Raw genomic sequence first — 72,089 nt, forward strand, 5'->3', positions numbered from 1 at the left:
TCTTATGGCTAATGAGCTTATCTGTCGGTTATACAGCCAAACTTCACATGTCCGATAGCGAACCCTGGATAGTCCCAACATGCACGCATCTGCCAAGAGAAATTTTACATCTTCAAGGAGGAACGTCTGGAAAGGTATAAGTGACTGGTCTTGCAATGAAGGGTCAACAAAGTTTTCACCACATCCCGGAACAAGCGGAATCACTCCATTGCATCTACCCAGGCAAGTGTATTTGAAACTCAGATCAAATATCATTATCAAGTTACTACATCCCAAAATAAGTGGAATCACTCCACTACATCTATCCAGGCATGTATATCTCAATCAGAATCAATTTCATTATAATTTCACCTTCAATCTCATTTCAATTCATCCTCAATAATAATTAAAATCAATCATCATCATCTTTTATTATCATAATCATCCTCAATCATAATCTCTCGCATATATCTTAACTTAATCAGGTTCTCATCATAAGCTTCATATTAATCTCATTTCTCATCATCATCCATATAATCTCAACTCAAAATCCTTATCCTCAACAAACTCATCAATAACTCCACTAAAACTCTACTCTGCACCCATTATCATTTCCCGGGTAAATCTTGGGCCGTTAAATATGGCTTGCGAGTATGAGGTCTCTAATACGACACCCTAAACTCGATGTCAATGTTGTATACTAACTCAAATAGAACATAATCATTCATAGCCAACAACAATCTATCTCAAACATGGCATACCCCCCATTCCCAATAACACTTCTCAAATCCTTTTTCTTTTGAGATCAATACCCCTCAAACCTCTTCCATGTTCAAAGCCTAAACCATATCCATTCTTCCTAACACCCAAAACAACTCATTAAACCCCCATTATTTGTCTTAACTGTCACATGACTTTTCTCCAAATTACCCATTATACAATTTATCATCATATTCCTTAGAATAACTTTCTTTCTCTCAACTCATATGTTTAATTCCATTAAAACCTCAAATTTACTCTCGTATTCCCAAACTCTTGAATTTATAATTTAATTTATCCTTTTTAAAAATTTTAGCTAGTAAATCAAATCTCTTTTCGTTGATATTAAGAATCAAATGGGTAAAATCACAATTTACAAAATCATAAAAATCCGATTTTCTTTAAAATCTTTAAAAGTATTCAAGACATATATTTTTTATAACTTAATCAAACCAAACCCATTTTTAAAACCATAACCAAAACTTTCAAAACTCTTTAAATTCTTAAAAAAATTTTGGCAGAACCTTCCTTAAAAACCAGAGTTTACCACCCTTCATGGGTCCCCTCAATTCAATCTCAACCCAACAAAATCAGCATTTCAAATCAACATTTTCAAGTTCGTCATTCAGAACCAATCATTATCAATTTTAATAAAAAAATCAAAATCAACATATTCAATCATTTTCACCAGAAATTCAAGAATCAACCCCGAAAAGTCATTTACATCACAGGCATTCATTCATTTGCATTAATTCACTAAACTCATCAGGTATTCAAATGCTAAATATTTTAATTTTAAAATAGTTTCCTAGCTCGAGGAATCAATATATCCCACAACGATTTTAACACAGTAAACCCTCTATTATTGTTAATTCTCAACAGCGGCAACAACCTCGATGATCTCCAAGCAATTGCAATGATTACAACAACAACGTATCTATCGTAAATTTAGATTTAATGTGAAAAGTGAGGTTAAGAGAAACTAGAATAAATTATTGTGGCGAAAAGAGGTAAAACAAATTCGATCTTACCACGAGGGATAGCTAAGAACGCTACGGCAGCCATAAGCATCGCATGCAACAACGTTACACAATCCTACGACATCAAGTACCTCAATTTCTTTAATAATCTAAAATCGAACACTAACTGCAAAGGTCCAAAATTAAAATACACTTACTGTGATAACAAAACGAAGCAGTAGCAACTCCGAACCGACCCGGCAGCAGCTCCGACAACTACCTCAAGACTCAAGCAACAGCGATAACCGGAAGCTCTGGTGACGGTGACTGTAACAACTATGCAGTGATGATAATATTCCAGAAATTCAAAAGAATGGAGACTAGAAGTAAGAACACTCTTCTCGACAGTGGATCCCGGCGATAGTAGTGCCATTTTTCGGCGACAGCAGCACAATTTTTCGGTGACAGAGGCTCGATGATGCATCTCCAGCAGCAGCGACAGAGCGTGGGGTGGCGGTGGCTGAACTCGACAACGATGGCGATGCCACTCGCAGTGATGACAGCGACAAGGCTCGGCAACGGTGACACGAACAACTTCGTCTCCTTCCTCGTGTTGCATCGTCTCTCTCTCTCTCTCTCTCTTCGTGTTCGACGGTGTTCGGGCTCCTCGGCAGCAGTTTCAACACACCGTGACGACAACGATGGCCAGGCTCTCCTCTAGCGGCAGCGACACAATCTTGACCTCTGTGGCGCGGTTCTCTCTCATGGCGTCTCCTCTCTCTTCGGCCCTTGCTCGACGAAGTCCTTCTCTTTCCCACTTCTCTTTGACGGCGACGGCAGCTCCCAACCCCGCCAACACTGTCCTCTTCCTCTCCTCCCTCTCTTCCCCCTTCCTCGAGCTGTGTGTGTGTGTGTTTGTGTGTGTGCGTGCGTGCGTGCGTGCGTGCGTGCGTGCGTGCGTGCGTGCGTGCGTGCGTGTGTGTGTGTGTTGTGAGAGGTGGTGTTGGTGGCTGGGGGTTTTAGGTTTAGAGAGTGTGTGTAATAGATTTAGGGTTAGATGCAAATTAAGATTTTGTTTAGTTAGGGTTAGGGTTTCAATTTAAGAATTTTGGATTAATTAAGTATAGAGTATTAATTTTAAATCTAATTTAATCTCTTAAAATTACTTTGAGAATACTATTATTTATCCATTTTACTAATTGACTTTCAATCAAGTACTCTAATTTAAAATATAAGATAATATCATTAATTTTTTTTATTCATAAAACTTAAAGTATTAATTTCAAAAATATCAATTATTTAAATCAAATCATATAAAATTTTTATTATCTTACAACTACTAAGCTTTATAATTTAAATATAGAAAATTATTCAATAATTATAAAATTAGATAAAAATTCTAATTTTAAATCGTTCGAACCTCATTATTTTCAAATTTCTAAAACTTTAAATTGTAAATAGAAAAATAATTAATAATTGTAAAGTTAGATAAAACCTTAATTTATTTCAAATTCAATTTATCAAAACTTGCTTTAATTATCTTTAATAAAATAATTTCTAAAATCAAAGTCTCTAATGAATAAATAAATTGAAATTAGCTCATAATAAGATTTTTTCAAAAATTATGGGTCTTACACCAACTATGCTCATTGGGTTGAAACTGCGAGAGGATTTCTTAAAGGGCATAAATTATGGCGCTATGTGACTGGTGATATTGTTTGCCTTGTTAAGCCCACTATGATTGAAAAATTAAAAGATGGGACTTCCAAATCCAAGGTGGATGCTGATAAAGATATTGCAGAGAAATTAAAAAGTTGGGATAGTAAAAATCACCAAATTATCACTTGGTTCTACAACACTTCTACTCCAGCCATTTATTTACAGTTTGGACATTTTAAAACTGCTAAAGAGGTATGTGATCATTTGGCAAAATGTTACACTATTTCTAATCTTTTCCATCAGTACCAACTACTAAAGGAGCTTCACAGCCTTAAGCAAGAATGTGGACAAGTGATTTTTTATTTTCTTGCTTAGATAGAAATTATTTGGGATCAATTGACCTCTTGTGAACACGTCTGATGCTAAGGCATATGAGGATTATTGCAACTGAACACGTCTAATACAGTTATTGATGGCATTTACTGATGACTATGAGCCAGTTAGAGCTTCTCTTTTTCATCAGAATCCCTAGTCTATTCTTGAATATGTCCTTCCTCGTCTTAACCCTGAAGAAACACGCCTAAGGTTGACTCGCTCTAAGAGTGAAATCATCTTTGTAACTATAGACAGGAAAGGTAAATTTTGCTGAAACTATAACCATTCTGGTCACTTACTCCTAGAATGTCCCTTTACTAAATGTCAAAAATGCAAGCAGAAAGGACACGTTAGCTCTAATTTTCCAAAAATGTTTTGCCATTATTGCAAGCTCTCGAGACACTTGATTACTACCTGCCCTACTCACCTGCCACGTCCTGATCAGACCAAGTATCATTCTCATCCCAACTTCTCCAAGAATGTGTCTGCTTCTGCTACTGCTGCTGTTGCTAATGAATCTACCAGCTCTGCTTCTCTCAACCCATCTTTTGCCTTTCCATCCGCCATTGAGTCTTTTCTTAAGCAACTTATCTCCTTTTCTAGTAATATTCCTGCTGTTCTTTTCTCATCTTTCTCTACTACTACAACTACACATTCTGTCAACACTGCTGATGGTTCCCGCTTAAATGTGACACATAAGGGTTTTATTTCTTAGTTAAATCTTAATTTTTCCAATACTTATTTTATTCCCAAGTTAAACTTTAATCTTATCTCTGCTGGTCAACTTGTTGATCTTGGTTTTAATGTCAATTTTTCTATTTTTGGTTGTCGTTGAAAAGGATCATCGAACGGGACAGATCATAGGGACTGGATGTAAGGTCGGAAGATTGTTTGAGGTTGAGAATCTTCATGTTCCTTCAATGTCGAATCTATGCTATCGCTTCTCCATCTATATTTCACTTGTTGCATCACCGTCTTGCCCATAACTCCTTAGAAAAATGGTGTCCTCTTATGTCTAAGGGCGTTCTAGGTCAAGTTAATAATGCGTCTTTTGATTGTATTTCTTGTCAAACTACAAAAACAACCAACTTTATCTTTTCATCATAATTCATCTCTTACTTGTTCTCCTTTGATCTTATCCACTCTGATATTTGGAGCCCCGCTCCCACAGCCTCTTTGGGAGAGGCTCGATACTTGCAGTATTCATTGATGATTATTCACGTTTACTAGAGTTCATTTGATGACTAATCGCCATGAGTTGCCTCAAATTTATATTAACTTTGCCACTATGATTAAAATTCAATTTTCCAAGGTTATTAAAGTCTTTCGACGTGATAATGCTATGAAATATCATGACTCTAAACTTTTACATTTTGTTGCTGCATAGGATACTTTGTCTTGAGTTTTTTTGTCGTAGTACATCTCAACAAAATGGAAGAGCTAAACACAAACACCGTCACATTCTTGATTCGGTTCGTTCGATGCGTGTTTCTTCTTCGTGTCCTGAGTCTACTTGGGGGTGAAGCTGTTCTCAATGCTGTCCATGTTATTAATAGACTTTCTTTTTTTGTTCTCGGTAATATTACTCCCTTTGAGCATCTTTATCATACCTCTCTAGATTACAGCTCTCTTCGAGTTTTTGGTTGTGCCTGTTTTGTTCTTCTTCAGCCTCATGAACATAATAAACTTGAACATCGGGCTCACATGTGTTGTTTCCTTGGTTATGGCACTAAACACATGTGTTATCATTGTTGGGATCCTATCTCTTGACGCATTTATATATCTCATCATGATGTATTCTAGGAGCATCACATGTTCTCTAACTTCTCCTCATTCAATTCCCTCTATCTAGTCACATTTTTTTACTAATTCCAATGTTGATATTTTTTCTAATGATGATAATATAGGTTTTGTATCAAGTTAACCTCTCAAGCCTCCCACTCTTCTGCCTTCTCCATCTCCCGATGATTCTAGATTGGATGGTGATCTTACTTCTGTTGTCATGCCTCCTCCTTTCACTCGATCCTCTAGAGTAAAAAGTTCACCTCCTCATCTTCTTGATTATCATTATTTTTCTACTATTCTTCATCAGCATGAACCTAAGTCTTTCAGAGAAGCCTCCATAAATCCAAATTGGCAGCAAGCAATGCAGGAAGAAATCCAGGCACTAGAAAAAGTGCACACTTGGAACTTGATTGATCCTTCTTCTGATAAAAAATTATGGGTAGTAGATGGGTGTACAAGATCAAGACTCGCTCTGATGGTTCTATTGATCATTATAAGGTGCGCTTGGTTGCTCAAGGATGTACACAAGAGTATAGTATTGATTATAAGGAGACTTTTGCTTGTATTGATTGTCTCACATCTGTTCGAGCACTTCTTACAATTGCTGAGGTCAAAAAATGGTCTCTCAGTCAGATGAATGTGAAGAACGCATTTCTAAATGGGGATTTAAAAAAAAAGTCTATATAAAACTACCCCCGAGATATCCTTGTCCTTCTAGAAAAGTTTGTCTTCTTCGTAAGATACTTTATGGTCTTAAGCAAGCTCCTCGTGAATGGTTTGAAAAGTTTAGCACCACTATATGCAATCTCGGTTTCACTTGCAGCTCTCATGAGAATGCTCTCTTTATTCATAAAAGTGAATGTGAGGTTGTTTTCTCTACTTTTGTATGTTGATGACATGATCATTACTGGAGATGATGTTCATGATATCACTGATCTTATAAAGCATCCCTTCACCACACTTTTGAGATGAAAGATCTTGATTCTCTCTGTTATTTTCTTACTCAAGCCAGTATTACAGATAGTCACACTGAGTCTACTCCTCTTGAGCCTAATGTCCAGTTTACTCCTATGGATGGCATTGTTTTAGATAATCCTACTCTTTATCTATCGATAGTTAGTGGGAGGTTTAGTCTATTTAACTGTCACGTGATCAGACATCACCTATCATGTTCATGTTGTTAGCCAATTTTTGTCAGCTCCTCATACTACTCATTATGTGGCAGTTCTTCGCATCTTCGCTACATCAAAGGAATTCTATTTCATGACCTTCATTTTTCTGCCCATTCATCTTTAACCCTTCAAACATACTCAGATGTTGATTGGGCTGGTGATCCCACGGATCGTCGTTCTACAACTGGTTATTATTTGTTTCTTGGTGACTCTCTTATTTTCTGGTGAGCCAAGAAGCAAACGTTCACTGTTCAATCAAATACCGAAGTTGAATATTATGCTATCGTTGACACCACTGTTGAGGTTGTCTTGATTTATTGGATCCTCGAAGACTTGGGTGCCACTTAGTCATCCCCAACTAACGTTTATTGTGATAACCGTAGTGCCATTCAGATTGCCCATAATGATATTTTTCATGAGCACACCAAATATATTGATATTGATTGTCACTTTTTCTGGCAACATCTCCTTATTGATGCTGTTCATCTTGTATTTGTTGGGACTCTAGATCATACTGGTGATATCTTCACGAAGACTCATCATCTTCCTCATTTTTGGACTCTAGTGTTGAAACTCAAGATAGTTATCCTTAGCTCCCACTTGAGTTTGAGGAGGGATGTTAGAGTATAATTAGAATCAATTAGATCAATTAGCATCAATTATAATTATTTAGCATATCTATATATTTATTGTAAGGATATTACGCTCTTATTATTTTGATTCTTCTAGCATCTCTATATACCCTTATATAATGTATCATTGAAAATATACTCAATAATACAATATACTTTCTTTAGATTATTCTCTTGTTCCAATAGCCACTCTTATTGCAAGAACTGCCCAAGTCTATGGGAACAAAGGTAACACATGTCATCTTCCACAAACAGCGACATCCCTTCAGCACATGATGGAAAAAATAACATTCCACTTCCATCGTCTCCTTTCTCTACAAAGGTTTTCATCTCCCCTTTCTCTTTGCAAACATGAAGATCTACTTGTTTAAAAGGGTTGTTGCCACCATCAATTTTGTATGGCAGCGGCTTATCTACTTTTTTTTTCTTTCTCTTTTTCTTCCTTTTCCATAATCTTCTCTTTCCTTTCTCTTTTTTTTCTCCATATTTCCTTTCACCTTCTTCCTGTCTTTCCTTTGTCGTCCCCCTCTGTCTTTTTCCTTTAAGCTCCCTCCCCTTTCCACCTCTTTTATACCTTTTTTATTTATCTCTTTTTCTCTCATTTTTCTCTTTCTTCTTCTATTTTATCCTTTTTGTTTTTATTGTATCTTTAGTTTGTTTGATTATCTGATTTTATTATTTAATAATCTTTTGTGGTGTATTTTCCTTTTTTTTTTTTGGGTCTTTTGTCTTTTTTTTTTCTTTATGGATGATTTGGGTAGAGTGATACAGATGTATTAAATCTAGAAGAAAGATAAATTGAGATTTGTCTTTTGTTTATGGAAATAATTTGAAATTAGAGAGGAATTTAGATTTAAGTTGAGAAGAAGAACGAATATTTCAGCATATTGCAACACTTTTGTGTAGATTTAAAAATAATAGATACTTAGATTCGTCTTTGTTTATACCAATTAAAATTCATTGGAATTGAATATTGTGTTTACTTTCTGTTTATAGTTTAACATAAAAAATATCTAATCTTTTTTTTAGATTTAAATTTAATTTGTCTCTATTATTTGTAAGTGCCACATGTCTATTTCTATGAATAAAATGTTTTATTCTGTTAAAAAAAAACATAAAAATAGCATATAAATTTTTAAGATAAATACAAAAATTAAAAATAATTTATGTGTTATTTAAATCACATTTTTGTAGTATATTATTCATTAAATTTTTTGGGTCACATTTCATCCTAGCCTCTTCCCCTTTTTTATAGTGACAGATTATAAAAATTTTAACAATAGAGATAAATATATATAACATGATAATAATTTTTATAACTATGATTATTCTTCAAATTACTAATTAAAAAAATAAAATTATAATTTAAAATAATAACATATAATTTAAATTTATTTTTTTGAATTTCATATTTTAAAAAGATTGAATGATCTTTTTATTGTAAATATAATCAAATGTCTCTCTTTCTATATATGCAACTAAATAATTATTTAAAAATTTATTTCCCATACAATTACAAAGTCAATTCTTTATGATATTCGTAGTAGGAAAAGTTTTCCAATTGATGCAGTTGCTAAGAAAAAATTGAAGCTAACTCCAAAAAAAACACCAATGGATACAAAATATGCTTTCAAGTCTCAACCAATTTTTAAAAAAGAACATCAATTTCATTTAGGTTGGAGAATTGATTATTAAAACATACATCTAATATGAAGTTTTCAAATTGACTATCAAGTGCCAAAAGTTTATTGGAAGAAAACTGCAATGCATAGAATTGAGTTAACTGGATCAACTTTTTCTTATAAAAAATTAAAAGCGAGTCTCTTAAATGTAAGCAAGCTATACAAAGAAGCAACTCAGTATTTATATACCTTTATTAAACGATTATTGATCTCTTGAAGCTGTCTATGAACTACTTAATAGAATATCTCAACTTGAAAATATGATGCAAATTTGATATCTTTTGAATTTTGCGTTTTGATCTTCCTTCCATGTATTACAAATATATCATGCATAGTTGGAATACTAATAATGTGTGTGTCACAAAACAAAGAGACTTCATCTAGTAAAATAGACCAACCATATCTCCTATATTTTGCAATTGCTGCTTAAATACTTTAATCAATGTCATAGCATTTATAATATTTGATAATTCCTTTGTGATGCTTGAGATAACTCATTAGTAACTCTCGATAAATTTTTCATCAAGTGCAAGTTGAAATTGAATTTAAAAGATTGAAAGACATTGAATTTAAAAAATTATATGTTTTCAATATAGTGACTCCAATACTAATTTTAGAGACAAAGCATTGGTATTAGAAACATGAGCAAATAACTTGTCCTTCTTTGTTTTGATACCTTAAACAAACTAACACTTGCTCCTTAGTTGGAAATGTCATGGACTTCATCAATCAAAACAATAAATAATTCATTTCTAAGATCATCAACAACAATAACTTTTGTTGTTTCACTTGGAGTAGCTCTTATAATATATATATATATATTTAAATGAGAGCGCTACTACTTTAAGATTTTCATGAGCATTTTTGAAAGCATGACCAATTTTTTCATTATATTGTGCGAGAAAATTCAGAAGTTTCAAAAAAATTTTCTTGATTAACAGAATTATCTGATTCATTATTACCATGAAAGGCCAATCCTTATCACAAGAGAAATCTAATACAATCAATTGTTGCTTTCAAGTGAATTTGATAAAAAAAAAAAAAAATTTAACTCGCTCAAATAATTTTTCTTTTTCAACAACAACACTAATATGTTGCTTCGGCTTCATAAGTGCTTCACATTTTTCCAGCTCGATTATGAGTACTATCATGAAACTTAATAGTTAATACGAGTTTGTAGTCTCTTATTCCTTAACCAATTTAAAAAGTTATTGGTTATGAAAGCATCACCATATTCAGCCTTAAGGTTTCATAAGGTAACAATAAAGACACAAAAAATAACTTCTTCTTTTGTTATAGTTTATTCTAACCACTTTTCACAGTAATAAAATCAATTAGGATTAAATCTACAAAAAGAAAATTCAGAATCAATTTGTAAAAAATTATGATTCCTTAGCTTAAAAAGACCTTTTTGTAAATATATACATTTAACTTTATCTCTCTTTCATTCAAATAATAACTTGAAATCTTTGGTTTCATTAAAGATTTGCCACAAGGCTCTCTACTTAAAATTTTAAAAATCTCTTTTACTAAAGAGGTCGATAAATTGTTTTGAGATCCAAACTCTAATGATAATGTTCTTTTAAAATATTTCTCCATCATTGAAAAAATAAATTTATATTAATTTTTATTAAAAATTTAATTGATTAATAAATATAATATTATTATTGAAATATAATTTATACTTCTATACAATTCTAAAAGTATAATATAAATACAAAACATACAACAAACAAATCAAGGAAAATAAAAACACTAATAACATTTTATTGTAAAGTAATTAACCAAGCAATAAAGAAAAATAGACAATAATACAATAACAAAGAATTTCAGAGTGTAGATGTATTAGATGGTATAATGTGCTTATCACACTACTATATTTATGATAGTAAGTAGAAGTTAGAAATTAGCTTTTAACTGTTAACTTAACCATAATTAAAAGGTCATTATGCTTAACCAGAGTTAGTTAATAGGAGTAGTTAACATATTATAAATAATGCAATATGCAACTTGTATCTTTTGAGACTCTTCATTCTACTTGTGCAAGTTAATCTTTGCTCTCATTGATCCTTTTATTTTTTCCTGCCTTTCTTCTCTCACCGTCTTCCCATTACAGCAATCTCCGCATTGCTTTGTTCAAGCTTTTGTCAAGATGCTGCAATGAGGAACCAAGGTGCAACCCACTAATAAATAACAGTACAATACTTGTTTGTAATATTGCTAGCTACAATTAAAAAGATAAAAAATTGTTATTTTTTTAATATTGATAAAAAAATGTTATATTAGGTTATTCGATTTTAAGTGAGTTTTATTCTAATGTGGGAAGTTTTTTTTTTGCTTTTCAAAAGACAAACGTCTGTTTAAAATTTTTTTAATCAATTTACAAAAAGATCTGATAGTGTATGTGAATCCACAATAGCCAATATAAATGAACATGTAAACTATACTAATTAGAGGGATAGTTGTTAAGTAATTATACCTAATTAGCAATTACTAATTATGTTTAGCTAACCATATATATACCCTAATTGTAGTTGTACACAATAGTTTGATTCAATAACATTCCAATAACAGATTCATGGTAGTAGCTATGGTTGATGTGATTTGGGTCAGGAACCTGCTAACTGAGTTGCAATGTCCTTTAACAGCTACTTTCTAGTTTTTTTTGTAACAATCAAGGTGGTGTGTTACTAGCTACTAATCCAATCCCTCACTTTAAATCCAAGCATTTTGAGTTGGACCTCCATTTCGATCGAAATTATGTAGATAAGGACACAATCCGAGCCAATCATATCTCAGAGCCAATCATATCTTAGGGCTCTGCTCACATTGCTGATGTACTAACCAAGACCGTTCCTACTAATTATGCTTAGCTAATCATATATATACCCTAACTATAATTATACACAGTAGATTGATTCAATAACATTTCAAACTCTTCTCTCTCTCTAAATTTTTTGCATTTTTTTCTCTCTGAAACACTACATTAGATTCAAGATCTGATACCTTTCAATACCATTGATGTTTTTATTAAAAAAAATAATTTTTTAAATTTTAAAAATTATTAAAATACAAAACAGTAGACCCGTTTTGTTTTTATATTCTTTTAAATTATTAAATAAAAAACGGCATTGCCATTTTGATTTTTTATTTTTTTAATTTTAAAAATAGAAAACAGCATCTCCGTTTTGTTATTTTAATGAATTTAAAAAATTAAAATTACAATACTCCACAGTTTAGTACAAACACACATAATAGATTATTTTAGGGATAACACTAATTTTACCCCAATATTAAAAAAAAATTCCTAAGACAAAATTATATCAAATAAATCAATATAAATTTTTATATATTAACAATCACCGTCACAAATTCAAAATCAAATTCTTAAAAAAATATATAATGTTTTAAATTATAAAAAAATTAAATTATCAAAAATTTATTATTAATTAAGATAAATCAAATTCATGAAACAAAATAAAGGCAAAGAGTAGCAGATAGCAAAAAATAGCAGGGATTCAAGAATAAGGGAGTAACCAAATAGGCTAGTGAGCTGGTGGCAACATAGAGTAGCCACGCAGAGAAAATTATAATAGAATAAAATTACATTAATATCTTATATTACGTAAAAGATAAGTTTGTAATTTGTTAACTTTCTATCAATTTTCTTTGAATAGTTGAGAGAAAAATTTTGACATAGGCTCCATATCATTTTTTTTCTCTTCCATTTAATTTTTCTTCCCATTCAATCAAAGGAAAATTTATTTTTCCATTCATTTTTCTTCTCTACATTTTTTTTTTCCTTTTAAATTCCTTTGATTCATAGTATTAATAAATTCGTTTTTGTCTTTGTGTGTCTTCTTTTTTCTTCGACTCTCTTCTACTTTTGCTACTATCTCCTTCCTTTTTTGTATCTTCCATCCTCAACTTCAACTTCTCCTCACCTTCTGCTTCTCCTCTTTCACTACCTCTCTTTGTTACTGTCCACAAATTTATGTGGTGTTCTATGACATTTCTAGCTCCGATCATCAAGATATGCTTTGTCTCACTTTTACTATAGATTTATTGTTCTCTATTTTTTATTTGATTTTTTTATTTAAAAATATATTGATAATTGTTAATTTGTGAAATTTTTAGTTGCTGTTTAGTATTTTATTATTGATTTTTTATGAAAGTGGATGATGATAAATTGGTGGTAATGGTAGCAATGGTAAAAGTGACCATGAATGAGTTTTTAAGTTTCCGATCATTTAAATTTAGTAGGAAACTCACATGTAGTGATTTTTATATAAAGTTAATATTCAAGAATTATTAAATAATTTAATATTAAATCATATCAAACGATTTTTAACTATAAATTTGATAACTATATGTGTCTTTATCTTAATTTTATTAGAGTTTTGTTGTGCCTTATTTAACATTTTGCCAAATACAATACATAGAATTTAATAATTTAACTATATTTTTTAGACTTTAATTTTGATGTATTGATAAGTCATGCAATCACATCCATTCTTTTTTATGATCATTCATGCGGTTAATTTGAAAGATAATTATTTTTACGGATGTGACATTATATAATTAAATACGCGTATAAAATTATTTTATATTGTTAGTGCATCAAAATTAAATTTTATTTTTATAGTATAAACTATTAAATATTATAAAAAAATTTAGATCGTTTACCGAAATAATTTAAAAAATATAAACAATAAATAAAATTAAAAACGTGATAAAAGTAATAAAATATATTACTTTATAGTAGCAAACAAATGTTATATCTGACAATTAATTTATACATTTGATACAAATTTTTAAAAGGTACGAATTAAAAACAAAACAAAATTTAATCACTAAATCTCGTTTATTCATTTTTACTCTTTTTATAATTAAAAAAAAGCACAATAATTCAGAGGATATTTTGGTATTCTTTATCCCAAAAATATCTTCGGTAGGGTACCGTTAAGACGTTACCAACAACCCTCTTCACATTTATTGTTTGTTGAGCGTCGTGAAGCATTTTTTACTAATAGTAATACTCTGTTTTGCAATTTATTTACACGCCACACAACAATAACTCCTTCGTATTATTAATTAATAAATAATAACAATTTTTTTTCTTTTTAAAACGGTAACAGATAAGAAAAATAAGAAAAATATAAAACAGTAAATCAAATCCAGATAAAAGAAAACAGTAAACTATTTTTTTTTATAACGCGGCACCGTAAGAAATATACTAAACTTATTTTCTATTACAAACATATTGTGTTATGAATATTACAAATTTCCAACCTAGCCAAAAAAAGATTTATTTATTTTACACACACATCACGCACTAAAAAACAAATAATAAAAATTAAATAAATCGAAAAGAAAGAAAAAAAAAAAAGTGAAAAAGGGAAACGAAGGTTTCAGCTTCATGACTTTGACTTTTCTCCTATTCTTTCCTTTCATGGTTCGCCTTCATCATTCATCATCATCAGCATCATAATCGTTTTCTTCTTGATTCATCGTTTTCTTCTTCATTTTCAGCCACCTTTGTTCTTTCTTCAGCTCAAAATCGCTCTTTCACTCTTCACACTCTTAACCCTCGCGTTTATCCCTTGCAAACCCAATTCCCCCCCCCCCCCCCCCCCAATTTGCTTAATCAATCTTCATATCTAAGGTAAGAAGCTAAGAAACCCTTTTCCTCTTTTACAATCATTCAATGCCTTTTTCCCTCTTGTTGTGATGAACCCTTTACCTTGTTTTTTCGTCCTAGGGTAGAGACAGAAAGAACCTAAAATTTGAAAGGAAAAGACAAAAAAAAACGTTTTATTTCTCATTTATTTGTGATCAAACCCAAAATTAGGATTTTGAGGAAGGATCGGACATAAAGAAGGTGTAGTGAGGATTAGGGTTTGTTTGTTTTTGTGGCAAAGATGGAATCTTTGGATGCCACCATTTCTTCTAATTCACCATCTTCAATATTATCATCTTCTAGTGGTGTGAATAATAATGATAATATTAGTAGTGTAAGTAATGATAACAATGTTAATAGTAATAGTAATGGTGGAACTGTGACATGGTATGGTGTGAGGCTACCATCTGTTAGCCCTTTACGTTCCCCACTTTCCTTTCTCTTGGATTACTCTGGCATTCTAAGATCAAGCCATGATTCTGAGAGTTTGGTTGTGAACAATGGTGTTACGGGTCTAGAATTGCGGTCTGAGCCTCGGATTCAGTCACCTGATGATGCTGGTGGTGTTGCTTCTGGGACACCCTGCAACAACGGTGCTGCTGGGGAGGTTGCAATAAGGATCATTGGTGCTGGAGAGCATGATCACAATGTGGGGTTAGGTTCGTCTATTCCCTCATCCTCAAGGAGTCAGATTGGAGAAGCGGGGTATGATGGTTGTGATGAGATGATTGGTGATAGAGGGGGAATTGATGATGATGCCGAGGGTCATCGCAATGGAGTTCCGGTCAGCGAGAGGGTGCCTCTGGTGTCTCCAGCTTCTTCTTCGTCTTTGGCTGGTGGTAGTGGGCAGGCTGATGGTGATGTGGGGAATGGTGTAGATAGTAACAATAGGGATTCCTCAAACTACCAGAGATATGACATTCAGCGGATTGCAAAGTGGATTGAGCAGATTCTTCCTTTCTCACTCTTGTTACTGGTTGTTTTCATCCGTCAGCATTTGCAAGGTAGCGCATTACTTCTGTTCTATTGAATTGGTTGTAAAAGCTCCTCTTAGGATACTCCACTACATTCTCGGCATTGTTTGTTGCTATTGTTTACATCCATTGCTGATACATAGTTTAGTATGTATTGGAATTTGATGATGTGGCTTGAACTAATTCAGTTGGGTTGTGATTTTTCTCTTGTGAATTATAATGCTCTGAATAGTTTTCCATTCATATGACTTGGTGTCTGTTGTGTTTATAGCCCTAGGTTGTTTCTTTATTCTAAAGGAATGTGGTGGATGGAATGATAACGGTAGAACAGAGTAAGTAGTATTGGCTAACATCTATACTTCCATATTAAATTTGGTCTTGCTACAGCACTAAATGTTTTCTGTTAATCTAAGCAATGATAGGGAGGAAGGGGCTATAGTATGCACAAATAATTTTGAGGAACATGTAGGTTGCACTTTTGTTGTTTACTGTTTTCTCCAATAGGAGTTTCCCACCTTGCAGGCATGGATCTAGTACTAACTAATGATGAGGAAGATTTATAAAACAAATATGAGGAAAGGAAAAAAATATCCTTCCTACAATTCGTACAATGAGTCCGTTACTGTTACTGCATTTTGCATTCTGGTTCTTGAATGGCTAATATGATATTTGTCCTCCTTTGCTCTGGGTTTTACTTGAGACACTTGTTGTGATTTAATTATTTATAATATCTGTTCAATACAAAGTAAACTTTCTTTCTGTAACTGATACAAAATATCAATTTCAGGGTCCACCTCAAATTTTTTTTTGTAAATTAACAATATTAATGTTTGCTAGTCGCCTAGTCCACATCCATATAAAGCAACTGTGAACATTTTTTGGGTCTCAGTCATTTCAGGATGCCTATTTACATATTAAATAATACAAGTATATCAAAATAACTGTAAAATAGCTGTGTGGATGATTGCACCTGGGTTGTGCCTGCCTTCCTGCAGGTGCAGGGTGAGATCTGTTGCTGCACCTTTGACCAGATTTTGCTGCTTTGCTAAGTGCGAGAGATGTAAAAATATATTTTTGTAGAACTAACTGAGCAATGATGTTGATGAGATTTGTTTCTTTAGTGATTATATGAACACCTTGCTAAGCTTTATGTCTTCCTTGTGAGTTGCGGTTGTTCCTTTTCTTTGTATTGTCATGAGTAGGTGCATCATTTATGATTAACTGCTTCTCACATATAGTTTTATTTTCAGCGTCGTTTGAAGTTTTAAATTGTTATTAATTCGTGATAACCATTTTTGGGAACTTTCAGGTTTCTTTGTCACAATTTGGATATCAGCTGTGATGTTCAAGTCAAATGAAATTGTTAAGAAGCAGACAGCTTTAAAGGTGAAAACTCAGAATTTTATTTATCATCCAAAATTTCCATGTCTAAACCTAGTTCATAGTTCCTATTTTGTAAACCTCCCTCCCCTTTTACCCTAAATATAAATAAATAAATAAATGAGAGGCTTAATACATGCTTTATTATGCAGGGGGATAGGAAAGTGTCAGTTCTTGTTGGTATATCTATTGCCTTCATGCTTCATGTGATGTTCATTTATTGGTGGTATCGAAATGATGATCTTTTATACCCACTGGTGTTGGTTCCCCCAAAAGCAAATCCTTTCTGGCATGCAATATTCATCATCTTAGTTAATGGTATGAACTTGTTCTTTGTATGCAGTTTTCAGTCATTACGTTGCTACAGTGAATTTGTGTAGAACTTTTATTTGCTCTAGTATATTATAAAAATGTCCTTATCACAGGATGCCTGACCGATATATGCAAGGGTTTCATTAAGTTTCAGTGTAATTTGGCAGCTGATTGATTGATCAATAATGCCGAAATTATGCCTTCAGTTTTTTTCATAATTTTTGTTTTAAAAGCTTGTCACATGAAAATGGGTACAACACAACGGATTCTTTATATTTGATTATTCGGTAGGATAGTAATTTAACTAAATTTGTCTCAGCATAAAGTTTTATTTTCTATTTTATTGTACTTCATCTACATTCAAGATGTATTTTATTCCTTTTTTGTGTGTTCGGATCAAGTTTTGTTTGTGTGATATCCATTGTCATTTCCCAATCACTCATGTAATCCTCATCCTAGCATACTAAAGTTAAAAAGGGAAAGTTAACTGAAATTGTGTTGTAGATCTGGAGTTTCTGTAAGTAGAAGTGATCTTAAGATCTCAGCTATCAAATTTCTATGTCCACTAATCTATAGCTATTGAAATAGTTGAAGTGTTTGAATATAATGTTCTGTTAAATGTACAGGGAATCATCCTCTTCATAGAGGAATTACAGAAATAGAAATAACTAGAAAATGGGAAAGAAGGGAAAAATACTAGCCTAAAATAAAGGAAAGATTTCTAATCATAAAATTCCTAAAATTAAGCTAAACCAAAAAAGGAAAAGATTTATAACTAATTCTATTTACATAAAAGATTCATGAAAGGAATTAGGAATCAGATTTTGATTTGATCTAGTCAACACTCCGCCTCAAGCTGGCTTGAAGATATCCTTCATTGACAGCTTGCTTATTATGCTATCAAAGGTCTTTTTGGGTAATCCTTTAGTTAGAACATCTGCTAATTGTTCTGTGGTTGGAACATATGAGATGCAAATCTGTCCTCTCTCAATCTTTTTCCTGATAAAATGCTTGTCAACTTCAACATGTTCAGTTCTATCATGCAGCACTGGATTATAAGAAATAGAAATTGCAGATTTGTTGTCACAATACAACCTCATTGGTGGAGAAATGAGAACTTTTAGTTCTTGTTCTACCCATAGTGCTTCACATATTCCATGAGCCACTGCTCTAAACTTAGCTTCTGCACTACTTCGTGCCACAACACTCTTTTTTACTCCTCTAACTAACTAGGTTTCCGCCAACAAAAGTACAATACCCAGATGTTGACCTTCTATCCATGACATTCCCAGCCCAATCCGCATCTGTATAGGCTTCTATGTGAAGATTTCCATACTTTTTGTAGAGTAACCCTTTCCCAGGCGACCCTTCCAAGTACCTTAGGATTCTAAAGACAGCATCCATGTGTTCTCGACCAGGTAAATGCATAAACTGGCTTACCATGCTCACAGCAAAGGCTATATCTAGGCGTGTATGGGATAAATAGGTTAGCCTCCCTACCAACCGCTGATATCCCCTTTTGTCCATTACATTTTCTGGTTTAGCTGGCTTCAATTTTAAGTTAGGCTCTATAGGTGTTTCAGCAGCTTTACGACCAAGTAATCCCGTCTCTTTTAAAAGATCTAGGATGTACTTTCGTTGGTTCATAAAAATGCCTTCCTTAGACCTTGCAAATTCAATTCCAAGGAAGTATTTTAATGACCCAAGTTCTTTGATTTCAAATGCTTTGGCAAGCTTCTCCTTCAAGTCTTTTAGCTCCAAAAAATCATCACATGTCAGAATAATGTCATCCACATATACAATTAAGATGGCAGTTTTATTAGCTGCTGAATGTTTATAGAAAAGTGTATGGTCAGCTTGGCTTTGAGTATAACTGAGTCCCTTCACCACCATTCCAAGTCATTCAAACCAAGCTCTTTGAGATTGTTTCAATCTATAGAGAGATTTCTTTAGTTTGCACACTTTATTCCTCCCTAGTTCAGCCTCAAATCCAGGTGGAAGTTTCATGAACACCTCTTCCTCTAGCTCCCCATTCAGGAAAGCATTCTTTACATCCAATTGATGTAAAGGCCAATTGTAATTCACAGCAAGAGATAAGAGAATCCGCACAGAGTTGAGTTTAGCAACTGGAGCAAAAGTCTCTCGATAGTCTACTCCATAGGTTTGTGTAAATCCCCTAGCTACTAACCTTAGCCTTATACCTCTCTATGCTTCCATCAGCATTGCATTTGATGGTGAAAACCCACTTGCAGCCAACTAATTTTGTATTCTGTGGCAGATCTACAATCTCCCAAGTTTCATTCTTCTTGAGTGCATGCCACTCTTCCATCACTGCTAATTTTTAGTTGGGATCATCTAGTGCTTCCTCTATGTTCCTAGGCTCAAACAGATTTGTAATTTTTGAAGTAAAAGCTCGATGTTTTTGAGAGAGATTTTGGTAAGAGACATAATTGGAAATAGGATGGTTGGTGCTGGTTTTGAGTACCTTTTTGGTGCAGGTTCTGGTTTCTTTCCTAAGGGCTATTGGTAAGTTATTATTAGAATTGACAATTTCAGATTTACCTGGAAGTTCCTGAAGTACTATAGTTGGGCCGTCTTCCGGGTTTTCAGATTGGGTTGGTACAGAGATGATGGGCTGGTCTCTAGTCTTCTTAGGATATTTCCGAACATAATATCGAAGCTCCTTTTCTGATTGTGGTATTTCTTTTCCTGTTTGGGTTCCAACTAATTCTGACACAATTTCAGAATTGGTTTTCCACATCTTGTTTTTGCAATTGTTTCATAATTTACTTGATCAGTGAAAGTTGTATCCTCAATATGTAAGGTAGGAGTGAGTAAAGGTTCATGCAAAAAATTTTCTTCACTTAGGCTCTCCCCCTTAAGAGAATTTTTCTAAAAAAAGGTTTCATGTTCCAAAAAAGTAACATCCATGCTTACATGAAATTTCTTGGTGTGTGGATTGAAACATTTATAATTCTTTTGACTTGGGGAATAGCAATAAAAATGCATTTTTCTGCCCTTGGATCAAGTTTACTTCGATATAAAGGTGTATGCAAAAACACAGTGCAACTAAATACTTTTAAAGGCAAGTCAGAATGCAACCTACATGCTGGAACATTCTTTTTGAAATTATCCAACAATGTGCAGTAATTTAACACGTGTGGGCATTCGATTTATGAGATAAGCTGCTGATAAGACAGCATCTCCCCATAAATACTTTGGAACATTACCCTCGAACATAATGGCACGTGCTACTTCAAGAAGATGTTCATTCTTCCTTTCAGCAATGCCATTTTGTTGGGGTGTATTGAGGCATGTAGATTGATGTTGAATACCTTTCTTTTGAAGAAATTCACCAAGATTTTTATTAAAGTATTCAGTGCCATTATCACTTCTTAATATTGAAATTTTTGTCAAATTGTGTTTCTATCATTGTTGAAAAATATTGAAAAATTTTAGAAACCTCAGATTTTTTATTCATAAGATAGATCCAATATAGTCATGTGTGGTCATCGATAAAAGTTACAAACCATTTTTTTCCAAATTGAGTTGTTATTTTCGATGGACCCCATACATCACTATGAATCAAGTGGAAAGGTGTAGATGCATGATAAGGTTGAGAGTAATAAGGAACTCTATGACTTTTTGAACGAATACAACTTTCACATTTAAGTAAGGAAGAATCAATATTCTTAAACAAATTTGGAAACAAATGTTTGAGATATGCAAAACTAGGGTGTCCTAGTCTATTGTACCAGAGCATTATTTGGTCCTTTATAGGCATAGAACTTATACCACTAAATCTTTGAGTTATTTTATCCTCCGAAATATCTTCAAAATGATAAAGTCCATCCATCATCTTAGCACTACCATCATCTTTCCTGAGGTCCGGTCCTGAAAAATACCGTGAGTGTCAAAGAATGTCACAGCACAATTGGAATCCTTGCAGATTTTACTAATATAGAGAAGATTACAAATAAGCTTTGGTACATGTAGGACATTTCTTAGGTCAATGTTTTTGGACAATTTAATTGTACTTTTTCTAGCAATAGATGAAAAACTACCATCAGCAACTCTAATTTTCTTATTTCCATAATAAGTTTTAAATAAATGAGAGAGGCTGGTCATATGGTCCCCTTTGCAGTTAAGGGACATAGGAATACTAAAATTACCTGTTTGAGCTAAAGAACCACTAGGAATACTAGACACAGAACTGGAATTAAACAGCTTTATGAGCTGCTCAACCTGTTTCTTACTCAAGGATGATTTTTCAGCCTCATGAACAGTTGGAGTAGATCGTATTTGGGACCAGGTTTGCTGCCTTTAAGATGTGCTGGTTTTCCATGAATCTTCTAGCAGGTTTTTCGGGTGTGCTGAGGTTTATTGCAGTGGTCACCAAAGATTGGAGGGGTGCTTTTGATTTGATGAACTTTTAAGTGGAGTAGGTGCCACTAAGAGTGCATTAGACTCCAAAGAAATCTGTTCTGTCTTGCCTTTTCCCATCATCATAGCTCTACGAGTTTCCTCTCTTCTAACTTCAGCAAATACTTCTCCAATTGAGGGTAGGATTGCTCTTCCAATAATTCTTCCACGAACTTCATCTAGCTCCACGTTGAGGCTTGCAAGAAATTGGAATATCCTCCCTTCTTCCACTGTTTGTTGGTGTTTTGCATCAGCGGCTAAATTCCACTTGTAGTTATTGAAGTGGTCAAGATACTGCCACACCTGCTTTAATGTGTGGAAATATTTGGTGACATTGTCACTTCCTTGTTGAATTTCTCTAGCTTTTAGAGTAAGTTCATAAATCTGGGATTTATTCCCAAGATCAAAATACATCTCCTTGACACTATCCCATAATTCTTTGGCAGTGGTATAGTACATGTAGTTACTACTAATATCCTCCTCCATTGAGTTCACCAGCCATGTCATCACCATGGAATTTTCGGTATCCCACACATTATATTGTGGGTCAGTGACGTTAGGCTGGCTTCACTCACCGGTGAGATATCCATTCTTCACTCTTCCACTGATATACATCTGAACTGATTGAGACCACCTAAGGTAGTTTTGACCCATTGGGTCAAAATGTGGTGATCTGAACTGAATGGGAGTCACCACTAACTAGTACCCGTTGTTCAGATTTTAAATCTGATGGAGTAGGAGTGGTGTTCTCCTTTTGTTCAGGATTAATGACTGAGGAACTGTCAGACATAGCTATAAATCAGAGGCACAGTGCAGAGATCCTGCTCTGATACCAAGTTGAAGTGTTTGAATATAATGTTCTGTCAAATGTACATACAGGGAATCATCCTCTTTATAGAGGAATTACAGAAATAGAAATAACTAGAAAATAGGAAAGAAGGAAAAAATACTAGCCTAAAATAAAGGAAAGATTTCTAATCATAAAATTCCTAAACTTAAGATAAACCAAAAAAGAAAAAGATTTATAACTAATTCTATTTACATAAAAGATTCATGAAAGGAATTAGGAATCTGATTTTGATTTGATCTAGTCAACAAACTTAGCTAGATCTTCTGAATCTCCTTTAATTTATATCCATATTCAACGTTTGTAGTCTTAGTTGATTGCTTAAGCATCACATCTCTTCCGTGTATTGTTCATTTTTGTAGCTTTGAATCATTAATCATTTTATTTTTGTTGCTACTTGGTAGTAATGTTCATCACGTATATTGACTTTCAGATGCATTGGTGCGGCAAGCAGCAATGGCCTTCAAGTGTATTCTGTTAATATATTACAAAAGTGGCAGAGGTCATAGCTTCCGTCGGCAGGTGATTAGTATTTTCCATATAAAACAGGTATATAATTACTGGTTATAGTTAACTAGTTACAATATCTGAAATTGTCTGTCTTACTTGTAGGCTCAAATGTTAACGCTGGTTGAGTACACACTGCTATTGTATCGTGCCTTATTACCAACACCTGTTTGGTACCGGTTTTTCTTAAACAGGGCATACGGCAGTCTCTTTTCATCCCTGACCACAGGGTTATATTTAACTTTCAAGCTAACATCTGTTGTTGAGAAGGTATGTTTCCATTTTTCAAAATTAGTATTCCTTGCTCAGCGTTTGAAGGTACTTGTGTATGATGCTAATTGTTTCCATTGTCTTTAACTTTCTATGTGGTTATTAGGTCCAATGCTTTTTATCTGCCTTGAAAGCATTGTCAAGAAAGGAAGTTCATTATGGGGTTAATGCCACAATGGAGCAGGTAATATTTCCAGTTTTTTGACACATATTAACATCTGAATAAATTCATTTGTAAACAAAAATTTTCTGTTGTATATAATTTTTTGATTCTGCTTTATTTGATGATATGCTAGTTAAAACTTGTTAGTTCTTATTTTTCTAACCACTTGCAAACCTGTAAAACACATTTAAGTTATGGTGTGTAAGTGGTAGATACATAAGAAGAGGATTGTTGTTAGCTATTCTCCTCCAAGTAACACATTTCATCAATCAGTTAATGCAGCTTTGGTCTGTAAAATTACTTACAAATAAATTACTCACATGGAAATGATTAATTGTGCCTTTAGTATAGCATAGATGTATGAATCAAATTTATCACATAATCTCACACAACTTAATTTTCCCTCGTGGAATATTTAGTTAGGACTTGCCGACTTGGTAGTTGGTAATGTTGTACTAAAGTAGAACATTAGTTTTATGGGTAATATGGAGAGGGATTTTTTGAAGAAAACTTAATTTTTATTTGTTGTACCTTTGACATAAGATTATTATTATTTTTTATATTTTATTTTTGAAAGCTTTATTTGTTATGCTTTTTTTTTCTCCACTTTCCGTGGCCACTACTCATTGGTCTGTTCAACCATTTTTGTTTTGATAAATTTTACAATTTTATGCACACGCATGAAAATATTTATATTTTTATCTTAAGCTTTTTTTTTGTTGTCTTCTGGGAATGTTCAACTTGTCCTTCAAAAAATTGGAAATAATTATGAGCTATTTTAGAGGTTTTAAGAGTAAAGTGACAAATAAACCCCTGAGAATTTACATTTCAGACATGTTAATCCCTAATGAAAAAAGAGGTACCAATAAAGTCCTCCAATATAACAAACGTGGACAAGTTAGATCAAATTCAGACCTTCTACCCTAATCATAAGGGCTAATTTGAAGGTAGTGTGTCCACATCTGCTATCCTAGAGGACTTTATTGATACTTTTTTTTCTTTAGGGACTAATCTGTCCGAAGTATAAAGCCTCAGGTTTATTTGTCACTTTACTCAGGTTTTAATAGTATTAAGGATGGATCTGCTTTATGGCAATGTGCCTTTGTGCAGGTTCACTGCATCTATCTTTGGTAATTTCAGTTTAATTACTTTAGAGGTCCCTAGGGGTCTAGTTTCTCTCAATTTATAATCAAGTTCTTATTTCTTAAAAGTTTTTAATCAAGTTCCTTACATTGGAAAGAAGTTTTCAATTGAATCCCTAATCACAACTCACCATTCCTAAAAGGTTACATTAAACATAATATTCACTTTGGACTTAGCTTCCAACTCACTAGATCCTTCTATGTCACCCCATTCCAACTCACCCACTCTTCTGCTGCCCCACACATTGAAATCCACACTTGGATTTGGCACATCTATATTCTGCATTGCTACCACTGCAAATAGATCAACCTTCTAGAGCATATTTGGGGTATTCTTCCGCAAGAGACTCTACCTTCATTTACATCCCTACCTGGCATCTATTCACTAATATTTTTTGGTGCAGCAGTGGTTACTAGGGACTCGCTTGCAAACTTATTTATAATGTAGGGATATGCATGACTAAAAAGTTTCAAACTATAGGCAACTGATTAAAGATTAAGTGAAACTATAGGACCTCCAAAGTAATTACACCTATCATTTCCATGGATATCCTTACTTTGCTTTTGTACTGGAGAGACTTGTAATTGGTTCTAATGATCATGTTAGCAGGGATTCTTTATGCCATAGGCAATGGGAGGAGCCTTATGGCAATGTGTGTTTTTGGCCATTTCAATGTATATTTTTGCAAGCTGAGATGTTAGAATTTTCAGAGACCGTTTTGTTATCTTTGCACTTGTTGATAGATAGTGCTTCAAGATGCATTAGTGGCTGCATTCCTTGGGATTCTTTGTGATTGCAGTGGAATGAGCCTAATGACAATGTTGTTCATGCAGTGTTCTGCCATTCTGTTTAGCTGTTCCTTTGTAGTGTTTCTATATTTTTAAGGATGAGAAATTGTCTAAATACTGATATAGGTATTGTACTGTTATTGAAGACTTTGTTGGGAATCACTTTTAAGTATGATTGTAAAATCTATTCATTGAAATCAGGTTAATGCTGCTGGTGACTTATGTGCCATATGCCAGGAGAAAATGCATGCCCCCATATTGTTGCGCTGCAAACACATTTTCTGCGAGGAATGTGTGTCAGAATGGTAAGTTCATACTTATATTCCTTATTTAGATATTCTGTTGTTTTTTAGCGTTAATTTATTTTAAAGAGGAAAACTAGAAATCAGCTAAGAAAGTTTCCAACTAGTTCCTGTTTTTTTAAGTACTCAAGAATGTGTTTCTTTGGTTTTCATCTCTCTTGCACAGGAAAAAGAGATAAACTTTGCATGCAATAATCTGAACGTTTTGTTTATTGACAACTTTATCCTGTAAAGTGCAAGACATTGGTAATTTAGTAATTATATGGATTGTATGAACAAATATGAGGAAAGAGAATTTGATCATTGCCCTCTTGTGATTCGAATGAGTGAGGGGCTAAGATGTATTGTTATGAACTCGGACAAGATGAAGCTTTCTAGGTCTTGCATTTTTTTGTTTTTTGGGATTGGAAAAAAGAGAGAATTTTATTAAGATGAGAAGATAATACAAATTGGGGATAAGGATTCCCTATACAAAACCAAAACAAAACAAAAGATTTATTTATAAAGATTATGAATTTTACACCAAATAAATGTTAGGAGTCATATCCTACCCCATAAAACATGCTTATCAAAAAGTCTGTCATTGAAGGTGTAATTTTAGACATGAAGATGCCCTTAAGAACAGTGATACTTATATTATTCTTCTATACATGTGTTTTTTCACCTTATTGCCAGAAGCACTGGTTTCCCATAAATCTTTGGATGTTGGACCTTTAATTTTTATGATAAAATGTGTAGGTTAAATTATTCAGTTCTTATAGTTTTTCTAAATTTGTAATTAGGTCCTTACATCTTAAAAGTTTTCAATTAGGTCCTTACACCAGTTTTAAATTTGTAATTAGATTATTTTTAACAGTTTTCATCCATCTCACACCATCATCGTCAGCATATTCCGTTAAGTTAAACATTTTTGGAATGGCAAGGATGTGATTACAAATTTAAAATTGCTGTAGAGATCCAATTAAAAACTTTTGAAGTATTGGAACTCAATTACAAATTTGGTAAAACTATAAGGACTAATTGAGTAATTTAATCTAAAAATTATATTATCCATTTTGATAGCCATCAAAAGTTCAAAGAGACTAATTATAAAATATATTAGAGATGTTCTTTTCTTGTATCAGAAACTGCATTCTGATCTGCTCAATAATGGAACTTTCTTTTCAGGTTTGAGAGAGAAAGGACATGCCCTCTATGCAGAGCACTGGTAAAGCCTGCTGATCTGCGTACCTTCGGAGACGGATCAACGAGTCTCTTTTTCCAGTTGTTCTAGACTCTGGAAGCTTCTTGTTAGGTTGGATGATAATTTTGCCAACCTCTGGTCGAAAGTACCTTGCTTCTTACTCGGCTATCGTGGGATTTTTTCGTCAATCGGTTCCTGGGAAATAAGATTGAAGGAATCATCTTGGATATGACTGTACACTCAGTCATGGCTTGAGAGCACAACATTCCTCCTCTTTTAATGAATTTTAGGTGTACAAAAGAAAAGGGCTCAAACTTGAGGGAATCAACTAACCTTAAGTATTCTTTATATCTCAGAGTGTGATGGACACAGATTTGTTCTTAATGTTCATCTTTTTGAAATTCATTCACCTCATTTTTTTTTCAAAGTATGTTTATATTTATAATATATAAATGTTTCTTTCATAGCCCTTTCGTTTATTTTTATTATTTTGATGCAAAACATGTCAACTGATTTTGTTTCTTGTACACATGTAAACTGAAATTGCTACTTGGTGTAACAAACTTGGATTTGGATGCTTTCGATTCATGTGCATGACTTATTACTATTATTTTGTTTTTTTCTTTTTCTTTTGAATTTTACCGGAGGAGAAGGCTGCTCTCGAGACTTCGGTACAAATACGTGTTGGCGTTAAAACCAGATTTACACGAGAATTTCATTTTTAAATACATGTTTCTTTTTTTTTTTTTTCTAAAAAATAGAGACAAGCGATAAAATGTTAAAACGGTCCTTAAGTTTTCAACTCATCGTCGTTGCGTAGCAAAGCACGCTAATACACGTTGATAATCAGGCTGCTAACGTTTTTCTTTTGGTATTATTACGGGCCCGACAAGAAAAGTACATCTTCACTAGGCGACTTTGTTCATCATTTACTAGTAATTGTATTCTCTCCTTCGGAGGAGAGTCTTAAAAGTATATTCCTAATTCTAAATTAAGATTTTATGTGTTAGGCAATCTATATATTTATTGTCTTTTTTATAAATATTCACAAAAAAGTAATGCTATAAATTTAAATTTTTTTATAAATTAAGTCTAACCAAATTAAACAATAAGACTTAGAATAATATTAGTCATAACTGATTTTTGTTATGTTAAACTCATTTAGTTAAACTTAATTTATAAAAAAACTTAGATGTGTAACATTATTCTTCACAAAACCAATCTTCCAATCTCTATCCTTCCATCTTTTAATTTTTCTGACTAGAACATTAGGGTGGATGACTAAATTTCTCTTGCTATTTAGTACTTCAATAAAGGCTTTAGCGTCGCACTCCACCAAGATTCTTCTCAATCCCAAGGTCCAAGCCATGTTCAGCCCTTTGGTTAGCGTTATATGCTGAGCAACTTCCTATATTATAGGAAAAGTTAGCAATTCATTTGCTACTCTTTTTTTGAAACAAAGGAAGCTCAACACAAAAGTGGAGCGAACAAGTTAAAAAAAATAGTAGAACAACACCTCTTGTAATCACCTAGTAATTTCTCACACCAATAGCATATTCCAATGTCATTTCTGGCATTGCCATTAATAACAAAAGGAAGGGATCCTCACACCTCCATTCCTTGTAGTGAAGTAGAGTCATATTGTAGATTTTTTCAGCACCTTTTTCTGTGTTCTGAAATAGTCTCCTGTTTCTCTCCAACCAGACGTTCCAAACAACCGCAAAGAAACTTATGAACCACTTCTTTCGCTCCTCCTTCCTAAATGTAACACATGTCCAGCTTTAAAAGTGTTCCTTTAAAGTACCCAGACAGGACCATTGTCTGCCAAATTCAGATAACCAAGCACACCATACATGCCAAGTAAATTCACAACAAAAAAAGTGGTAAACAGATTCAACATCCTTATTACATAATCTACACAAATTATCGTCCTGATTAACAATTTCGAAACGACACAACCTTTCCTTTGTATTCTCCCTGCCTATCAAGACAAATCAGGCAAACAACTATACTCTTGGAGGGACTAATCATTTCCAAACAGTCTTAGTGAAGCTATAGCTTGTGACGTCATTCGGAAGCATTTCCGCCTGTAGCACCTGCACAAAAGAAAGAGTAGAAAAAACATCTTACATATCAAACTTCCAGACCACTCTATCCTCTCTATCAAAGGCTAGTTTAACGGGCCTCAAAGTGTCGTGTAATTGATTCACAAGTTGCAACTCCCATTGGAACAACTCACGCCTCCATTGGAAGTTTCATATCCACTCTAACCCATCCCAAAACCCACAAACTCCTATGACAGAGACTTTCTGAATTGAAACCGAGAAAAGCCTTGAAAACCTATCCTTTAGAGGACCACAACTTAGCCAGACATCTTCCAAAAAACGAGTTTTTCTGCCATCACTAACCTCCATGGACAAGCGAGTTCAAGAGTCCTCCACACCCTGCTTTCATTGTATTTCCCTGCACAATACCTTCGTGTTGAGTGTTACTCAATCCTGTGGCGACAGAGTCCATTTGACAAAAATTTTTTTCTTTCTCTGGACTAGGAAAATTCCTTGATTCTTCTTGTAAGCTTTTTTTACTTCATTAATCATCTTCAAAACTTCTTGTTGCAGTTTTGGGAGTCTTTTGTACCCTGGTTCATGAATCTCTTTGTTTCTCCAGAACTAGATTTTTTAACAAGTAATGATAAAAATGTCACTCTAATTCTGGCTTCTATCTCTGCTTGAGTCCTGTTCGATTGCTTGGGAGCTTGAACGGGTCGGATCTTAATGTAGTGAGAGAGTGGGCAACTGAGGGATGGATGCGGGAGAGCTCCGGTGGATGATTCCTTGGGTCTAGCGAATGGAGAAGAGGTGAAGCCACCTGCAAAGGACTCCGACGCTCAAGTCAGTGTCCGTACAAGAAATGGTGATTAGGATTAGAATAAATGATGTACCTCTGGAGAGGGTTAGGACCCTCCCCTTATATAGTCTGTACAAGAGTGGGTCCCACGCAGACAGATTCTCTTTTCTGAAAATTTTCTTTCCATCTGTCCAAGTCCACACGGGGTGACATTCGGGTCACGCTCCCGGTTCGGGTTCAGTAGCCCGTCCGGTCGGTCGGACGTCTGGACCCAGATCTTTGGACTTTGTTGGGCTGGGCAGGAACAAGTCCTGTTGTGAGTTCATTCTCACCCAATCCCCCAGGTTCACCGCACAGAAGCTCTGGATCTTTCCAGGATTAATTAATCTGACCTAGAGAGTAGAAGCTTTCGAACAACTTCTCATAGCGTGAAAAGAGAAAAGAAATAAAGGAGCTCTAGAGAGGAATACTCCTACAAAACTAAAAGACCAAATCCCACAAGAAAATAACCAGACCCACAAAAATAGCCCAAAACCAAGACAGACAAATAGCAAGATGCAAGAAACCCAAAACCAGACCAACCCAACTCTTGCCCCTACAACAGCCCAAACCATGAGAAAAGAAAGAACCCAAACCAAGACTAAAACCCAAACCCAAGAAGATACTAGCATGAACATTATTGACAAAGCCGTTCATTTTCAAGAAAATTGGGCAAACAACAACCAAACTCAAGACTCTCAAATCACTGAAATGGTTGAGGCCACTGGAATACAGGCTTGCGACATGGAGGAACCGCCTGACCCAATCCCGCCAGACTTTGGAGCCAGAAATTCAGAAGATCTAGTAGAAGCCATGGAAGTTTTTGAAAGGGAACCAGCCCAAGGAGAAGCACAGGAAGAAGTACTTCCTTCATTAACGAGGGAGGATATGCATGATGATTAAGAGGCCTTGAGCCTCTTTGCTTTCCCAACCTTTTGGGTTAGGGTGCCTTTGTTTTGGCTTAGAGTTTTGGATAAGACTTTTGCGTCATATAATGATGATCATGATGTGGAATATTAGAGGGGCAGCGAGCAAAAGTACCATTCGCACCCTCAAAGAGTTGCAAAACCAAAAGAAACCTGACCTCACTATTCTGGTAGAAACCAAATGTAGCGGAAATAAAGGAAGAGAGGTGATTAAGGCAATGGGATTCAATCATGCCATTGTCGAAGAAGCTGTCGGTTTCGTTGGAGGGATCTGGATCCTCTGGAAGAACGATGATCTCAAAATCAAAGTTATGTCAACGCACAAGCAATTTGTGCATATGGAAATTGAAAACAATCAGCGGAGGACATGGAGCCTTACGGCTGTGTATGCAAGTCCACAGGAAGCACAAAGAAAAGAAATGTGGGAGCTTTTGCACAACATCTCAAGAAACATGAACTTACCGTGGCTGATGATAGGTGATTTCAATGACATCGCAGAGCAAAGTGAGAAGAAAGGAGGAGGGGGAAATGATGCCTATGCGTGTAGACGTTTCAGAGGCTGGATTGACAAATGCAACCTCATAGACGTAGGTTATTCAGGATCAAGATTCACATGGAAGGGGGGGATAAGAGAAGGCCAAGAAAGAGTTTATAAAAGGCTGGATCGAGCTTTATGCAACTCAGAGTGGCGAACAAATTTTTCAAATGCATTTGTGGAGGTGCTGCCAAGAATACAATCAGACCATCACCCTTTGTTGCTACACACAAGACCTGAAACTAGTATCCAAGGAGAGAGACCTTTCAGGTATGAAGCCATGTGGAATACACATGAAGACCTCCCAAATGTTATTAGAAGTGCTTGGAATAATGAGTATGACTTTCCAGTAGCCTTAAACAATTTAACTGAAAGTCTGAAAAAATGGAATAATGAAACTTTTGGTAACATATTTCGAAAGAAGAGGAGGCTTTTGAATAGAATTCAAGGGATACAAAAATCCAGGCTTTATGGTAGGAATAAGTTTCTTGATGGGCTGGAAAAAGACCTTTCGGAGGAATTGGAAAAAATCCTTGATCAAGAGGAGATCTTCTGGCTACAAAAATCCAGACAAAAGTGGCTAGTAGAAGGAGATAGAAACACTAAATATTTTCACACAAAAACTCTGGTGCGCAGAAGGAAGAACAAGATAGTGAAGCTGAGGAACAATAATGGTATCTGGTGTGAAGAGGTAGAAGCTGTCAAATCGATAGTCTCAAATTTTTTCACTGACCTATACCGAGATGAAAGACCAAAGCGCCCCACTATTCGATGCAGATGGCAATATAAAATATTGGAAGAAGAACAGAAACAGATGTTAGAAAGAATGCCCATTCCAAGTGAGATTGAAGAAGCTATCCACAGCATAGGTTCCCTAAAGGCGCCTGGAGAAGACGGATACCCTGCGTTGTTCTTTAAAGAAAATTGGAAGGTCCTCCAATGCTCCATCTGTGCTTTCATTCAGAAACTATGGCAAGACCCCCCCTCAATACAACAGGTAAACCAAACTCTTCTAACACTTATACCCAAGATCAACCAGCCTGAATTTGTCTCTCAATTTCGACCCATAGCCCTATGCAATGTGATATATAAGTGTTTGAGCAAAATTCTGGTCAAAAGGATAAAGCCCACTTTGAATGAAAGAATTGCTCCGAATCAGTCAAGTTTCATTCCAAGTCGGCTAATCCATGACAACATCATCATTGCAAAAGAAATGGTTCATACCATGGGAAAAATGAAGGGGAAAAATTCATTTATTGCTATCAAAATTGATTTTGAGAAAGCTTATGATCGTTTGAACTGGTGTTTCTTGGAAAAATGTTGCTTGGAGTATGGAATGTCGGAAAAAACTATTTCCATCATCATGCAGTGTGTATCATCAGTTTCCTTCAAGATCTTGTGGAACGGCGAGAAACTTGATATGTTCAAGCCAAGTAGAGGACTAAGGCAAGGGGATCCTCTGTCCCCTTACCTTTTTGTCATCGCCATGGACAAGCTCTCGCAACTCATAGAAGAGACCGTTACAAAAGGAAAGTGGATACCAATGAAAGCGGGACAAAGAGGACCTCAAATATCACACCTTCTCTTTGCTGATGATCTCTTGCTGTTTGCGGAAGCAACGGAAAATCAAATGAAAGTTGTGCTTGAAACTCTAGACGAATTTGGAGCTGCATCGGGGTTCAAAATCAATGCAGAAAAGACATCCATTCTATTCTCTAAAAACGTCCCCAACTGCAAAAGAGTAGGCATAAAGGAGATATGCGGCTTCCAGGAAGTGCCATGTCTAGGAAGATACTTAGGTGCTTACCTGACAAACAAACGAAAGAAGAAGGAAGACTTTAAAAGCATTATTGAAAGAACAAATAGCAAATTAAAAGGATGGAAGGCCAATTGCCTATCCTTAGCAGGGCGCATCACTCTTGCACAAACTGTAATCAGCCCAATGCTCAATTTTGATATGTTACATACAAAAATTCCCATTGGAATTTGCAATGAAGTGGAAAAATGCCAGAGAAAATTTATTTGGGGAGAAAACTCAAACACACGAAAACTGCATGCTGTGAAATGTGACACTCTCTGTAAAACAAAAATAAATGGGGCCTAGGCATGAGAAAGCTTCATATCATGAATGATGCCTTTTTTATGAAACAAGTATGGAGGTTAATGCACGAAAGAGAGACACTGTGGGCGAAAGTCCTTTTCAATAAATATGGAAGGGGAAAAGATTCAATCCTGAACATGGAAAATAGGGCATCTGACTCAAAGTTTTGGAGAGATTTGATAAAGATCAAAGAAGACATGAAAGAGAACCTGAGGTTTTCTATTGGAAATGGTAAGTCGACTTCTCTATGGAGAGATAAGTGGTTGTATCATGAAAATGCTCTTATTGAGGATGTACAAGAAATAAATGCTTCCCTTCTCAATATGAAAGTGGCTGATGCAGTGTTAGAAAATGGAGAATGGAACTTGGAATTTCTAAGGGAGCTCATTCCTGAAGACAAAATTTTAAAGATTACTGCATGCCATCCCCCGAAAGAGAGCCTAGGTGAGGACAAGATCATGTGGAGTCCCTCCGAAGATAGAAACTTCACAGTAGCCAGTGCTTATAAAACACTCTCTCAAGCAAATGAAAATCAAGACCAAACCTGGAATCTTATATGGAAATGGAAGGGCCCCCAGCGTATAAAATGTTTTATGTGGTTAGCAACTCAAAACAAGCTGATGACCTCAGAAAAAAGACATAAGATCTTTGGTGCAAATCCAAACTGCCACCGATGTCCCAATAATCCAGAAACACTACTCCACACATTAAGGGACTGCACAGAAGCATCAAGAATTTGGCGGCAGTTAGTGAAACCCTCTCACATAACCACTTTCTATAGAGCTCCCTTCGAGACATGGATCTGCTGGAATCTTACAGTGGAAATCGGTGCTAATGCACAGCCATGGCTGTCCCAATTTGTTGTGACTTGCTGGTGGCTATGGAAATGGAGGAATAAGGAGATCTTTGACCCCCCTTTTAGAAGACCAAACAATGCACATTTATGGATTAAAGAATATCTGCAAAGGATCAATAATGCTTTTGAAAAAGTCAATATCCTTAAAGGAGCACAGAAGAAAAAAGAAATACATATTGCATGGCAACCTCCCGAGGATGGATGGCTAAAAATCAATACTGACGGAACAGTCTCACAGGAGCACCGTATAGCAGGGTGTGGAGGCTTGATTCGGGATAGCCGTGGAAGATGGATAGCGGGGTTCTTGGCGAATATTGGCAAAGGAACAGCATTCACGGCAGAAGCTTGGAGAATTCTCCATAGATTGAAACTAGCTTGGGATTTGGGATTCAAAAAAATCATTCTAGAAACTGATTCAAAAATTGCATTCCAAATTCTCAGCAAAAGAAAAGAAAGGGACAATCATCCGGAAACAATTATAAGAAGCACCAGCCAGTTAATACAAAGAGACTGGAATGTAAAACTCTGTCATACATATAGGGAAGGAAACAAAAGCGCCGACTGGCTTGCGAAGAAAAGTTTACAAGCATGCCTTGGATTTCATTTCATAGACACTATGCCAACAGGGCTAAGGAACATTATAAATGATGATGCTAGAGGGGTATCTTTGCCTCATTTTATCATTGATTTTTAATTTTCTTGGGCGTTAAGCCCCGTCAAAACACCAAAAAAAAAAAAAAAACTTCTCATAGCGTGAAGAGTGTCTTCCTTGCCTCCATCGCAAAGTTGGCAGGCCCCATTGCTTCTAAACATTCTTGCCTTTCTTTGATTGGTAAATATTCTATCGTGCATCATCTTCCACATGTGGATTTTCGCCTTTTGTGGGGTCCTCCATTGCCAGAGCTTGGTCCAGTTGTTTGTTACTGGGCTTGTCCACTTCGCTAGTGCCCAGAGCCTTGTATGTTGAAGAGACCGAGAAATCGCCATCCTCTGAGTGCTTCCACGCCAGCCTATTTTCTCCGTTTTCCTCTCGTGGTGGGGGCAGTGCCAGGATTTTCAGCGCAATATCTTTAATTAAATAGTCTCTGATTCCTTCTCCGTCCCAATTTCCTGTTTCATTCCTCCATTCCCAAACTGTACTTTATAGGTCAGGATTTTGATGGTTTGTATAATTGAGTAGGTTGTCTACTCCCTGCACTCAGCAATCTGTCCAGAATAGAAAAGTATGTCCATTTTCGATCTGCTTCACTACTGATTCCTTGAAGATGGGCCAGAGCTTTGTTAAGTCCCTCCACAGGATTGAATCTCCTCTCTTTGCTTCTGGAAAAATGACATGGTTACTTCCATTATAGTATTCCTGAATAAGAACACTTGCCCAGAGAGAATTGGGGTTCTCCCAAATTTGCCATATGATTTTTAATAAGAAGGCTTCGTTCATTTGGCTAAGATTTCTAAACCCTAGCCCTCCCTCATGTTTTAGGGAACAGAAGGTCTTCCAATTGACTGTATGTACTTTTCTCTTATTTTCATCATCCCCCCATATAAACCCTCTTTGAAGTTCATTATACTGTTGCATATGGTTTTCAGGATTCTGCTGTGTTGCATGTCAAAGTTGATACTGGGGCAGATGACTGCTTGAGCTAGAGTAATTCTGCCGGCTAGAGAAAAACATTTGCTTTTCCAGCCTTTTAGTTTTTCTTGCACCACCTTGTAGTTCTCATTTCCTGATATGTTGTTGTTGAGCATCGCTCCTAGGTACCTTCCAAGCGCATTGTTCTCTTTGTAATCTGTTTTGCTGATATGCTTGTCTTGTGCTTGCTGGGGTGTTTTTGGAAAAAAAAATGGTTGTTTTTGCATTATTGATTTTAAGTTCTAATGCCTTGCAAAAATTTTTCAAAACTTCCTTTTCGCAATCCATCTGTTCGTCAGTGGCTTCCACAAAGAGAAGTAAGTCGTCGGCAATCATTAGATGAGAGACATCTAATTTGTTCCTACCTACTTGAAAGGGGTTCCAGTTTCTTTTCTCCACTTCTCGTTCAATATAGTGCGAGAGCTTATCCATACATACGACAAAAAGGTAGGATGATAATGGATCTCCCTACCTGATGCCTCTTGTAGGGTAGAAAATATCTGTTTTGCTTCCATTCCATAAGATGTTATAGCTCACTGACCTCATTCCTTCCATGATGATGCTACTGACTTTCGGGGGGGAGTTTGAATTTGTAAAGCCTTTGTTAATAAATTCCCAATCGAGCATATTATAGGCTTTCTCAAAATCAATCTTAATTGCCATGAAATTTTGATTTCCTCTCATCTTCTTCATGGAATGCATGAGCTCCTTAGCTATGCGGATGTTGTCTTGTATCTTTCTTTCGGGAATGAAGCTTGATTGGTGAGGGCTTATCCTTTCATTGAGGAGAGGCTTGATTCTTTGAACAAGAATTTCGGTTAGGATCTTGAATCTAACATTACATAGTGCAATAGGTCTAAATTGTGAGATGAATTCTGGATGTAGCAACTTTGAAATTAGGGCAATGAGAGTAGCATTTGATTCTTTGATGATGCGAGGATTTCTCCAACATTCTTTTATATAGTTGCATGTTGTTTCTTTTAAAATCTCCCAGTTGTTCTTGAAGAAAGCTGCAGGGAATCCATCCTCCCTCGGAGCCTTGAGAGAACCTATACTGAACAGGCCTTGCTTTGTCTCCAAGTCCGTAGGCATGCTCTCCATATTCCTACAAACAACCAAGTCTGTATTAGGGTAGTTCAAATTATCTAGAGCTAAAGGACAAATACTTACCTGCTCTTTGTACAAAGTTTGGTAGTAATCTGTGATGTGTTTCTTTAGCTTGTGCTCTTTTTCAATCCATTCCCTGCTTGGGCTTCTGAGCTTCAAAATCTTGTTCTTTCTTCTTATGATGGATTTTGTATGGTAGAATTTTGTGTTTCTATCTCCTTCCACACTCCATTGTTCTCTGGATTTTTGCAACCAAAAGACTTCTTTCTTATCCAGAATCTCACTAAGCTCTTTATTCAAAGCCTCTTCTAATTCTTTCAAGAATCGGTTTCTTCCATAATTATAGCTTTTCTCAATTCCAGCCAGTCTGTTCATGAGTCTTCTTTTTTCTCTAAAGATGTTGTCAAAGGTCATTTTGTTCCATCTTAACAGAACTTCTCTCGTGTAGTTGAGGTTAGTAGGAAGCCTCTCATCCTTCCTTCAATATTGTTGCATAAATGGCTTAAAATCAGTTTGTAGGGTTCACATAATCTCAAAACAGAAAGGTCTTCTTTCTTTCTTGGAGTGGTTCCCTTCATCGGTAATGAGGAAGGGGTGGTGGTCCGAGTTGATCCTTGGGAGGACATTGACCACCTCCTCTTGAAACTTAGTTCTCCAAGTATGGTTTGAGAGGGCTCTATTAAGTCTTTTGAAAACTCTTAATCTCGTTAAAGTCCCCTGTTAAAAGCCACGGCCTGTCTAGATTGTTAGCAATATTCTCCAAAACAGGCCAGAGAGTTCTTCTGTTTTGAGGTTGAGGGCTCGCATAAATGGCGGTCAGATACCAGGCCTCCTTGTGATGATATTTAACTTTAGCATGTATAAATTGTTGATTTGAAGTTATAGGTGTAATGAATAGATCTTGTCTGTTCCAGCATATCCAAATATCACCTATGAACCTTGAGCTTCCTCTATAATGTAGTTATTGAATCCAAGCCTTCAGATAACTCTTTTGGCATTCTCACCACTTATTTTGGTTTCCATGAGAATGACAATATTAGGTTTGTGCTGTTTGAGCAATTCGATTAAGGTACGCCTAAAAGTCAAACTAGCCGCACCTCTAACATTCCAAGATAGAATAATCATTGGAAATAAAAGAGAGAAGAGAAAAGGGCTCATGATAGTTACATTTCTGCAGCTTTCATATTATCTAGCTCCTCTATAACGGGAGTCTCCAAATCCACATATTTAACTAAATTTAAAATCTCCTTTTTGCATGTCAGTATCCATCATGTCTTTTCCTCTCTCTTGATTAACTCCTCGGTTTGGTGGATCTGTTTCAATTGGTTAGGGTTGATCCTGCACTTCCATAATGCCCTCTTGCATTTTCTTATTTTGGATGTCAACTGGTTTAGTGTTCCGGTTTTTTGTGGTTAACATTTTCATATCTATTTTCTGTTGCTTGTTGTTTTCCTTTTGTGTTGTTTCTCTTGCTAGCTGTTGGATTGCTGCCCCCTTTTTCTGGCTGTGTTTACTGTTGTGTGGTATGCTGTTGTTTTCCTTTCTTCGTATTTTTATTGATCTTCTTTGTATTCTTCTCTTTATAGGTGACTGTGGTGTATGCTGTATTTTTTTCTGTGTTTTCTTTTTTCCAGCATTTTCTCTATGTATGTCACTTGTGTTGTTGTTTACTTCTTGCTCATTGTCTTCTTCCTCTGCTTCAGGCAGCTAAAGTTAATGACACCTCTCCTGATATTGTATGGGCCGAACTTGACATTTGCCGAGACGACTTATACAGTATTTACGATGTATGGAGTCATCGAATGCCGATACTTCCAACGGAACACCGAGTAAAAGCTCTTTGCATACGCCTGATTCCCCTTACTTCTCTTTTTCTGACCCTTTTCCTCACTGACTAGGGGATGAATCTCTAGGTCTAGTAACCGAAATCCAAGGGGGTGTTCGACATGGCAGGCTCCAAGCTAAACCCTTCTTCGCTCCTCTACCATGCATAGTGTTTGTTTTTACTTTTTAGAGACTGGAATTGGAATTAGGAGATTGGAATTTAGTATTATGTTTGGTGGTGGTCAGGTATTAGAACTAAAATTTTAGTATTGGAATACAAAATAATCTCTTTAGTAACTTTAGAAAGTGAGAATACATGGGACTTAAGTTTTTGAGACGAAAATTAAAATTTTAATATATTTTTTAATAACTAAGTATATTTTAGTAAATATTCTTATTTCATGTCTATATTTATCTTGAATTAAATAAGATATTAAGACATAATACGATCTTGTACACTTTACATTAAATATAATATGGAGAATTAATTTAGTCTTACGAGAAATTTGGATCAGGTTAAGTACATAAAGGATAAGGATAGAGAGGTGTTGTCTTAAGAGGAGAAGATTAATGAAAGGTGGAAGAGCTACTTCTACGAGTTATTTAATGAAGGATATAAGACTTTTCCGAGGCTTGGTCGGTTATGCACAAGGGAAGAAGATCAAAACTTTGATTACTATCGAAGGATTCGAGACTTCAAGGTAAAAGAGACTCTAAAGTAGATAAAAAATGGCAGGGCAGTAGGATCTGATAATATCCCGATTGAGGTTTGGAATGGCCTTAGAGGAAAAGGCATCTACTAGTTAACCAAGCTTTTTAATGAGATTTTAAGGTCAAAGAAGATGCCTGATGAGTGGAGAAAGAACACCTTAGTACTAGGGCTGGCAATTCATACCCTACCCGCGGGTACCCAACCCGGTCTAACCCGTTCGGGTAGGGTAGGCTACCCTACCCGCTGCGGGTAGGGTAGGGTATGGTCCGGGTATGCCTGCGGGTAGGGTAGGGTACGGGTTTAGGGTGTACCCTACCCTATCCTACCCGCACCTCAAATATATAACACATATTTTATAAAAATTTGGTATATAGTGAAAGAAGTGAGAGTTGAACCTACAACCTCTCTTATGTAATGACTTACAATAAGTGAACAACCAATAAACTAGTTAGTTAATTTAGTAATTTAGAGTATTAGTTTGTTATTTTTTATGTTATTAATATGTATAAAATTTGAAATGATTGAATTTTATATTTATTTTGAAAAAATTTGATATATCTACGGGTAGGGTAGGGTAGGGTAGGGTTTAGAACTTTAGGGTGCGGGTAGGGTTAGGGTTGAGAGATTCTCAACCCGCGGGTAGGGTAGGGTAGAGTTTTAATAGAATTTTCAACCCGCGGGTAAGGTTAGGGTAGGGTCCAAACCCTACCCTACCCTACCCATTGCCAGCCCTACTTAGTACCTATCTACAAGAATAACAGGGATATACAAAGTTGCAGAAACTATATAAGAATTAAGCTCATGAACCATACCATGAAGTTATTGGAAAGGGTGATAGAACGGAGGTTGAGAAAAGAGACACAAATAACAGAGAACCAATTTGGATTTATGCCAGGCAGATCCACCACCGAAGCAATATACCTGTTAAGAAGGATGATCGACATGTATCGTAGTAATAAAAGGGATCTACATACATATGGTGTTTATTGATTTGGAAAAAAGTGTATGATAGGGTGCCAAGGGAGGTCTTATGGAAGGTTTTAGAAAAGAGAAGAGTAAGAATCGCATATATTCGTACAATTAAAGACATGTATGATAGGGCCACAACTAGTGTGAAGACTCAAGGTGTGACAGGAATTTTCTATTGGTATAAGATTATACCAGGGATCATCCTTAAGTCCATACATTTTCACATTAGTTTTAGAAGTACTCACATAGCACATCCAAGAGCATGTGCCATGGTGCATGCTTTTTGCCGATGATATCGTCATTATGGGAGAGTCAAGGGAAGACCTAAATAAGAAGTTAGACTTATGGAGAGAAGCTCTAGAAGTGTATGGTCTGTGCATAAGTCGTAGCAAGACGAAATATATGGAATGTAAATTCGGTCTGAGAAGGGAAAACCCTAATATAGAGGTGAAGATTTGAGAAAACATCCTACGAAAAGTTAAAAGTTTTAAGTATCTTGGGTGTATCATACAGGATAATGGGGAGATTGAACAAGATGTAAATCATAGGATCCAAGCAGGTTGGTCAAAATGGCGGAGTGCATCTGATTTTATATGCGACAAAAAAGTGTCTTTAAAAGTTAAAGGTAAATTCTATCGCACTGCTATAAGACCGCCTATGCTTTATGGTACGGAGTGTTGGGCGGCCAAAGGGGAGTACGAACATAAGCTAAGTGTGGCAGAGATAAAGATGTTGAGATGGATGAGTGGTCATACGCGATTGGATAAAATAAGGAACGAAGATATAAGGGAGAGTTGGAGTAGTACCCATTGTGGAAAAGATGGTAGAATCACGTCTTAGGTGGTTTGGACATGTGAGAAGACCGACAGAACACCCAGTCAAGAAGGCGGATGAGATGAAAGATGGACAATGGGTGAAAGGTAGAGAAAGACCTAAGAAGACCATCCACAAGGTGGTCAAACGAGATTTACATGTAAACGATCTCTCTGGAGATATGATACATAACAGAGCTCAATAACATCGTTTGATTCATGTAGCCGACCTCACCTAGTAGGACAAGGCTTTGTTGTTGTTTATATATATATAACCAATCAACAAAATTAGGGTGAGACCAGAGTAAAATAATTTTTTTATTTTTTTTTATTTTTATCAATGTAGTATTTTTTTTTGAAATTTATTATTAAAATATTATTTTTTAAAACTAATTATTCAAATGTCATCGTTTCTTAAAGATAAAATAGCATATAAATTGTCTTTGCGGTAAAAAAGGACAAAGGGATTAAATGGTCTCAAAAATATTTGAAACTATTAAATGATCCAAATTAAAAACTACTAAATTTTAGTTTTAATGTATTTCTAAAATAATTTTTAGAAAATTATATTTACAAACAAGTTTTTTTTTCTTTGTTCATTTATTATCTCTATTCTTAAACTCAGAGAAAAACAATATCAGTTTCCACATAGAATAAAAAAAAAGTATTCATCAATGGTGATTTTTATATTCTAGGATGATATATTCCATGAATACGATCCATGGATTTGAAATAATTCTTTCTCCCAGCGAGGATCATGAGTTCAATGATATAAGGGTAAGTTTCACAATAGATACAGATTCTAGGCAGATTCTAATGATTTGATTTACTGGAATTTGGTGGTACATGACTAAGTTCGTCTAATTGGTGTTCAAGCATTCATCATTTTAAGTTCATATAATGTAACTCCACTGTATAAAAACAACACCACAAAATGAATTCATAAATCTGATAGCCTACAAACATAGGTATAAGCGGATAATAAATAGACCAAAAATATAATAAATTAGTCATTTAATAATAAAATTATTGTTGTGATAAGGATGGATGTCCATTTATATGGGTGATTTTGTTTTTCTATGATAAAATGTACAAATTCTCAAGATAAAGTAAATTTAATGAAGTTTGAAAAAATAAACTTTGTACGCATATAAAAGCATGGTATGAGGAAAAAGGGAGATACACACAACTAGGGGTGTGCATGGGTCGGGTGAAACCGGGTTTGGTGTGACTCAGACCCGACCCGAAATATATACCGGGCCTATTTTTAAGACCCGAATCCGACCCTAGACCCGATGAAACCTATACACTTTCGGGCCACGATTATACCGGGTAAAAACCGGGTGAAAACCGGGCCGTTAACATTATATTACCTTGATACCTTCTTGTAAGTTAGCATGTAAAAATATCCAAATTTCCAAGACTCCAATCATTATTTGACATGGTAAAATTCACTTAGAAATATATACTAAGAACCAACTCTTCTCTAAAATTAAAGCATAACCATAATCAATACTAATATTGTCTAATAACACCAAATATTTAAATCAATACAAATAACACAAGATTATGCATTAGTCTAAAGTCTTATGCATTTTAAACATAAAATATTAACTTATAGTCTTATATATAATGACTAATAACACAAAATATTAAGGTTTACAACACTTAAATTTCACATAATAATAGCCATCATCCATCACTAATAACACAAAATATTAATTATATATGATGACCGGGCTACCGGGCCGATTTCGGGTGACCCGAACTATGGCCCGGACCCGACCCGAAATTATGACCGGGTCTATTTTTGAGACCCATACCCGGCACTAGACCCGATGAAATCACACCAAATTAGCCCCTAAAGTGTTCGGGACCGGGCCGGATCTTCGGGCCGGGCCGGGCCATGCACACCCCTACACACAACAAACACTCCTTTCTCTCTTTGTACGCTGCAACATATACTTAATGAATATATATGAATCATTTATATTATATTGAAATAATAATATTGGTGAATATTAATAGTAGAATTTTCTATTTATACTTCTTTATTTTATATTTATTTATTTCACAACACGTTATCAGTATGAGACTCTGATAAAAAATTAGGAAGATTCAAGTAATAAATTTTTATTATGTCAAAACTCTCATTTTGAATTTAATGCTCTTGATATATCTAGAAAGTAGAAACAATTACTTATCATGGATATTAGATACCAAAATTTATCTTGATTCAATGGATCTTGAAGATATCATTAACGCTGAAAATAAAGCATCTCAGTAGGGGTGAGCACGGGTAGCAGGTACTCGATTACCCACCCGGACCCGAACCGAACCAATTAAATTGGTTCGGGAACCGACGGGTAATCGGGTCCGACCTGAAGCAATCCGATGACATTTGCTGATGATTGGTTTGGGTATCGGTTTTGGGGGCGCGGAACCCGAACCAACCCGTATACCCGATTATAATTAATTAAATAATAAAAAATATATATATGACTTTGTAAACGCATAACCTGATAACCCTAATACACAATCTCATTAACGGCTCAACCAAAGTTACCAAATTATGGCGAAACCCTAACAGAGGCAGAGGCGTAGAACTTCCTCTTACCACGCAACCAGCTTGGCAGCTTCTCCAATCTTCATCGTCTTCTCCATTAGGCGTCAGGCGCATCGTCTTCTCCACCTCGTCCGTGGGATCATCTGGTGTATCGTCTTCCTCGTAGCGGCAGCGACGCAGCAACCAACTTTCTCCCGGTCGTTGGCGTCTCAGTCGGTATCTCTGTCAGCATCGTTGTTCGCGGTTCCCTCTCCAGCAGCCAGCTTCCTCCAGGCTCCAGCGTCGTCTTCTCCGGTCACTCATTCAGGTTAGTCTATAATTTTTGGGGAATGTTATATGTTAAACTGTTAATTTTTTTATTTTCTGTTCAATTTTTGAAATTATACATTCTTATTTGTTGTTGAATAAAGCAATCTTAATCACTCTGAAACAATTGTGCTGTTCAATTTTTTAAATATTAATAGAATCTTGCTCTTATGTAAAAGCTAGATTTGATTTTGAACTGAGGATCTTCTATAAGCTAATTTTGATTTTTAACTTCAAAAATATTATGCTAATTGCTATGCAGTTACTACTATAATTCATGGTAGCAGATATTTATAACAGAGACCAAACCCTTAGAGTTTGATAATTGATGTTCACTAAAAACTAGAAGCCCCCTTAGAATTTGAAGTTGAAACCAAACATAAAACATTACGCTGAAGGCAAGGTGACATTAAGGATGACATTAAAGATGTAGCAAGTGATGATGGAGTGCAATTATCATGATATTTGTATTCCTATTTGTATATGTATTTATTCTTTTTTTTTTATCTATCATGCAATTTCACTAATATGTGATTTTATCTTGTTAATTGAGTTGATTTGATTAATTTAAACCGATATCTGTAAAGTAGTATCCATCAGAAGGAGTTAGGTGCTGTCAAATTGTGACATTAAGTATTAATTTTCCTCTCTAGCAAGTTGATTTCACTAATATGTGATTTTATTTTGTTAATTGATTTTATTTTGTATTGAATCATAAGATATAGGATGACATTAAGGATGTAGCAAGTGATGATGGAGTGCAATTATCATGATATTTGTATTCCTATTTGTATATGTGTTTATTCTTTTTTTATCTATCATGCAATTTCACTAATATGTGATTTTATCTTATTAATTGAGTTGATTTGATTAATTTAAACCGGTGTCTGTAAAGTAGTATCCATTAGAAGGAGTTAGGTGCTGTCAAATTGTGACATTAAGTATTAATTTCCCTCTCCAGCAAGTTGATTTCACTAATATGTGATTTTATATTGTTAATTGAGTTTATTTTGTATTGAATCATAAGATATAGGATGACATTAAGCATGTAGCAAGTGATGATGGAGTGCAATTATCATGATATTTGTATTCCTATTTGTATATGTATTTATTTCTTTTTTTTATCTATCATGCAATTTCACTAATATGTGATTTTATCTTGTTAATTGAGTTGATTTATTAATTTAAACCGGTGTCTGTAAAGTAGTATCCATCAGAAGGAGTTAGGTGCTGTCAAATTGTGACATTAAGTATTAATTTCCCTCTCCAGTAAGTTGATTTCACTAATGTGTGATTTTATCTTGTTAATAAATATTCTGCAGTAAGGTCTTTCAATTGTACTAATTGGTTAGTAACAAATACATAACTTCTCTTATTTTATGTATTTTGCAGATTCAAAAAAATGGGGAAAAACTAACCCTAAAAGTGATTCGGTTGTTGGAAGTACTTCTTCTCCAAGTGCAGCCACTCCCGCTGCTGAGAATGATGGTCTTTCTGGTGGAACATCGCAAAGTCCAGCTCCCCCAACGTTGCCTGCCTCAAATCCTTCATCAGAAACACAAACCGAAGCTGCTAGAACTACTGGCGAGCCTCCAAAAGAGGTAACACGTAAACCCAGTAGAGCACCTAGTAGTGTTTGGGCGCATTTTACTAAAAGTTATCCTAATGAAGCTTGCTGCAACTATTGTAAAAAAAAATATGCATGCAATAGTTCTAGTCATAGTACAACAAACTTGCATAAATATTTAAGAATTTGCACTAAAAACCCTCATAAGCAAGCTGAAAAGGGGCAGAAAACTATTGCACTTGGGAGCTAATTTGAGGTTGACCCTAATGCAGTCACTATGAAGCTTGTTGATTTTAATCAAGAGGAAACTCGTCTTGCTCTTGCAAATATGATAATTGTTGATGAACTTCCTTTTAAATTTGTTGAGGCTCAAGGCTTTAGACAATTTATGAGTAAAGCACAACCTAGGTTTAAGGTTCCCTCCCGTTGGACAATTGCTAGAGATTGTATGGCTTTGTTTAGATATGAGAAAGAGAAGTTGAGAACATTGTTATCTGAAAATCGCTAAATGGTTTTTCTTACTACCGATACTTGGACCTCAATTCAGAATTTGAATTATATGTGTGTGACTGCGCATTATATTGATGAGTCTTGGACATTGCATAAAAAAATTTTGAATTTTGGTTTGATTACTGATCATAAAGGTGAAACTATAGGGAGAGCCTTATAACAGTGCTTGCAAGAGTGGGGTATTAGAAGGATATGTTGTGTAACTGTTGACAATGCTAGTGCTAATGGTGTTGCAATTTCGTATTTAGTTAGAGGCATGGGTGATTGGAATGGGTCAACATTGTTAAATGGGGAGTTCATGCATATGAGGTGTTGTGCTCACATATTAAATCTAATTGTCGGTGATGGTATGAAAGAGATTGATAGCTCAATAACTAAAATCAGAATTGCATGCAAGTTTGTTAGGTTATCTCCTGCTAGGATGCAAGCTTTTAAGAGGTGTGTTCGAGAGGCTAATATAACTTCTAAAGCTAGTGTAATGTTAGATGTGCCTACTAGGTAGAACTCTACCTATTTGATGCTAGAGGCTATTGAGAAGTTTGAATCGGCTTTTAGTCGGCTTAGTTATCAAGACTCATTTTATTTGTTGGCGCTTGAGTCTGAAGGAGGACCTCCTGATGCTAATGATTGGACAAGGGTCGTGTGTTTGTGAAGTTCTTGAAGATATTTTATGATGCAACTCTTACTTTTTCTAGTTCTTTGAATGTTACATGTAATAATTTTTTCAATAAGTTGTGTGACATTTAAAAAACTTTGAATAAGTGGAGAAAGAGTAATGATATTGGTTTGCAAAAGATGGCGACACAAATGAAAGTGAAACTAGACAAATATTGGGAGGGGGATGGGATAAATTACTTTCTCTTTGTGGCTGTTTTTCTTGATCCTCGTTACAAGTATGAGTATGTTGAATTTTGTCTTAATCGGGTGTATGGGTTGAATCAAGCTAAAGATATGTTGAAAAAATTGAAGGATATCATTCATAAGTTGTTTGAGTATTACTCCATGATGTATCCCCTTCCGGATGGTAGTTCTTCTAGTAGTTTTAATTCTAGCATTGCCTCTCATGATCATGGGGTTGGTGGTGAAAATGCAATTGAGGAGGATGGCTTCGAAGATGAGGGTTAAAAAAAGCAAGGTGAGGTCAAAAGGAATGAATTGAAAAGATACATGGAAGATGATGTGGAGGATAACATTCCCGGTTTTGACATTTTGCGTTGGTGGAAATTGAAATCAATGAAGTATTATGCTCTTGCTCACATGGCTAGGGATTTGTTGGCTATTCCTGTCTTTACCGTGTCTTCTAAGTCGGCATTTAGTACTAGTGGTCATGTGCTTGACCAATTTAGAAGCTCATTAAGTCCTTCTACTGTTGAGTCTCTAATTTGCGCACAAAATTGGTTGAAGACTCAAGAGAAGATGTATGACTTAAAGCAAGAACTTGAAGACCAAGAAAAACTTGAATTAGGTAACTATTTTTAAATTATATTTCTTTAAATTATTATGTAATTATTGAGTCTCTAATAATAATTTAATTACTGTTAATGTAGAGCTCTCAGCTTTAACAATATCTAATCAAGCCATTGGAGTTGATGTTGTTTACAACAATTTGAGGTTAACATTTTTATTTATTGTTATTTGTTGAATTTCTTTTAATTAATCAATTTTATATGTTGACATTAGCTAATTATATGCTGATTTTTTGAAGGTCACAACTCCTCTCTTGAATATGCTTGGTTGATAGAGTGAAGGACTATGGAGTGAAGACTTTGAAAAACAAATATTTCTATTGCACTTTTGTATTGAGCTTCTAATGTTTAGATTTTATTGTGTTTTGGTTTTAGCTTTTTTCAAAGATTATTCACTAGACTTTTGTATTTAACTTCTAATATTTCTATTGCACTTTTATATTTTCATTAGACAAGATTATTCACTATTAATATGTTTGGATTTTGATGAGTTTAGTTTTTAATGTATTTGGTGTTTAATATGTTTGCATTATTTTTGTTGATGTTACATGTTTATTGTATTTGTTGAATTTTTAACATAAAAATTTGCCAATTTTTTTCTTTTTTAAATTTCAAAGTCATCGGGTACCCGCTACCCGAACCGAACCAACCCACTCTTAATCGGTTTGGTTTGGTTTGGGTACAAGTATAAAAAAATGCAAATTCGAACCAAACCGAACCAATTACTTTTTTATCGGTTTGGTTCTAATTTTACCTTGAACCCGAACCAAACCGACTCGTGCTCACCCCTACATCTCAGAAGGATAAAGGCAAAACCATGATCTTCATTCATCGTCATTTTGACGAAGGATTGAAAAATGAATATCTTACACTAAAAGATCCTGCAAGCCTGATATGAGTGGACACACTTGTGTCTACAGGATTTTAAATCCATAAACGAATATAATCCAGCAATGTTTCGAATTACCTTACAAATGAAATTATGTGGGAAAAAGATAACTGATAAGGACATCTTAGAGAAAACTTTCTCGATCTTTCATACTTCGAATGTGCTCCTACAGTAACAGCATTGAGAAAAAGAATTTAAAAAATATTCTGAGCTAATTTCTTGCCTTCTTGTTGTTGAACGTAAAAATGAATTGCTTTTAAGAAATTATGAAGCGCGTCCAGCTGACGCCGTCCCATTTCCTGAAGCAAATGCGGCAAATTATAATCCCAAAAGAGGTAAATGACAAGGTTTTGGTAACAAGAAAAATTATGGAAGGAAGAAAAATTATATTCATAGGAATCTCACCAGAAGTGGGATAAAGAAAGAAATAATGGGCAAAATAAATTAACAGAAGATTCTGTTGTGGTAGAAAGGGCCATTGGTCTTGTATCTGTTATACTCCAAGGCACTTAGTTGATCTTTATCAAGCATCCTTGAAAAAAGATGACAAAAAAAAAAGAGACAAATTTTGTTTTAAATGATGTTAATGAAAATTACACCACTCATTATGAAGTATCTGATTTCTTTGAGGATCTTGAAGGAAATATTAATAATTTAATCAATGATGGAAAAGTTTAATATTTGGATTCATTAAGTACTTATGTAAATAAATTACATAAATTTTTTTTGTTAAGTTGTATTTTCTATGCATTTAAATTTTAAATGATGTATATAAATAATGTTTAATAAAATATTAATATTTATGTTTAAGAATTTTAAAATCACTAAATGTCTCCAGTTCTATAATAATAATAATAATAATAATAATAATAATAATAATAATAATAATAATAATAATAATAATAATAATTTTTAGTATATGATACTATTTTTATGTATAGTGCTTTTTAGAAAAACAATTTCAATTAGGAATACAGTTTTATTGTGCATGTACTTTTAATCATTGTATTATTATTTTTTTTTGAAAAGAATGACAAAGACATATAATTAATAAAGATGTTTGCCTTGTGAATAGTGTAAGTTCGCATACCATTCTCACATGTAATATATATTTTACTCATCTTGTGCTAAAAAAAGAATGTGTTAATACCATTATTGGCTCAGATAATGTGATAAAAGGCTCTGGAAGAGCTATAATTTTGTTTCACGGAGAAACAAATTCTTAATAAATAATTTACTATTGTCTACTAAGTCTCTAAGGAACTTGTTGAGTTTTAAAAATATTCGCCAAAATGGATATCATATTGAAATAATGAATGAGAAAAATCATGAGTACTTATATATCACAACTCATGATTCAAATAAAAATGTTATATTAGAAAAGTTACTCTCACTTTCATCTGGGTTATTGTTCATACCCTGGCCCAATGAATAAGGCCCATGATCCAAATAAAAAGGCCCAACCCAAAGGGTTGGCCTCACCTTTCGCCAGATTAGCCGCCACGAAGTCGGAACTAGTCACGACTTGCTCTAAAGAAGTCGGGAACGAGGATTAACTGGCAGATAGGCACTCATTTGAATGAGTAACTGCCCCTAGAATCTCTCTAACCACTTCACGAAGCAATATCTTAACTTCCCTAAGATAAAGGGACGGTTAACACCCTAGAAAAGTGGCTCTACTCCAACGGTGGTTATTGGCTCACCACTATAAATACACTGACACCCCTCAGGTATCTCTAAGTCCCAATACTCCCTAGACCTGCTAACCCCTTTGCTGACTTAGGCATCGGAGTGTCTTTGCAGGTACCACCCCCCATTCACTCATACGAACAAGTCGGACGGAAGCCCCCAAGGCGCAGACCCTGACAAAGGCTTCCTCCCTCAGACGATTGGGCCGACCAGCGCCATCCAGCCCATTAATCTCCGGTTACCTACCGTAACATTGGCGCCGTTGCCGGGGACCCGAGAGATCAACCAGTGATGGCGGACAGATCTCCTGAGGAGGGTCATGTGGAAACAGATTCTGAACAAGAGAATCTGGACACCAGAAATAGTGACGCGGACCTAACCCTCCAACAGGAAACCAACGATCAACACAAAGAAGGAACCTCCCGAGTCAAAACCCCGAAGGTGAATTCCTCAGAAGGCCGTGAGTCAGAGAAGGACGGACAATCCCATTCAACTGAGCTCATGGGGTTAGTCCATATTCACCAAAATCGTTTGGAACAGCTAGAACAGGAACGGGAGCGACAAAAGGAGATAGAAAAGCGCCTAAGAGAGGAGATGGATAGACGAAAAGAGTTAGAGGAAAAACTCTTAAAGCTATAATCCTCCCTTAAAAGTCGGAACTCCCGTGATAGTAGAGAAGAGTCCCCCTTAGGAGGGGAAGATCCTTTTATTGAGGACATAATGAGGGCAAAAGTTCCGAGAAACTTTAGAAGCCCCGATATGGACCTCTATGATGGAACCACTGATCCAAAGCACCATCTGAGCAACTTTAAAAGTCGGATATATTTGGCTGACGCTTCCGATGCTACGCGATGCAAAGCTTTTCTGACAACCTTGTCAAAAGCAGCGATGAAGTGGTTCGACAGTCTCCCCCCGAGGTCGGTCACCAGTTTTGAAGACCTCTCAAGGAAATTCTTGATGAGGTTCTCTATCCAGAAAGACAAAGTTAAACATGCACCAAGCCTCCTGGGAATAAAGCAGGAGGTCGGAGAATCCCTACGAGCCTATATGGAAAGGTTCAACAAAGCATGTTTAGAGATTCAAGACCTGCCCACCGAGGCAGTCATAATGGGGCTAGTCAATGGGCTCAGAGAAAGTCCCTTCTCACAGTCCATATCCAAAAGACATCCCATCTCTCTAAGTGATGTACAGGAAAGAGCTGAAAAGTACATCAATATGGAGGAAAATACTAAGTTAAGAGACCTGAGTTGGCGACCTGGGCACCCTCCCTCAACAAAAGAAAGAGAGAGGGAAACCAAAAAGAAAGAAGAACTCGACCTCGATAGACCAAGAAAATATCACTCTTATACTCCTCTAAAGGCCTCTATAGTGGACGTATACAGAGAGATTTGTAATACTGAAAGGCTACCACGCCCCAGACCCATTAAAAATAAAAAAGGGGGGAGCCGCAGCGACTACTGTGAGTACCATAAAATATATGGTCACTCCACAAACGACTGCTACGACCTTAAAAATGTGATAGAAAAGCTGGCTAGGGAAGGTCGGCTCGACAGATATCTCATAGAAAGGTCGGACAGTCATGGGAAGAGAAAGCGAGACGATATGGATAGAAGAGACCCACCACCGCAGACTCCGGAGAGACATATTCATATGATCTCCGGAGGATTCACGGGAGGGGGACTCACCAAATCCTCTCGCAAAAGACATCTCAAAAGAGTATACCAGGTCGGAGGAGAGTCATCCGACCTCCCCACCATTTCATTCACAAATGAAGATGGGCAAGGAATAATGCCGGGACACGATGATCCAGTGGTAATAACTATGATCCTAGCAAATGCTCATCTCCACAGAACCCTAGTAGACCAAGAAAGCTCAGCGGACATTCTTTTTAAGCCCACTTTCGACAAACTAGGGTTGGATGAGAAAGAATTAAGAGCCTACCCCGACACCTTATATGGACTAGGCGACACGCCAATAAAGCCACTAGGGTTTTTGCCTCTCCACACCACCTTCGGGAAAGGGGAAAAATCCAAAACTCTGAGCGTAGACTTCATAGTCATCGATGTAGGGTCAGCGTATAATGCTTTAATTGGCAGGACTACTCTTAATCAACTCGGAGCAGTGGTATCCACCCCTCACCTTTGTATGAAATTCCCGACTTCAGCAGGGATAGCAACGGTAAGGGGAGATCAGAAGTTGGCAAGGAAATGCTACAATGAAAGCCTAAACCTGAGAGGAAAAAGTCGAGAAGTTCATACAGTAGAGCTCGGAGGCGCAAAGGTTAGAGAGGATCTGCGTCCACAACCAGGAGGAAAAACTGAGGAGATACAGGTCGGCAAAGAGGAGGGAAGAAATACTCACATAGGGGCCAACCTAGGGGAAACCCTAAAACAAGGGTTGACTAAGCTCCTAAGAGATAACTCCGATCTCTTCGCCTGGAAGGCCTCCGACATGCCTGGGATAGATCCCGAGCTCATGTCCCATAAACTCTCGGTTTACCCGGGGTCACGACCTGTACAACAAAGAAGACACAAGCTCGGCCCAGAGCGAGCCCTAATAGTAGAGGAGCAAGTACAAGCGCTCCTAGAAGCCGGTTTCATTAGAGAAGTCAAATACCCAACATGACTAGCCAATGTAGTGCTAGTCAAAAAACAAAATGGTAAATGGAGAATGTGTGTCGACTACACCGACCTAAATAAGGCATGTCCCAAGGACCCTTATCCACTACCAAGTATTGACACCCTAGTGGACTCCAGCTCGGGATATCAATACTTGTCGTTCATGGACGCCTACTCGGGATATAACCAAATCCCGATGTATGAGCCGGACCAGGAAAAAACATCATTCATCACGCCCAGAGCTAATTTTTGCTACGTGGTCATGCCATTTGGGCTGAAAAATGCAGGGGCCACATATCAGAGGCTGATGAATAAGGTGTTTGCCTCTCACCAAGGGAGCCTAATGGAAGTATACGTTGACGATATGCTGGTAAAGACCAAGAAAGAAGTCGACCTCTTGCCTGACCTTTCACAAGTCTTTGACACCATAAGGTCGCACGGGATGAGACTAAATCCCGCAAAGTGCGCCTTCGCGGTGGAGGCAGGAAAATTTCTAGGATTCATGCTAACACAAAGAGGGATAGAAGTCAATCCCGACAAGTGCAGAGCCATCCTGGAGATGAAAAGTCCGACTTGTTTGAGAGAGGTCCAACAGCTAAATGGCCGGCTAGCAGCTCTCTCCAGATTTTTGGCAGGATCAGCACTAAGATCCCTTCCACTGTTCTCCCTACTGAGAAAGGGACACCAGTTTGAATGGACTCCTGAATGCGAGGAGGCGTTCCAGGAGTTCAAAAAGTTTTTGAGCCAACCTCCTATTTTGACACGACCTATAGCTGGAGAAGACCTTGTCCTATACTTATCAGTAGCAGACAAGGCCATCTCATCGGCCCTGATAAGAGAAGACGAGGCCGGTCAGCACCCAGTATACTTCATCAGTAAAGTTCTACAAGGCCCTGAGCTAAGGTACCACAAACTAGAGAAGTTTGCATACTCCTTAGTAGTAGCCTCACGAAGGCTACGGCCTTACTTTCAAGCTCACACAATAAGAGTCCGCACGAACCAACCCATGAGGCAAATCCTCCAAAAGACGGATGTTGCGGGAAGAATGGTTCAATGGGCAATAGAGCTCTCCGAGTTCGACTTGAAGTATGAAACTCGGACGGCGATTAAAGCCCAGTGCCTCGCCGACTTCATTGCAGAATACGCAGGAGATCAAGAGGATAAACCAACTACATGGGAACTCTATGTAGATGGATCCTCCAACAAAACAGGAAGTGGTGCAGGCATAATATTGGTAGATAAAAGGGGAACCCAGATAGAAGTTTCCCTCAAGTTCGAATTCCCAGCTTCAAATAATCAGGCAGAGTATGAAGCCTTGATTGCAGGATTGAAGCTGGCAGAAGAAGTCGGTGCTACGAAGGTGATGATATATAGCGACTCTCAAGTGGTGACCTCCCAAATAAGTGGAGAGTATCAGGCAAAAGACCCAAACATGAAGAGGTACTTGGAAAAAACTCTGGAACACCTCGGGCGCTTTGTAGAAACTGAGGTCAAACACATAACTCGGGATCTAAATAGCAGGGCAGACGCCCTATCCAAGTTAGCAAGTACCAAGCCAGGAGGGAATAACAGAAGCTTGATCCAAGAAACTCTCCAGGAACCCTCAGTGGTAAAAACAGAAGACAAACAAGAAGTCTTCGAAGTGGTCGGATTACACCTCGGATGGATGAACCCCTTAGTCGAATTTCTGAAATTCGACATCCTCCCCAAGGAGGAGAAAGAGGCAAAGAAAATCCGAAGGGAAGCCCAACACTATACCTTGGTGAAAAATATTCTCTATAGAAGAGGGATATCAACACCATTGTTAAAATGCGTACCGACCTCAAGAACCACTGAGGTATTAGAGGAAGTGCATAGCGGGATCTGTGGAAACCATCTCGGAGCCAGGTCATTAGCCAGGAAAGTGATCCGAGCTGGATTCTACTGGCCAACCTTACAGAAAGATGCCACAGAATTTGTGAAAAAGTGCCAACCATGTCAGATGCATGCAAATTTCCACGTGGCTCCCCCAGAAGAGCTCATTAGTATCACTTCTCCATGGCCCTTTGCAAAATGGGGGATGGATTTATTAGGTCCTTTTTCTCAGGCGCCAGGACAAGTCAGGTACTTAATCGTGGGAATAGATTATTTCACAAAGTGGATAGAAGCAGAGCCATTGGCCACAATCACCGCGCAAAGAAGTCGGAGGTTCCTCTACAAAAATATCATCACAAGATATGGGATACCTCATTCCATTACTACAGATAATGGAACCCAGTTCACCGACTCTACCTTTAGAAGCCTAGTAGCCAGTATGAAAATCAAACACCAGTTCACCTCGGTGGAGCACCCGCAAGCCAATGGGCAAGCCGAGGCGGCCAACAAAGTCATACTGGCAGGGCTAAAGAAGAGATTACAAGATGCAAAAGGAACTTGGGCCGAAGAGCTCCCCCAAGTGTTATGGGCCTACAGGACGACACCCCAATCCGCCACTGGAGAAACTCCCTTCCGACTAGCTTATGGGGTAGAAGCCATGATCCCAATAGAAGTCAGCGAGCAAAGCCCAAGAGTGATTCTCCATGACGAGATCAGGAATATACAGGGGCACAAAGAGGAACTCGACTTGCTCCCCGAAGTCCGAGAAGAAGCCCAGATAAGAGAAGCAGCATTGAAGCAAAGGATGGCTACAAGATACAACAAAAAAGTCATCCGAAGAACATTCACCCTAAGCGACTTGGTCCTGATCAGAAATGACATTGGAGTCAACAAATCAGGAGAAGGAAAGCTCGCTGCAAATTGGAAGGGACCATACAAAATCAATGAGATCTTAGGAAAAGGCTATTATAAAGTGACCGACTTGGACGGCACTGAGTTACCAAGGTCGTGGCATGCTTGTAATATGAAAAGGTACTATAGCTAAAAGCGAACTCTACTCCCTGATGTACTCTTTTCCCAACTTCATGATTTTTTCCCCAGAACCAAAGGGTTTTTTCTGAAGAAGGGTTTTTAACGAGGCATCATAGTAGGGGCTAGGGGAAATAGACTGTCAAAAACCCTTAGTAGCAATAAAGTACCCCCCTAATTAATAAAGATCTTTTCATCTTACAAATATCTCTTATAAATTCCTTTTCTATTGTTTTCCATTCCTTTCTACGAAACGCGCCGACTTAAGCTCGACAAAACGTGAAAATCCCATGAACCGACCTAGATGGTCGTCAGGATAAAACGACGAGGTACAAGTCGGCGTAAAGAGGTTATAGAAGTTGATCATGATAAACTCGGAAACATCCCGACTCATAAGTCGGAATGAGAAACCGAGTAAAACAGAAATGAATCGCGAAAATAACCTAAGTCATAAAAACTCAATGAAACGAAATTGGGTACTAGGAATAACAAAAGAGAGATAGGAAAAAATCCAAGAAAAGATTAAAAGGCTGTCCTAAAGATCCTTGAAACAGAAAAGTTCAGAAAGGCAGACGAAAGCCAAAGAAAAGGTTTTTTAGAAAAGATTAAAGGGAAATTCGAAATAAGAAAAGCATGCACACACAAGGTAACTTAAACCCTTATCCAAAAAAGGGCATTTATTTTTTAACTTAAACCCTTACTAAAAAGGGTATTATAAAAACGTTTTGTTTACGGCCTCAAAAGGCCAAAAAATTGTTCAAATACTACCAAAACAAATAAAGAGTCTAAAAAGAGGGGACCCACAAGCCGGGCCCCAAATAGCCAACAAATCACTTTTTTTCAAGAGGAGTAGACATGCCACCACCACCAGAGGAAGGAGCGCCACCAGGACCGGGGAGAGAGGCATCTATAGGAGACGAAGAAGAAGTCAGAGGAACTGTGGAGGAACTCGGGGCATCCTTAGGCCGAGGAGGAGACTCTATAATCCTTTGCCCCCGAGTCTTCAAATCTGACTCGGAAATAATCTCGGGGACAGGAGGATCCACAATGGCACCATCAATGACAACCTTATCGGGATCTAAAGGAGAGAGGTCCAAGTCAGGAGCAATGACTCCGACCTGCTCCCTAAAGATCCTCCAAGCCTCCTCAGCGCCATCAGCAATAGAGTCCTCCAACTCGGCGTATGCCTTCCGAGAATTCAGCAGATCATTCTTCACAGACACAAGATCATCAAACAAACTTTGATAGCTATCCTGTGCTGTCTTCCTCAAACCGACCTCCATGTTGCATTGGGCTTGCAACTTCCTCTCCCTCTCCCGGAGGTTATCTCTCTCCTCCCTCAGCCTGGCGACTTCCCCCTTCAACTTCCCCCTCATGCTCCTGATATATGAGAAGCCTACCTTCCAGCTCTTCGACCCTCGAGGTCATCCCTAAAGAGCTGAGAGGAGCCTTCTCGAAAATATCTAAGAGTTTGCCACAAACCCCCGCCGCCTTAAGGCTCTCCTCAACCAGAGTAGTAAGGTGGCGCCGAACAGAAACATCATCCATACTTATACGAACATTAGGATAGATGTTCTTTTGGACGAATGCAAGAGCATCCGCCTTCACCTCACCAGAAGAGCCAGACTCTAAGGTCTTGCTCTTCTTGTTCTCTGGTTCAGAAGAAGGTCGAGCAGAGGGGGGTGGCTGAGAGAAAGTTGAAGAAGAAATTACGATGGGCTGAGAGGGAGTCCCAACGTTCCAAGGAGGAGGAAGAGGAGAGATAACCGCCCTAACACCACCAGTCCTGGCACGAGATCTTGCTTTAGCCTCCTGGACCCTTTGGTAAGACTCCTGAGCATTTGCCTTTGCCATATCTGAAAAGACAATAACAGACAAATCAGACAAGTCGGATAAGTCAGTTAGACAAGTCGGAAATCTAACAAACAAATAAAAGCTACCTAGCTGTGCCTGGACAAAGGTCGGAGACCCCTGGAGAAACTTTTTTGTGTCCAAGTATGGGGCCCTCCCCCACACTTCTCGGAGGAACCCCACAATGGCTGCTTCTACCTCATCCAGGTCATCCAGACCATATTTCTCGCAGGGAGAGACCTCCAGCCAGTATAAAGGAAATCGGGGAGAAGAATTATCATCCAGAAAAAAGGGATGGTGACCCTCTACAGCTTGTACTTTGAAAAAATAATTTTTGAAGTCATGGAAGGACTCGTCAAAAAGGGTAAAAACCCTCCGACCCTGTATGGCTCGGAAAGACACCCATTGTTGCTTATTGTTTAGCCCACTGAAGGGTTTGGTCATATAGAAGAGATAGAAAAAAATCTTCAAAGAAGTCGGGAACTCCAAAGCCTGGCTAATAAATTGATAAATTTTCAAAAAACCCCAAGAGTTGGGGTGAAGCTGGGTAGGGGCAACTCGGCAGTGATGCAAAACAGATATCTCAAAGTTTGAAAAAGGGAGAAAAACACCCAAACGGGTGATCATGCACTCATACATAAAGAAAAAATGAGGGGCCGCCTCATTGACTCTCCCAAAGCAAACCCGGTCTTCAGGACCCGAGACTACCAATTCATACTTCGGCTCGTCATCCTCAGAAGTACAAATTCTGTGATGAGTGCGAAGGTTGGTGATAAACTCAGTATTGACTGAGGGTTCCTCCCCTAGGACCGTGACATCAACCCATTGAGAAAAGATATCTACGGAAGCCATTTCTTTTTCTTAAAAAGGTAGCAAAAAACCTATAAGGGAAAAAGAAAAGGAAAATAAAAAACACGGTCCCTAAAGGAGGAAGTACGGAACTGAAGTCTACAAACCTACCTATCTACAAAATGAAGGCATGCAAATAGAAAAGCACGTTACAAAAAGAACTAACCTTTATCCGAAAATGAGGGTAGAAGGAAACGAAAAGCCTTCGAAGATGCAACAACACAACACGAACGAATGAAGGGGAAAATTTGAAAAATCGCAGAAACGAAACAAGGAAAGAGAGGGAAAGTATTTATAAGCACGTTGGGGGGCACAATGGTAAAAACGGGGCAGTCATTAATGAAAATGCACTGTTACCAAGACCATCAATCCCCACGCACATCCCTAACGGACACGACGCTTGATTAGACGTAACTGTCAGAAACAAAAGGTCACAAAAAGTCACGTCGGTTTCGGAACATCACGTCGGTCCCCCAACAAGTCGGCTACAACCCCGAGTAGTATACTCGAACCCAAATCTTAAAGAGAAATTGGGCTCGAGTAGGGGCACTGTTCATACCCTGGCCCAACGAATAAGGCCCAGGATCCAAATAAAAAGGCCCAACCCAAAGGGTTGGCCTCACCTTTCGCCAGATTAGCCGCCACGAAGTCGGAACTAGTCACGACTTGCTCTAAAGAAGTCGGAAACGGGGATTAACTGGCAGATAGGCACTCATTTGAATGAGTAACTGCCACTAGAATCTCTCTAACCACTTCATGAAGCAATATCTTAACTTCCCTAAGATAAAGGGACGGTTAACACCCTAGAAAAGTGGCACTACTCCAACGGTGGTTATTGGCTCACCACTATAAATACACTGACACCCCTCAGGTATCTCTAAGTCCCAATACTCCCTAGACCTGCTAACCCCTTTGCTGACTTAGGCATCGGAGTGTCTTTGCAGGTACCACCCCCATTCACTCATACGAACAAGTCGGACGGAGGCCCCCAAGGTGCAGACCCTGACAAAGGCTTCCTCCCTCAGATGATTGGGCCGACCAGCGCCATCCAGCCCATTAATCTCCGGTTACCTACCGTAACAGTTATATTATACAAAAATTAGTGCAATTGAATCACATGCCATTATAAACCAGAAGTTTACTAGCCAAATGAATTTATAATTTGGCATGATCGATTGGGTCATCCTGGAACAACCATGATACGGAGAATTACTGAAAATTTTCATATATGGACATTCACTAAAGAACCAGAAGATTCTTAAATCTAGTGAATTTTGTTGTGCTGCATATTTTTAGGGAAAGCTAATTTTAAGGTGATCACCAATAAAGATTGGATTTGAGTCTCCTGAATTTTTAGAAATGATTCAAGGCGATATATGTGGACCTATTCATCCACCATGTGGATCTTTTAAATATTTTATAGTCCTATTAGACGCATTTTCAAGATGGTCACATGTGTGCTTATCGCTATCTGGCGTTTGCAAGATTACTTGCTCAAATTATTCGATTAAAAGTATAGTTTTCAGAAAATCCAATCTAAACAATTCATCTTGATAATGCTAGTGAATTCACTTCTCAAGCTTTCGATGCTTATTGTATGGTTAATGTTATAAGTATTGAACATCCAGTAGCTTCTGTTCATACACAAGCTAGACTAGCAGAGTCACTTATTAAACGGCTTCAATTTGATTGCTAGACTATTACTTATGAGAACAAATCTCCCAACTTCTACTTGGGACATGCCATCTTACATGCTGCAGCACTTGTTCGTTTAAGACCAACAAGTTATTATCAATTCTCTCCTCTACAATTAGCTTTTGGCCAGCAGCCAAATATTTTCCACTTGAGAATATTTGGGTGTGCGATATATGTTCTAATTGTCCCGTCTTATTGCACCAAAATAGGACTCCAAAAAAAATTTGGGATATATGTTGGATATGATTCTCCTTTTATAGTGAGGTATCTTGAGATACAAACTGAAGATGTATTTAAAGCTCGATTTGCAAATTGTCATTTTGATGAATCAAAATTTTCAACATTAAGCGGAGAGAATAAGCTTCTTAAAAAGGAACTTAATTGAAATGTATCATCCTTGATGCATTTAGATCTTCGATCAGGGCAATATGAACTAAAAGTTCAAAAGATTATACATTTGCAAAGAATAGTAAATGAATTGCCTGATATATTTTCTGATATAAAAAGGATAACTAAATCCTATATACAAGTTGAAAATGCCTCAATTCGAATTGATATCACAGTCATACAAATGGCCATCAAAACAAATTCACGTCAGAAGTGTGGTAGGTTTGTCGATAAAAATTCTCAAAAAAAAAGAGGTAAATACTATTCTTGTTGAAAAAGATAAAGACATAATAAAAATACCTGCAGTTGTCCAAAATTATGATATAATTTTAACGCCAAAAGATGTTTAGGTACCTGAAAATTTTGAAAATTAAAAAAATGATGAGATCTTGATAAATTATATCTTTATAGGAAAAAAATAGAATTGAAATAAAATTATTTTTAATGAAATATTTGCATATAATGTGGCATTACACATCATACATGAACGTAAGGATCTTAAGCCAAGAATAGTCGAAGAATGTCGACAAAGGAATGATTGGCCAAGATGGAAAGAAACTATGAAGGTTAAGTTAGACTCACTTACAAAACGTAAAGTCTTTGGACCTGTAGTCCGTAAACCAGAAGATGTAGAACCTGTTGGATACAAATGGGTATTTGTGAGAAAACAAAATGAGAAAAATGAAATTGTACGCTACAAAGTTTGACTTGTGGCACAAGGTTTTTCACAAATGGCCGGTATAGATTATGAAGAAACATATTCCCCTGTAGTAGATGCAATCGCGTTGTGTTATTTGGTCAGTTTATACGCATATCATAAACTACATATGCATCTAATAGATATGGTGACAGCCTATTTATATGGATCATTAATTTGTAATATCTATATAAAAATTTCTGAAGAACTAAAGATGTCTAAACCATCTAATGAATATTCGCAGGGGGTTATACTCAGTTAAATTACAAAAATCTTTATATGGTTTAAAGCAATCTGGACGAATGTGGTATATTCTTCTTACTGAATATCTGGCTAAAAACGGATTCAAGAATGATTATATCTACCCATGTGTTTTCATAAAGAAATCTGCATATGAATTCATTATAATTTCTGTGTACGTTGATGATTTAAATATTATTGTAACCCTGAAAAGATTCCAACAATTATAAAAGCTCTAAAAGAAGAGCTTGAGATGAAAGATTTTGGAAATACTAAATTTTGTCTCGACCTGCAGATCGAGTATACAAAAAATGAGATATTTATTCATCAAACAACATACATAGAAAAGATCTTGAAGAGATTTTATATAAGATAAGTCACATCCATTAAGTATTTCAATGATAGTAATGTCTTTGGATGTGAAAAATGATCAATTCCGTCCTAAGGAAGAAAATGAAGATATTGGTCTTGAAGTACTATACCTCAGTGCCATTGGAGCACTAATATATTTTGCTAATAATACACGACCTGACATATCATTTGCAATGAATTTACTAGTAAGGTATAGTTCCTCTTCAACCAAAAAACATTGGAAGGAATCAAACAAATTTTTCGATATCTTCATAGAATAATTTATATGGGACTACTTTATCCATATGAATCCAAGTCACAATTAGTTGGCTATGCAGATGTAGAATACTTGTCTGATCTACACAAATGAAGATCTCAAATAGGATATCTATTCACATATGGTGATACAACTATATCATGGAGGTCCACAGAATAGACGATAGCAGCAACATCCTCTAATCATGCTGCAATACTAGCGATACAGAAGCAAGTCGCGAGTGTTTTTGGCTCAGGAGTTTAATCCAATATACTGTCATTATGTGGACTGATTGATCATAAAATAGCTCCAACTATTTTGTTTGAAGATAATACAGCATGCATTGCTCAATTTAAAGGTGGATACATTAAAGGTGATAGAACAAAGCATATTTCTCCTAAATTCTTCTTCACTAATGATCTTCAAAATCAAGGAACAATTGATATCCAACAGATCCGTTCAAGTAATAATCTGGCAGATTTATTTACAAAGTTACTTTTAAAATCTTTATTTGAAAGATTGGTACATCATATTGGGATACGCTAATTTCGAGATATTAAATAATGTCGATAAGAGGGGGAGATTGTACTCTTTTTTCCTTGGTCAGGTTTTTATTCCCATTGGATTTTTCTTGACAAAATTTTTAATGAGACAATCCTCAAAGGATATCGTACTTTTTTTTTTCTAAAGTTTTTTTGTTAAATTTTTTTCATTAACTTTTTCTTTAGTAAGATTTTAATGAGGTATAATCCTAAATTGACATCCAAAGAGAAGTATTGCGATAAGTATGGATGCCCATTTATACGAGCGGCTCAATTTTTCTATGATAAAAAGGTACAAGTCTTCAAGATGAAACAAATTTAATAAAATTTAAAAAAATAAATTTTGTACCATATAAAAACATGGTGTGAGACAAAAGAAAGACACATACAACAAACACTCTTCTCTCTCTTTATATGCTACAATATATACTTAGTAAATATATATAAATTATTTATATTATGTTGAGATAATAATATTGATAAAGATTAATAATAGAATTATCTAATTTATATTATTTTATTTTATATTTATTTATTTTACAACAATTATATATTTTTCAACCGTCCAAAATTTGAAATATTATATAGTACACGACATTAATGGTACAATTTTTCTTAACTCCGAATACCCCCAAACCGACCCAGCCTCACGCGTCAACTCCCTCGCCTCCTTGTCTCCCATCTCTGCTTCGATAACAACCACCCTTGTCATTCCTTACCGACATTCTCACCCTCAGACTCATGCGCTTTTCCTTGCACTACTTGCCAAAATCATGAGCAGATCAGGAAGAAAACTTCCATTGTGTCCTTACTCCTTAGTGATATTAGAAAGCTTGTTGATGTTGGAGAATAAGGGGCAATAATGAAATTAATAAAATCAAATTTTAATTAATAACATCACGTTATTATAGACGATGTCTTTGTTCACTCGACACATCTAGATCGATGAATGGGATGCAGAATAAAAGAACAAGGGAAGGGAAATGGTATTTAGCATCCTCTAAACGCTTATCACAAGTTGCGTCTCAAATCAATATTTGAGTTTGTTTTAGAAATATAATAAACTTTGTGGTTTATAATAGGGATGAGTAAGGATCGGTTTGGTTCGAGTTTATGGTAAAATTAGAATCAAACTGATTAAAATGTAATTAGTTCGATTTGGTTCGGATTTACATTTTTTTGTACATATACCCGAACCAAACCAAACCGATTAAGAACGGATTGATTCGGTTCGGGTAATTGGATACCCGATGACTTTGAAATTTATAAAAAAAAAAATAAATTTTTATCTTAAAAATCCAACAAGTATAATAAACATGTAACATCAATAGAAATAATCCAAACATATTAAACATCAAATACATTAAAAATTAAACTCATTAAAATTCAAATATATTAATAATGAATAATCATTATCTAATAGAAAAGTCATATATATTTTTTATTTTTTTATTTAATTAATATATGATCGGGTTCGACGGTTGGTTCGGGTTTCACATCCCCAAAATCGAAATCCAAACCAATCACTAACAAAAGCCATCGATTTAGTTCGGGTTGAACCCGATTACCCATTGATTTCAGAACTAATTTAATTGGTTCGGTTTGGGTTCGGACGGATAATCGGGTACCCGTTACCCGTGCTCACCCTAGTTTATAATAAGAAAATATATCATAGTGAATTAGGATTTTTTTTGGTAAATATTATTGACAATTTCATCTAATAGAGTTCTCTAAGAGAACTCCATCAAATACTTTTTTTATAATCTTGTTAGGGGTGAGCACGGGTAGTAGGTACTCGATTACCCGTCTGAACTCGAACCGAACCAATTAAATTGGTTCTGAAATCAACGGGTAATCGGGTCCAACTCGAACCAAACCGATGACTTTTGTTAATGATTGGTTCGGATATCGGTTTTGGGGATGTGGAACCCGAACCAACCCGCGAACATGATCATATATTAATTAAATAAAAAAATAAAAAATATATATGGCTTTTCCATTAGATAATAATTATTCATTATTAATATGTTTGGATTTTAATGAGTTTAGTTTTTAATGTATTTGGTGTTTAACATGTTTGAATTATTTCTATTGATGTTACATGTTTATTGTACTTGTTGGATTTTTAAGATAAAAATTTGTTTTTTTTTTTTATGAATTTCAAAGTCTTCGGGTACCCAATTATCCGAACCGAACCAATCCGTTCTTAATCGGTTTAGTTTGGTTTGAATACATGTACAAAAAAATACAAATTCGAACCAAATCGAACCAATTACATTTTGATCGATTTGGTTCTAATTTTACCATAACCCAAACCAAACCGACCCGTGCTCACCCTAAATCTTGTATCTCATTATACAAATTATTAAGGCTTTGAAAAAAAAATTACAATTAAATACATAGAACGCGTCTTTTTTATATTTGAATATTTTTTTTGCTTTAAATACAGAAATGATTTTATATTCTGAACATATATTTAGGGCAAAAAACTAGAATAAGCCAAGAGAAGTTGCAAATTACCTAAATAAGCCAAACTGAAATTCGTTTCAACAATGAGCCAAACCATATATTTATATAATTCGAACCAATGTGGTTCGAACTCGAATCATTAATAATTCGAACTAGCTTGGTTCGAATTACACACAAACACAAGCACACACATAATTCGAACCAGCTTGGTTCGAATTACACACAAATACACGCACACACTAATTCGAACCAGCTTGGTTCGAATTACGCACACAATAATTTATGGTATAATTCGAATTATGCTGTTAAAAAATTAATAATTTATTAAAAAAATTTATTAAAAAAATTAATAATTTAAAAATTAAAAAATATATATTTTTATTTCATACGTTAAAAAAAACTAACAAAATATTTAATTACGATACTTCTTTAAAATATTAATGAGCTATCAATTCGAATTCCATACAATACTTTTCTGTCCATTTTTAATAGTTCATGAATATTTTTTAATAAATTTTTTTAATAAATTTTTTTAAATTATACTACAAAAAATATTTTATCCTATGCAAAACAATTTTTAAAAAATGGCTTAAAAAATGTTAGGAGTACTATAAAAATTTATAATGTTATAATAACTTAGGTAAATACATGCATGTACTCAAATTTTAAATAAAATACTCTACATAGTCAATAATAATTTAGAAATGAAAGAAAATATTTTATTCCATATAAAATAATTAAAAAATATATTTTATTCTATACAAAATAATTTTAAAAAATGGCTTAAAAGATGTTATGAGTACTATAAAAGTTTGTAATATTCTAGTGATTTAGGTAAATACATGATAAAAATATTTTTTCTTTAATTTCTAAATTATTAGTGACTATGTGGAGTATTTCTTTAATGTCCTAAGTCATTAGGACATTACAAATTTTTATAGTACTTCTAACATCTTTTAAGCCATTTTTTAAATTATTTTGCATAGAATAAAATATTTTTTTGTGGTATAATTTAAATAAATTTATTAAAAAATATTCATGATAATTTTTTAATAAAATTATTTAAATTATATGGTGAGATATTACATGATTCGAATTACGCATAGCGAAGTTCGAATTACTCTGATTCAAATTATATGGTAAGCAATTCAAATTCTATACAATACTCTTCTGCCCATTCTTGATGGCTCGTGAATATTTTTTAATAAATTTATTTAAATTATACAACAAAAAAATATTTTATTCAATGCAAAATAATTTAAAAAATGGCTTAAAAGATGTTAGAAGTACTATAAAAATTTGTAATGTCCTAATGACTTAGGACATTAAAGAAATACTCCACATAGTCACTAATAATTTAGAAATTAAAGAAAAAATATTTTTATCATGTATTTACCTAAATCACTAGAATATTATAAACTTTTATAGTACTCATAACATCTTTTAAGCCATTTTTTAAAATTATTTTGTATAGAATAAAATACATTTTTTAATTATTTTGTATGGAATAAAATATTTTCTTTCATTTCTAAATTATTATTGACTATGTAGAGTATTTTATTTAAAATTTGAGTACATGCATGTATTTACCTAAGTTATTATAACATTACAAATTTTTATAGTACTCCTAACATTTTTTAAGCCATTTTTTAAAAATTATTTTGCATAGGATAAAATATTTTTTGTAGTATAATTTAAAAAAATTTATTAAAAAAATTTATTAAAAAATATTCATGAACTATTAAAAATGGACAGAAAAGTATTGTATGGAATTCGAATTGATAGCTCATTAATATTTTAAAGAAGTATCATAATTAAATATTTTGTTAGTTTTTTTTAACGTATGAAATAAAAATATATATTTTTTAATTTTTAAATTATTAATTTTTTTAATAAATTATTAATTTTTTAACAGCATAATTCGAATTATACCATAAATTATTGTGTGTGTAATTCGAACCAAGCTGGTTCGAATTATGTGTGTGCGTGTGTTTGTGTGTAATTCGAACCAAGCTGGTTCGAATTATTAATGATTCGAGTTCGAACCACATTGGTTCGAATTATATAAATATATGGTTTGGCTCATTGCTGAAACGAATTTCACTTTGGCTTATTTAGGTAATTTATAACTTCTCTTGGCTTATTCTAGTTTTTTGCCCATATATTTATGTATAGTTAGAAGTTTTAGTTACTGCGTTCAGTTATTACCATTAAATAATTAATTAAAAAATTAGTTTTATTCTATCAATTTTATCTCTTATTATTTTATTTAAAAAATACAAAAATAATCTACTTTTACATCTGATCTACTGTGATCTTTGATTCTAATAATTTTCTTCATAAAAAACTTTTAACATAACTTTCGTTCCAACCTTCAAAAGTAATTTATGGTTAGATAATTCTAAACAATTTATTGCATTTAATATGCCAGGACTCATCATGTGAAATTCGAATTTCATGTTTCTTTTCTCATTGTAGACTTTATCAGAACAAAAGAAGATACATGTCTTTCTAGCCTTGATGGGATATTTGAGTTTTTCAGTTAACTACTATATAAGAATTAATCATGTTAAATATATACCAAAAATTAATTACTAAAATAAAATATACATATAAAATATATATTAAAAAAAATAACTTAAACTACATATATTGTGATGAATTTAATTGATGACTAACTTTTTAAGTGCAAGTATCATTAAATTTATTATATGAACATATTATTGAGACGAGTGATGCTAGGTAACTAAAGAATAATTACAATATAAAAATGTCATATAAAAATTTATATTTTTTTGATAAGTAAATGAGATATACTTCTTTATTATTTATTCTCCTTATCACCTATCATTTTGCTGCATACTTGGAGTCATTAATGTTCTTTCCAAAATCAATTTCAATTTCTCCTAAATCGAATCTCTAACATCTTTCAATCACATTATTATCCATTAAAATACAATAATTCTCTGCAAAAATTATGGAAGTTAAATTAAAAAGTTTTAACAACTTCTATTATATAATTTATATTTTACATATAGACTATTAAAAAAAAATATAAACAAAAATTAAAAAATAAATTTTTAAAAATAATTATTAACTCGTCATATTAAAATCAATAAATAAGCATACATATGAATATTAAATAAGATGTATGAAATTATGAATATTATGAGTACAAAATTATAGATGTTATTAACAGAAAATTATAGATATTATGTATATCAATTTATGGATGTTATGAGTAAATTTATCAATTGAATAAATTAATTTAAGAATTTAATATTTTTTTTAAATTCAATCATGATAAAATTTAAAAACATTTGTGTTAACTTTATAGTTACTTATGCAATAAATAAAAAATGATATGTGTATGAATGTAATATCTAATAAACATGAATTTAATTTTTAGATGTTAGTTGTATGTAATTATGGATTTTATGTATATAAACGTATGAATGTTATGTGCATGAACTTAGTTAGTATAATATAATTATAAATGCACATAAAACACCAAAAAAAAAATTCAGTTTATTAATACCATACCTCATCAAAGCTAGTGTGGTTTTCCATATTCTCGAAAATTGATTGACTGACAACAACCTCGTCGGGTGAATCCACCTGTTGTTCAAATTCTTCCGCACCTTCTACCATAAATACGGTATTAAGGTCGAATTAAAATGCCATACTATTTGCAATGATAAAGATGACTTCTTGTAAAATTCCTTGACCTATTCTAATTGTTCTTGCAATGGTATTAAAGTTGTGAATTTTGAATGAAAATAGTTGAATTAATATTAGAGTAGCTTTCAGGTTTTGTATCTCTCCATTAAACAATGATAAATGACTTAACAAAAATAGAAAATCAATTACAATTAATTCATTTAATACAAATTATCATTACCGTTTTTTATAATTATTATTAGTTTTTATTGTATTCTTAAATATAAAAATTAAATTATAAAAGAAAATATTAAGTATTGATTACAAGAATGCCTAATAGTAAAGAATACGATATTATAATTAATGTCATTAATAAGTGGGCTGATAAAAATATGATAAGTGAATTGATAGGAGAGTTAGATAAAAAATAAAACTGTTGTTAAGTTATATAAATGAAGTAAATTATAGAAAATTTTGACTAATTATAGCTGAAAATTTTTTGTTACCAAACTTTTTTCTATTGAGACACGTTATTTTTAGGCTCATATTTCTTATTGTCATGATAAATGTTGTTATTTGCTATTTTATCATATATTCGTATATAAAAGTAAAAAAAATAAAACATTTTTTGTTTTTAATATTTTTAAAAAATTTAAAAATATGTATAATTTATTTTAATTTTATTTTTAATATTTTTTATAAATTTCAATTCTAACTCTATCGTCAAATGCTTGACAATCGATCAACAATTTTTTTCAATTTTCCTCCCTTTTTATATTTTAGGTCAAGATAGAAGTTATCGCAGTTCATTTGTATATCAAATTGTAAATTGTTACTAGAGTTGCATTCAAATGTGAAAACCAATGTGTTATTCACAATAAAGAATCTCAACTTCCACAATTTATGATATACAGCAAGCAACTTGCAATAAGTTACTGACTTATCATAATTAACCATCTAAGAAGTTTGTTATCTCTAACAAGTTAGCTTAGCTGGCAAGCTTTCATAGTTGTCCTAATAGAATGATATGCTAGAGATCATTTGAATAAGATAATAAATTTCTCTAGCTTGGAGACTCACTACAAAAAATACGTTTAATATCATCAAATTTAGTAATAGACATTATTATCGAATTTAGTGACAAATTTTCAGACAATCACGAGTAAAAATTCATCTTTTAAATAAATTATTGTCGGATTTAAAATTTCATAACTAAATTCGATGGTAAATAAAGACACAAAAATAAATTTTATTAGCGCTAAATTTAGCGTCGAATTTTTTATTAAAATTTTTAATGGTAACACAATTTAGTGAAACACGGCGTTTAGACAGTAATGAACATCTTACTGTCAGATTTTTCACCGATAAATCCGACGGTAAATTTAGAATAAAATTCAAACACGAAAATCCTTTTCCTCACTTTTGTAAACTCTCTCTCTCTCTTCTCTCCTTCTCTCTCTCTCTCTCTCTCTCTCTCTCTTTCATCGCTCTCCTTCTCCTCTATTAAAAAAGGTTGCTGCGCCAAAGGTAAGGTTGTTGTCCATTTCTCATTTTAGTTATCTGTTATATTACTAAATCCTAACTCTACTATCATAGATTTCATTGCCGCCTTTTATCATCACCACACTTCCACCATCTTGCAGCTACCACACTACAAAAAAAAAAAAATGGTGAATACCATCGAATGTACTGTCGGACATTAGCGTCGGGTTTACCGGTAGATTTATCAATGGATTTGGCAATAAATTCGTCGGGTAAAAAAGTTACCATCGGATTTAACTTTCGACAGTAAATTTGTCGATTATATTTGGACAAAAAAAAAAGAAAAATTGGTGCGATCATTACCATCTAAAGCTCAATTAATGGAACGCTGTGTTTTGGTCACACGCAATGCATTACCGTTAGTAATTTTGCCCCAAAATGGAATCGCACGCCCTTTTCCCTCATTTTGAAAGACTCACTCTCTTTAAACCTCATCTCTCTCTTTCTCTCTCTCCCCAAACCACCTCCGACAACCCCCTCTGTCAGCACTCTCTCTCTCTCTCTCTCTCTCTCTCTCTGTCTCTCTCTCTCTCTTTCCCTCCCCAAACCACCTCCAACCCTCTCTGTCAGCACTAGTGCCACCAACAGCTTCCAAGGATCTCCTCTTCAGTCTCATTCATCATAGCATTGAAACACCCACACTCCCACTCTCTCGGTGCCGAATCTCCTCTCACTCTCTCAGCCTCTACAGCGACAAAGCTCCTCCCTCTTCTCCATCGTCAACGACGCTCCACAGCACCTTGACTGGTGTCCCACGGCGGCGCAACCCTTTCCTCTCCCTCCCCCATCTGCGAAGCACTTCTCTTTCTCTATCCTCTTTCACAGCACCACACACCAGCAGCTGTTGTCATCCTTCACGCACCAACAGCTGCCGTTGTCCTTCATGCACAGTAGTAACACGCACCAGAAGATATCCGATTTAGGATTTTTTAATTCTATTTTGATTTAGGATTTTTTTAACTCTATTTTGATTTAGGATATTTCGTAATTCTGTTTTGATGATTATGTGTTTGAAATTTTGTTTATGATTCTGATTTTGAATTTTTTTTGTTGATTTTGTGTTTCAAATTCTATATTAATTATTCTGATTTTTAATTCTATTATTTTGTTTCAATAATTATGTTTTGATTTAGAATTTTTTACACTATAAGAAAAATGCTTAATACCTTCAGATTTTACAGTAAAAAAATTGCCGGGAAACAACTACAGACGAGGTTTATACCGGCAGATTTATCCGACGGTAAATCCGACAGTAAACTTAAATTTTGAATTTTTTAAAAATTTGTTAATCCTCATGTATTAAAATATTCTCATCAGCTAAGAGCATAGCTTCTAGTGAAACATAAGACCATAACAAGATAAATAACAACAATCCTAGATTCCTAGTTATCCCTATATAGGCACAAATACTAACAGATAACAATAATTAGCAGCGTATATTTTTTGGCTTAACAAAGTAGAAATACATTTAATTTTCATGAATGAAAAATCAGTAGTTACCTAATGAACACCCTTATGAACAAGGTCCTTATCTTGAAGTTGGTATTTTTTAGTCTCAACGAATCTATACAAAAAAAGGACCACATAAAGGTAATTGAATCAGTAGCAAAAGGTAATTGATTATACCAAATACTTTATACATAAAGGTTTCATGTATAATTAAATAAGAGTGTAATTTGATCACTGAATGAAATCTATACTAAAATTTTAAGTATAGAAAAGATA

At 35.2% G+C, this 72,089-nt stretch overlaps 2 protein-coding genes, 1 long non-coding RNA gene and 1 pseudogene across 3 annotated transcripts; 3 read left to right on the top strand and 1 right to left on the bottom strand.

Moving 5' to 3' along the window:
- Positions 1–14,393: 14,393 nt before the first annotated feature.
- Positions 14,394–27,581, top strand: LOC107609021 (uncharacterized). Its single transcript, XM_016310840.3, has 8 exons — positions 14,394–15,686; positions 16,966–17,042; positions 17,189–17,354; positions 23,051–23,139; positions 23,230–23,394; positions 23,501–23,578; positions 25,690–25,793; positions 26,958–27,581. The coding sequence occupies exons 1-8, from the start codon at positions 14,924–14,926 to the stop codon at positions 27,061–27,063; spliced, it is 1,548 nt and encodes a 515-aa protein (XP_016166326.1). The 5' UTR covers positions 14,394–14,923; the 3' UTR covers positions 27,064–27,581.
- Positions 27,582–34,988: 7,407 nt separating this feature from the next.
- LOC107609022 (uncharacterized) lies at positions 34,989–39,135 on the top strand. The gene is made up of 3 exons (XR_001613048.3): positions 34,989–35,782; positions 35,865–36,032; positions 38,718–39,135. It is a non-coding gene; the product is annotated as an uncharacterized LOC107609022 (long non-coding RNA).
- A 14,813-nt stretch (positions 39,136–53,948) lies between these two features.
- Positions 53,949–55,053, top strand: LOC148550775 (uncharacterized). The gene is made up of 2 exons (XM_088494620.1): positions 53,949–54,899; positions 55,015–55,053. The coding sequence occupies exons 1-2, from the start codon at positions 53,949–53,951 to the stop codon at positions 55,051–55,053; spliced, it is 990 nt and encodes a 329-aa protein (XP_088350746.1).
- Positions 55,054–56,655: 1,602 nt separating this feature from the next.
- Positions 56,656–58,315, bottom strand: LOC148550776 (uncharacterized; annotated as a pseudogene).
- Between the last annotated feature and the right edge of the window lie 13,774 nt (positions 58,316–72,089).

This window comes from Arachis ipaensis, chromosome B7 (assembly GCF_059453495.1).
Source record: "Arachis ipaensis isolate K30076 ecotype BB chromosome B7, ASM5945349v1, whole genome shotgun sequence".
Lineage (NCBI taxonomy): Eukaryota > Viridiplantae > Streptophyta > Magnoliopsida > Fabales > Fabaceae > Arachis > Arachis ipaensis.

What these genes read in the sequence shown, in the direction of transcription:
- LOC148550775 (XM_088494620.1), top strand. Translation starts at nt 53,949, where the DNA reads ATGAGGCAAATCCTCCAAAAGACGGATGTTGCGGGAAGAATGGTTCAA. An exon ending in AGAAAGATGCCACAGAATTT is followed by an intron (nt 54,900 to 55,014) that starts GTGAAAAAGTGC and finishes TGGATTTATTAG; the next exon opens with GTCCTTTTTCTCAGGCGCCA.
- LOC107609021 (XM_016310840.3), top strand. Translation starts at nt 14,924, where the DNA reads ATGGAATCTTTGGATGCCACCATTTCTTCTAATTCACCATCTTCAATA. An exon ending in TTAATGCCACAATGGAGCAG is followed by an intron (nt 23,579 to 25,689) that starts GTAATATTTCCA and finishes CATTGAAATCAG; the next exon opens with GTTAATGCTGCTGGTGACTT. An exon ending in GAGGAATGTGTGTCAGAATG is followed by an intron (nt 25,794 to 26,957) that starts GTAAGTTCATAC and finishes CTTTCTTTTCAG; the next exon opens with GTTTGAGAGAGAAAGGACAT.